The sequence below is a fragment of the Vigna angularis genome, chromosome 7, assembly GCF_016808095.1.
Source record: "Vigna angularis cultivar LongXiaoDou No.4 chromosome 7, ASM1680809v1, whole genome shotgun sequence".
NCBI classification, from domain to species: domain Eukaryota; kingdom Viridiplantae; phylum Streptophyta; class Magnoliopsida; order Fabales; family Fabaceae; genus Vigna; species Vigna angularis.
In genome coordinates, this window is record NC_068976.1 from 29,252,749 (window position 1) to 29,321,532 (window position 68,784).

The 68,784-nt window shown below is 32.5% G+C and overlaps 6 protein-coding genes across 12 annotated transcripts; 3 read left to right on the forward strand and 3 right to left on the reverse strand.

Annotated features, from left to right (window-relative positions):
* Nucleotides 1-18,606: 18,606 nt before the first annotated feature.
* On the reverse strand, nt 18,607-26,967 carry LOC108338520 (probable protein phosphatase 2C 60). 3 transcript variants are annotated; one of them, XM_052880515.1, is made up of 11 exons: nt 26,771-26,967; nt 26,212-26,334; nt 25,482-25,545; nt 24,380-24,488; nt 23,530-23,683; nt 22,155-22,280; nt 20,514-20,637; nt 20,286-20,362; nt 19,561-19,613; nt 19,369-19,423; nt 18,607-19,268 (listed from the first exon to the last, which is right to left on the reverse strand). In XM_052880515.1, exons 2-11 carry the CDS (start codon nt 26,326-26,328, stop codon nt 19,059-19,061), a joined length of 1,089 nt encoding a protein of 362 aa, XP_052736475.1. In that variant the 5' UTR covers nt 26,329-26,334; nt 26,771-26,967; the 3' UTR covers nt 18,607-19,058. The 3 variants fall into 3 exon arrangements, with proteins under 3 accessions (XP_052736475.1, XP_017430929.1, XP_052736476.1); XM_017575440.2 differs by having other exon boundaries at nt 26,767-26,966; XM_052880516.1 differs by lacking the exons at nt 18,607-19,268; nt 19,369-19,423 and having other exon boundaries at nt 19,557-19,613; nt 26,767-26,967.
* Nucleotides 26,968-40,229: 13,262 nt separating this feature from the next.
* On the reverse strand, nt 40,230-41,190 carry LOC108337720 (uncharacterized). Its single transcript, XM_017574295.2, has 2 exons — nt 40,952-41,190; nt 40,230-40,606 (listed from the first exon to the last, which is right to left on the reverse strand). Exons 1-2 carry the CDS (start codon nt 41,076-41,078, stop codon nt 40,341-40,343), a joined length of 393 nt encoding a protein of 130 aa, XP_017429784.1. The 5' UTR covers nt 41,079-41,190; the 3' UTR covers nt 40,230-40,340.
* A 2,342-nt stretch (nt 41,191-43,532) lies between these two features.
* LOC108338137 (T-complex protein 1 subunit theta) lies at nt 43,533-53,079 on the forward strand. Its single transcript, XM_017574863.2, has 13 exons — nt 43,533-44,091; nt 44,441-44,703; nt 44,799-44,945; nt 45,032-45,193; nt 47,601-47,678; nt 48,456-48,589; nt 48,710-48,782; nt 48,860-48,937; nt 49,145-49,267; nt 49,675-49,769; nt 50,766-50,972; nt 51,235-51,292; nt 52,735-53,079. Exons 1-13 carry the CDS (start codon nt 43,944-43,946, stop codon nt 52,801-52,803), a joined length of 1,635 nt encoding a protein of 544 aa, XP_017430352.1. The 5' UTR covers nt 43,533-43,943; the 3' UTR covers nt 52,804-53,079.
* Nucleotides 53,080-54,137: 1,058 nt separating this feature from the next.
* On the forward strand, nt 54,138-56,786 carry LOC108338117 (protein HEADING DATE REPRESSOR 1). Of its 4 annotated transcripts, none has more exons than XM_017574834.2 (4): nt 54,138-54,277; nt 54,390-54,499; nt 55,921-56,294; nt 56,410-56,786. In XM_017574834.2, exons 2-4 carry the CDS (start codon nt 54,406-54,408, stop codon nt 56,611-56,613), a joined length of 672 nt encoding a protein of 223 aa, XP_017430323.1. In that variant the 5' UTR covers nt 54,138-54,277; nt 54,390-54,405; the 3' UTR covers nt 56,614-56,786. The 4 variants fall into 4 exon arrangements, with proteins under 4 accessions (XP_017430323.1, XP_052736740.1, XP_017430322.1 ...); XM_052880780.1 differs by having other exon boundaries at nt 54,140-54,277; nt 55,957-56,294; XM_017574833.2 differs by lacking the exon at nt 54,138-54,277 and having other exon boundaries at nt 54,288-54,499.
* A 305-nt stretch (nt 56,787-57,091) lies between these two features.
* On the reverse strand, nt 57,092-60,100 carry LOC108338116 (uncharacterized). Of its 2 annotated transcripts, XM_017574832.2 has the most exons (7): nt 59,739-60,029; nt 59,362-59,607; nt 59,087-59,260; nt 58,872-58,978; nt 58,459-58,781; nt 57,914-58,035; nt 57,092-57,721 (listed from the first exon to the last, which is right to left on the reverse strand). In XM_017574832.2, exons 1-7 carry the CDS (start codon nt 59,859-59,861, stop codon nt 57,227-57,229), a joined length of 1,590 nt encoding a protein of 529 aa, XP_017430321.1. In that variant the 5' UTR covers nt 59,862-60,029; the 3' UTR covers nt 57,092-57,226. The 2 variants fall into 2 exon arrangements, with proteins under 2 accessions (XP_017430321.1, XP_017430320.1); XM_017574831.2 differs by having other exon boundaries at nt 57,092-58,035; nt 59,739-60,100.
* A 5,174-nt stretch (nt 60,101-65,274) lies between these two features.
* Nucleotides 65,275-67,515, forward strand: LOC108337116 (aspartyl protease family protein At5g10770). The gene is made up of 2 exons (XM_017573574.2): nt 65,275-65,611; nt 65,940-67,515. The coding sequence occupies exons 1-2, from the start codon at nt 65,446-65,448 to the stop codon at nt 67,205-67,207; spliced, it is 1,434 nt and encodes a 477-aa protein (XP_017429063.1). The 5' UTR covers nt 65,275-65,445; the 3' UTR covers nt 67,208-67,515.
* Nucleotides 67,516-68,784: the final 1,269 nt, after the last annotated feature.

Below are 68,784 nucleotides of genomic sequence, written 5' to 3' on the forward strand. Positions count from 1 at the left end.
ATAGGTTAAATGAGACATACCAAAACAGTTAAGAAAGTTAAAATTCTATCCTTTTATTAAATATTGGATTAAATATGTTTTTGGTTTCTTAAATTTAATAAAATTTGAAATCAGTCCCTCTTTAAAATTTTAGACTAATTTATTCTTTTATCTTTAAAACAACATGAATTTATTCTTTTTAACTAAATTAGTTAAGTCTATTTGAGATTTCAAACGTATTTTTCAACTAATATTGAAAAAAAATATGTCACAATATAAACAATTCAAATATTATAATGAAATGTGTTTGAAACGTTAAGTAAACTAAACAAAATTTGATTAAAATGACTAAATTCACATAATTCTAAAGTTTGAGAAACTAAACAGACTCAAAATTTTAAATAGAAACCAATTCCAGCTTTCACCAAAATTTAAGAAACCAAAAATATTTTTAACTCTTAAATATTTAACAAGCTCATGGGTCTATCTAGAATCTTAATCCACTTCAACGACTTTATTAAGGATTTGGGTCATTTTTTTAAGTAAGGTTAAAATATAATGTGTGTTTTTCTCAACGATTCAACAAATATTTAAGTAGTTATTATCTTTTTAAGGAATATTAACTTCTTTCATTTGGTTTAATAATAAAAAACATGTAAGGAAATTTATTTCGACATGGACAAAGGTTGTTAAATGTTTTATACTTTATCTATTAATATTGATTCGAAACATTTTATAAAAGTAATGGGATACATGTCTAATCAAAAGATTTTTTAGGTGTTCTTAATTTTTCTATAGATGCATTGAATGTTACAAGGATGCATATCGAATCAAAATATTGGTATTTTATATAGATGTTGTTTTTCTGTCCCTCATAATTAGAAAAGGTGATATTAGTCTTATGACAGATTTTAACTGAAATTAGGAGATACATACATTATATAGTTAATAAAATAATTATGATTAGAATTTATCTATGTTTTAACGAGGTAATTAAGAATAATTTTAATAAAGATAAATAATATAGTCTTGATTATTTTTAAGAAAATTTGATGTATTTTAACAATAGTAAATGATTAGGTATATTTACATTTGTATCTACATTTAAAACTTTAAATAAAGCTATAATGGTATGTCTGTATTTATTTTAGTTTGGAGTTTAATTACTATACATGACCTTGTTATCATCTGTAGAAAACTCAAATTATTAAGAAATATAAAATATTTTAAACATTTAATAAAATATTTTTTTTAAGAAAATTCCATTAAAAATGTTTAATATTTAAAACTTAATTATACTATATACATGTTATAAAAATTAATTTTTTTAATATACTTTTTTTACCCTAACAAGAATCTTTGAGGTGAGTCAGCGATATCTGAATATCAAATTATTGTTTGATTCAATAGAAAAGAATAGAAATTAGATGGACAAAAAGTTATTTTATGCTTAAGTCATTATAAAAATATTGTATCACTTTATAAAGTATTTAATATTGAGCAAAACTTGTTTTTCTTCCTTTTATATATATATATAGTTTGATATGTCAAAATAATTTAATTTAATTGGATTAAAATGATTAACCATTCATTTTTAGTATTTAGAGACTAAAATGTATAAAAACTTTGAACATAAACTAATTTCAATTTTCTATTAAAGTTAAAAAAGTAAAAAAAAAACTTAACCTATTTCTAAATGATAAGTATGGTTATGCATAATCAATCTAACATGTTATGGTTTTTCTTTAATTGAATTAAAAATTATTTTTTTTAAAGAAATATAATATAGTTTTGTTTTTAAAATGATAAAATAATAGGTATATAGCATAGTGAAGTTATTAGACCAGTCAATTTCAATCCTTGGGATTTGGGTTGAAATGGAAGCATCAAATATTGAAAACAATCATAAGATTTGGATATTGAATATCTAAATTAGTGTTTGGATACTTCCAAACTATAATTATTTTGTTGTTTATAATTGATGGAATACCACTTAATTTGTTTTTCTTTTGTGCGGTTTGAAAAAATTGTGTATAAAGTAATTTGAATCACTATTAGGAAAGATCTTCCAACAAATATTAATCGTACAATCATTATATATATATATATATATATATATATATATATATATATATATATATATATATATATATATATATATATATAAATTAAGCCAGAGACAGTAGTAAAGTCGGTTGAAAATTCTATTCCTTTTCTTTAATTTTTCTCCAATTTCTATAAAACAATATAACCAAATGTACAGATGATTGATAATATAGAATTATTTAAACATTATATTAGTCTTGAAAATATAATTACATCCAAGAAAGTTGAGAATGCATAAAAAAATGAAATAACTAAAAACACATCACTCAAACAATCAAGCAAGAAAAAAATGATATGGTATATTATAATCGGATATTCATCCACGTGACAAAATATGGTTTTATATTATTGTAATTTATTACTACGTTTGTCACAAATTTAAATAAAGTATTATATATTAATTTTGTTAGACTATTCTCTAAATAAACAAATAACAAATAAATAATGAACTTTACAATTAACTAATTGAGTAATCTCAAATATTTTAGTATGTGAAAATATATTTGGATTGTTTATTGAAAATAACATAGATCAAATGTATTTGATATTCCAATTCTAAAACATCATAGGTATTTTCTAGTGATGAGATGAAAAGAAAAAAAGAGGAATAATTGTAAGTGTTTCCTGACAGGGACTATTGTTGGCTTTAAAACCAAGGACACGTATACTGGTCAAAGCATAGTAAGTGATAAATATCGTTCTTTTTCAAAGGATTTGTGTAACACACGATAACTCTTCTTTTTATAATTCAATTAGACATCAAATTGTACAAAAACGCAATAAACTATTTTTGATATTTTTATCAAAGAGTTGGTGTGCAAAAAATTTAACATAGAATATTTACAATTGTTCAGATTAGAATTCATCCACTTCATTTCCATGCATTCACAAACATCTCAATTTCATCTATTAGGTGTTCAATTTCAGTTTTAGGTTCAAATCATATTTCACAATATATCAAGAACAATAAAGGTGGTCAAACCAAAGCAAACATTAAGCATAGAAATTAAGTACTAACATGAATTGGAAAAACATATATCATTCACATTATAAAATACATAAGAATTTTCATGTTTTACAACTAATCTCAACAAATAGAAAAAGCCCTCCATGGTAGAGAACTTAGGGTTCTATAAAATTGAAGAGATAAGGAAGAAATTGAAACCATAGAGAGATGCACGACCTTTCGAAAGGTTCTTTGCAGTTGCTCCATACTCCAACTGTGCTTTCCCTTCGCCCAACAAGAATTAATTCTAGCCCAACGAGCTGGTCAACTCGCTCAACACGTGTAAAAATAGTGTCGATCAACCCATGAACAATCAACGCACGAACAATGTCAGTCAACGAATGAACAATGTCGATAAATGTAACACCCAATTAATTTAAGGGTATTACTAGTAGTAAAAAAAACCAATTAATTTGATATCTAATATAAACAACTAAACTTTATTTTGATTAGATCAAAGTACAGTTCCAAACTTACAAACTTTAAACAATATAGCCTTCATAGACTGAACTGGTCGTAACTGGTCTCGATGCTGGTGTAGAAACTACTAATTCACACCCTAGATCTCGCATTGGTAATCCGAGTCTTTTCGAACATGTTAGGGATATAAAGGAGTGTGTGGCTCCAGAATCAAACAAAACATATACACATTCTCCTAACAACATATAGGTGTGTAAGATTAAAGTACCTGACTTAGTAGCCTCTTCCGAAGACATTGTGAATACTCTTTATGTTGCTTGGGGTTTTATTTCAGCAGAATCTTGTTGTTGTGCTACCCACTTTCTTTTTCTTTGGACAAACATTAGCAAAGTGTCTCGGATCATTGTAGATCAAACATCTCTTCCCGTCAACCTTTTCTCTAATAAGTTTAGGGCAGTCGCGTCTGAAATGTGCTCCTCCACACTCAAAACACTTCATTATTCCTCGATAGGATAGTTGTGGTTTTTCATAAGGCTTTTTGTTGAATTTCATTGAAGATTCTTCCTTTGAAGGTCTATAAACCCTATTTGGATCAACCTCTAGCAATCATATCATTCTGGCTTTCTCTACCAATGCTGGAAAATCTTGTATTTCTAATGGCATAAGTACCTTCTTCAGCTCATGCCTTAGTCCTTCCTCGAATTTTTGACATCTCCATTCTTCTGTAATATTCTGGGTATAAAATCTCGAGAGATAATTAAATTTTACCACGTACTCCTACACTGATAGCCTTCTTTGTTGTAAGGTCAAAAAATCCTGCCTCCCTTGCAAATTTTGCACTGTTTGGAAAATATTTTTTCAAGAACCTTATCTTAAAGTTCTCCCAATTCACAACCTCACCATGAACTGTCATCAACTGTTGCATACTTTCCCACTAATATTCGGCCTCACCAACCAAAAAAAATGATGCATAAGTTAATTTCTGTTCTTTTGAGCAAGTTATTACTCAAAAAATCTTCTCATTCTGCCTTAGCCATGAGTCGACCTCATCAGGAGTAGCCTTCCCATTAAACTTAGTAGGGTCATGCCTTAGGAAGTCATTCAAGCTAGAATGATTTTGAGGTACTTGATCAACTGGTTGTTGTTGCATCTTTGTCGAGATTCAAGTGATTTCTTCCAAACAAAAATAATACAATTTAGCATATGATATGAACTTCTTCAAATAGTCATTCTCACCATAAACAATAAAGAGTTTTACTAAGAATAACAAGTTCATTCACCACAACCCCAAAAGTTTTTTGAAAACCATTGCTCTGATATCACAATGTAACACCCAATTAATTTAAGGGTATTACTGGTAGTAAAAAAACCCAATTAATTTGATATCTAATATAAACAACTAAACTTTATTTCGATTAGATCAAAGTACAGTTCCAAACTTACAAACTTTAAACAATATACCCTTCACCACTTAACATAAGTTCGAATTTAGACTTGCAAGCCTTATACAACATATTTTTCTAATACAAATTTATTCTTTTTACAAAAAACAAAACCCCTGAAAGTTTTTCCCAGCATGTCTTTCATCATCTCTAAGTTTTTTCAACTGCATCTGCAACATTATCTGCTCATGTATAACATGAGTTATACGATCATAGCACCAACGAATAAGAGTAAGCTAACCATAACATACAATCATTAAACTTACTTATAATATATATTTCATTCATGTATTATTACAATTTATGAACACAATTATCCCGATGTCATTAATTCATTTTTCCTTAACTTCTTCAAAATCCTCCTTCTCATTTTCATAAACCTTACAAGTATACTATGCTTACTCACGAAGCCTTATGGTCAGACCGCTCTTTGTCTGCTTCCTTAAGCCTTACCCGTATACTATGTTTTACTTTCCGAAGCCTTATGGTCAGACCACTCTCTGCCTGCTTTCATAAACCTCATGTGTTACTCTGCTCATATCAAGGTCTCATGGTATAAACAAAATATACTACTCTCGGTAGTAAACATCATTTCATAAATAATGATTTCTTATATTCACCCCAACATTTCCTAAAATCAACAAATCATATCTTCTCATCCACCTAACTCAATCATGTTCGTTCTCTAATCATAAATTGATAATAACCCATTTTCGTGTCAATATCCAAAATAAAATAAACCTATTGTCAGATATCATACTCTTCTTATGATCTCATCTTTCCCATAACGAGTACAAACTCAACATAATTTCACGAATCAAAGGTTATAGATCAGCCAATTTTTTTTATGACGTTACACAAAAAAAATTGTTCTTAGTACAAGTTCCACATTCAGGATCTAAACTGATAAATTGAATCACAATTTACTAGAATCTTGGATAAAAATTTCAATTCGATCTAAACATTAATAAAGTGAAAATTTGAAATTTTGCATCCGTAATTCAGGAACATAAAATTGAGATCCTTAATAAACACCACTTAGTTTTTAAAAAAACGGAACAGTCAAAATACATCAACATGTCTTAGGAACTACATATCTAAATTTTAGGTTAATCTAACTGTTAACTAGGTAGAGATTGAGATTTATACAACTCAAAAAATTATTCAATTGGTTGTCGACTCTATCAAAATTGTAGAATTAATTCCTCCAAGTACAGACATCCAGTTACAAATCCAAGTGGTCAAAATATAGTAATATATTTCTGGAATCATTTATCAAAATTTCCAACTTAATCTATCGGCAAAAGAAGGAGGAATTTAGATTTTTCCGATATAAGTTAGAGATAGAAATAAAGTGATGGTCATTCTACCCAAATTATAATATTATTTTCTCTAAGTACAATTCTCAAATTAAAGATCCTGATGGTCAAATTTAATTTCTATGTCTTATAAACTATGTACTAAATTTCTAGATTGATCTAACGGTAGACTAAGTAGCAATTAGAGTTTTACTAAGATAGCTTCGGAAAAAAAAACATGATCAAAATTTTAAATTTCACAATTTGATTGAGTATTTACTTCCACAGTTTTATAGTTTACTTATTCAACATAATAAAATGTATTCATCGCTGATTCCATACAAAATGAATATCATAAAATAAATTAACAATAATAAAATATCACAATATGAATGTTCTGGGGAACTAAGAACTTGAATCTGGCATAGCCGGTTAGACAACTTCTTATCCTTCTAGAAAAATGCAAGAGAAAAAGAAACACAATAAAAGTCCTGGAGAAACAAGAAGTTGAATCTAGCATAGCCCATTAGACAACTTCTTATCCTTCCAGAAAAATACAAGAGAAAAAGAAACACAATAAAAGTCATGGGGAAAGAAGAAGTTGAATCTGGAATAGCCAGTTAGACAACTTCTTATCCTTCCAAAAAAATGCAAATGAAAAAGAAACACAATAAAAGTCTTGGGGAAACAAGAAGTTGAATCTAGCATAGCCGGTTAGACAACTTCTTATCCTTCCAGAAAATGCAACAGAAGCAGAATATCATTCTAAATCCATAAAGAGACTAAAAATTTTAAACATATTCAGGATTTCAGACCATACAAAAAACACAAAAGACTCAAGGTTAGCTCCTCTGACCTGATTCTCACTCCTTCCTGAACGAAGAGCACCTCTTCAGAAGCTCTTGCTACCTTCTGTACAACTCAAATTCTAGTTCTAATATCTACTTATTTTCAACAAAAGTCTTGCTCAATTTCACTCTCCTCCTTCCAAAACTTCATTTCTCACACCTATTTATAGTTGAAGTTAGGGTGATTGTAGTAGTACTATAGTTGTACTACATTTTACTGTAGCTGCACTACATTTCACTATAGCAATATTGTAGCTTGTACTACATGTTTCCTATAGAAGTACTGTAGCAACACATGACTCACGAGGTATTCTTACTGTAGCACTGTACATATTTCACTATAGCACTATACATATTTTACTGTAGCATTTATACATAAAAATTTTCTATATTTAAAAAATAATCTAGCATCTTAATTACCACTATTTTCAAGGGTCTTACAATCTCCCTAACAACAAAAATTTTCGCCCTCGAAAATTAGCTATTTTAACAAAAGATATATGGATATTCTTTTATCATAAATTCCTCTAATTCCCAAGTCATTTCCTGTGTGTCTTCATTGCAAAGTACCTTTACCGTGCAAATATTCTTTCCTCTTAGCTTTTTCATTTGAACGTCTAGTATTCGTATTGGTCCAACCTCCATTGTTAAGTTCTCCTTGACCTGAATCGCATCAACTTCCAACACATGCTTTGAATCTGGAATATACTTCCTCAGTTGTGATACATGAAAAACGTTATGCAAATTTACCAATTGAGGCGGTAATGCTATCTCATAAGCCACTGTCCCAATCTTTTTGAGAATCTGATACGATCCAAGAAATTTTGGTGTCAGTTTCCTCATCTTAATAGCTCTCCCGACTCCTGTTTACTCGTAAGAATACATGATGTCCTACCTCAAATTCTAACGGTCTTCTCCTTTTGTCAGCATATGACTTTTGTCTACTTTGAGTTGCTTTCATCCGATTTTGGATTAATTTTATCTTTTCTGTGGTCCGTTGTAATAACTCTGGTCCTACTGTTAGTGATTCCCCATCTTGAAACCAACATAACAATGTTCTACATCTTCTTCCATATAAAGCTTCATATGGTGTCATACCAATATTGGAATGATAACTATTATTGTAAGTAAATTCTACTAATGGCAGTATCTCATTCCAACTTCCGAGATGATCCAACACACAAGTTCTTAGCAAATCCTCCAAAGACTGAATAGTTCTTTCTGTTTGACCATCAGTCTAAGGGTGATAAGCTGAAATCATCCTCAACTGTGTTCCCAAAGCATTCTGTAGCATCTGCCAAAACCTTGAAGTAAACCTTGGATATCTGTCTGACACAATGCTTGTAGGTATGCCATGCAACCTCACTACTTCCCCGATGTATAACTCCGTCAGCTTTTCTAGGGACATACGTTGATTATTGGGCAAAAAGTGAGCACTCTTGGTTAGTCTGTCAATGATAACCCAGATAGAATCGTGACCTTTTGATGATTTTGGTAAATGTGTTACAAAGTCCATCGAGATATTGTCCCACTTTCATTTAGGAATGTTTAATTATTGTAACATCCCTCTTGGTTTTTGATGCTCCACTTTTTCCTTTTGACACACCAAGCAGGCTATTACAAACTCTGCCACATCCCTCTTCATACCATTCCACCAAAACGACTCCTTCAGGTCCTTATACATCTTAGTCATACCTGGATGTATGCGACGACGACTTTTATGACCTTCTTCCAAAATTAAATGTTTCAACTCGGCCTTTGCAGGTATACACACTCTGTTCTTAAATCGAAGAATGTCGTCTTTATTTAGAACGAACTCCTTGGCTTGATCGGTGTCCGACAACCTGATATTTTGCTGCAACTCTTGATCCATTGACTGCTCAACCTTCACTTGTTCTAAGAAGTCACTAGTGATTGCCAAATGACCACACCATATATGATCTGGGGTCAACTGCACCTTCAAGTTCATATCATGCAACTTTTCTATCAATTCTAATTCCTTCACCATCAACGTTGTTATCTAGGCTTGTCTCCTACTCAATGCATCTGCCACCACATTGGTTTTTTCTAGGTGATATAAAAGCTCGAAGTGATAGTCTTTCATATATTCCATCCATCTTCTTTGTCGCATGTTCAACTCCTTTTGGTCAAACAAGTACTTTAGACTCTTATGGTCACTAAAAACTTGGAAACTTGCCCCATAGAGGTAGTGTCTCCATGTCTTTAATGCAAATACCACTGCTGCAAGTTCTATGTCATGCGTTGGGTTGTTCTTCTCATGCGCCTTCAGCTGCCTAGATGCATAAACCACTGGTCTTCTTCCTTGCATCAGAACACACCCTAATCCTTAGTATGACACATCACAGTACACCTCAAAAGATTTGCTGGAGTCTGGAATGATTAATATTAGCGCTGACGTTAGTCGTTGCTTCATCTCTTCGAAACTGGTTTCACACTTAACAGTTTACACAAATGGTTAATCCTTGCGAGTTAACTGAGTTAGAGGACCCACAATCTTGGAAAACTCTTCGACAAAGCGACGATAATAACCAACTAATCCTACAAAGCTTCGTACTTCAATTACAGTTTTTGGTCGATCCCACTTTAACACAGCTTCCACTTTTGCTGGATCCATTGAGATTCCTTGAGCAGAAATCACATGACCAAAAAATTGTACTTTCTCCAACCAGAACTCACACTTTGACAGTTTCCCATAGAGTTGATGTTTTCTCAAAATTTCCAACGCCACCCTCAAGTGTTCTGCATGTTCTTCCTTATTCTTAGAATAGATAAGAATATCGTCTATAAATACTACCACAAACTTATCTAAACATGACTGAAATATTTTGTTCATGTAATCCATAAAAATTGCTGGAGCATTCATCACACCAAATGACATTACTACGTACTCAAAGTGTCTGTAGCGAGATCTGAAAGCCATCTTTTGTACATCTTCCATCTTGACAAGAATCTGGTGGTAACCGGATCTGAGATCAATTTTTGAAAACACCACTGCTCCTCTCAACTGATCTAATAGATCATCGATTCTTGGCAAATGATACTTGTTCTTAATTGTAACCTTGTTCAATTGTCGATAGTCCACACATAACCTTGAACTTCCATCCTTCTTCTTTACCAGCAAGACAGGAGCTCCCCATTAAGACACACTTGGGCGGATAAACTTCTTCTCCAAGAGATCTTCGATTTGCTTTTTCAACTCCGCTAGTTTGGCAGGAGCCATTTTGTATGGAGCCATAGACACCGGACCAGCTCATGACACTAAGTCTATTGTTAAATTGATCTCTCGACTAGGTGGTAAACCTGATACTTCTTCTGGAAACATATCAACATATTCTTCTACCACTAGTATCCCGATGATTTGTTCTTCAGTATTCTTTCTTTTCTCTTGAGCTAACATTACATAACAAGTAGATCCATCTTTGATATCCTTCGAAATGACACGAGTTGAGCTTAGTTCTAAATCATTCAAATTTAGAAACTCTATCTTTTGTTTCCCGCAGTCAATAAGAACGTGATTGACAGTTAACCAATCCATTCATAAAATAATCTCTAGATTTTGAAGGGGTAAGCAAATCAAGTACACTTTGAACTTACGTCCTGCAATTCGGATAGAGCATCCGACATAGACTGAACTCGTTGTAACTGGTCTCGATGTTGGTGTAGAAACTACTAATTCACACCCTAGATCACGCATTGGTAATCCGAGTCTTTTCAAACATGCTAGGGATATAAAAGAGTGTGTGGCTCTAGAATCAAACAATACATATATGCATTCTCCTAACAACATACAGGTGTGTAAGATTAAAGTACCTGACTTAGTAGCCTCTTCCGAAAAGACATTGTAAATACTCTACCTATTGCTCGGGGTTTTATTTCAGCAGAATCTTGTTGTTGTGCTTCACCCACTTTCTTTTTCTTTGGACAAACATTAACAAAGTGTCACGGATCATTGCAGATGAAACATCTCTTCCCTTCAACTTTTCCTCCAATAAGTTTAGGGCAGTCGCGTCTGAAATGTGCTTCTCCACACTCAAAACACTTCATTGTTCCTCGATAGGATAGTTGTGGTTTTTCATAAGGCTTTTTGTTGAATTTCATTGAAGATTCTCCATTTGAAGGTCTGGAAACCCCATTTGGATCAACCTCTAGCAATTCTATCATTCTGACTTTCTCTACCAATGCTGGAAAATCTTGTATTTTTAATGGCATAAGTACCTTCTTCAGCTCATGCCTTAGTCCTCCCTCAAAATTTTTGACACCTCCATTCTTCTGTAATATTCTGGATATAAAATCTCGAGAGATAGTTAAATTTTACATTGTACTTTGTACCCTGCTTTCATAAACCTCATGTGTTACTCTGCTCATATCAAGGTCTCGTGGTATAAACCAAATATACTATTCCCGGTAGTAAACATCATTTCATAATTAATGAATTCTTATATTCACCCCAACATTTCCTAAAATCAAGAAATCATATCTTCTCATCCACCTAACTCAATCATGTTCGATATCTAATCATAAATTGATAATAACCCATTTTCGTGTCAATATCCAAAATAAAATAAACTTATTGTCAAATATCATACTCTTCTTATAATCTCATCTTTCCCATAACGAGTACAAACTCAACATATTTTCACCAATCAAAGGTTATAGATCAACCAAATTTTATTTTATTTTTTTATGACGTTACACAAAAAAAATTGTTCTTAGTACAAGTTCCACATTCAAGATCTAAACTCATAACTTGAATCATAATTTACTAGAATCTTGGATAAAAATTTTAGTTCGATCTAAACATTAATAAAGTGAAAATTTGAAATTTTGCATCCGTAATTCAGGAACATAAAATTGAGATCCTTAATAAACACCACTTAGTTTTTAAAAAAATGGAACAGTTAAAATACATCAACAGGTCTTACGAACTACATATCTAAATTTTAGGTTAATCTAATGGTTAACTAGGTAGAGATTGAGATTTATACAACTCGAAAACATTATTCAATTGGGTATTCGACTCTATCAAAATTGTGGAATTAATTCCTCCAAGTATAGACAACCAGTTACAAATTCGAGTGGTCAAAATATAGTAATATATTTCTGGAATCATTTAGATTTTTCCGATATAAGTTAAAGATAGAAATAAAGTGATGGTCATTCTACCCAAAGTTATAATATTAGTTCCTCTAAGTAGAATTCTCAAATTAAAGTTTCTGATGGTCAAAGTTAATTTCTATGTCTTATAAACTATGTATTAAATTTCTAGATTGATCTAACGGTAGACTAAGTAGCAATTAGAGTTTTACTAAGATAGCTTCGAAAAAAAACATGATCAAAATTTTAAATTTCACAATTTGATTGAGTATTTACTCCCACAATTTTATAGTTTACTTATTCAACATAATAAAATGTATTCATCGCAGATTCCATATAAAATGAATATATCACAAAATAAATTAACAATAATAAAATATCACAATATAAACGTTCTACAAAATGCAACACAAGAAGAATATCATTCTAAATCCATAAATAGACTCAAAATTTTAAACATATTCAAGATTTCAGATCATACAAAAAAATAAAAGACTCAAAGTTAGCTCCTCTTACCTGATTCTCACTCCTTCCTGGATGAAGAGCACCTCTTGAGAAGCTCTTGCTACCTTCTCTACAACTTAGATTCTAGTCCTAATATCTCCTTATTTTCGACAAAAGTCTTGCTTAATTTTACACTCCTCCTTCCAAAACTTCATTTCTCACCTCTATTTATAGTTGAAGTTAGGGTTATTGTGGCAGTACTGTAGTTGTACTACATTTTACTCTAGCAGTATTGTAGCTGTAATATATTTCACTATAGCGGTACTATAGCTTGTACTACATTTTTCCTGTGGCAGTATTGTAGCAACACATGATTCACGAGGTATTCTTACTATAACATCGTACATATTTCACTGTAGCACTATACGTATTTTACTGTAGCATTTATACATAAAAATTTTCTATATTTCAAAAATAATCTAGTATCTTAATCACAACTAGTTTTAAGGGTCTTACAATAAACACGTGAACAGTGTCAAGTGAATAGTGAACAGTTCCATAAAAAACAATTTTGTTTGCTCATTGTGTTCGTAGCACTGAACGTGACTCTTGTGGCACCTAGTGTGGGTATTCACTTAAAATCCATTTTTTGTTGTTTAATCATGCTTCCTTGAGTTCTAACTTGTTTTCCTTCTCCTTCGCCAGAATTGCTTCATATTTTCTTATTTCACACTCAAAAAGAGATTATAGGTAAAACAAACATATATTAATTAAGTTTAAACCCTCGGATGGTTCTCATTTTTGTAGAGGAATCTCAAGTGGGTCCTCTTGTTGAAAACGGTCTTAATTAGGTCCTAAATTTTGAAAAATCGTAACAATTAAGTCCTTTTTGTTAAGTGTTGATAGACAGTGTTAAAATGTGATGACGTGATGCACATTAAATATGCTGAGGTGGATCATTTTATTACGTGAAAATATGATTTAAATTATAATATGGAATTAGGATTTATTTTAAAAATTTGTTACTGTACTTGAAACTGCAAATTTTGTTATTGTACTTGAAACTGCAAATTTTGTTTCTTCTCATTTTTCAATCATCTCTTCATCTTCAATTGCAAGAAACAACCATTAATCAGAACAATACCCCAAAATCCTAAACCAGTTTTGAAAGAGACTCTGATTAAAGGCATCTCCGATGGTGGGTGATGTCGACAACGTCCCTGATCACAGTTGTGGTGGCGCGACATGAAGCTGTCAGCGGTGTTGGCCATGGAAGGCCCTGCGATGAAGGAGAGGAAATAACCCACGCAATCTGGCATAACAGAAAACGAAGGCGGGAAGTCGATGGTACCTAGTCACGGCAATGACTCCATGACTTGCAGCCATGAGATCTAGTCTTGGGGTGAAGAACCTTGATGGAGATGTGGGAGGAGATCTGAAAATGGGAGAGTGAGGAAAACCTCATGCGTGAAGAACACAAAGAGTGGAGGAGTGACTGTCGCCGACGAAGCTCCGACCGCGACTGACAGCGATGCCCATGGCCTAACTAGATGAAGAACGCATGGTGGTTGGTCATAGCGTTCTTTGGATTGGCTTGAGTTCCCATGTTCAGAGAACGTGAATCTTCATCTTCATGCGACCATGGTGAATCCATCAACCTACAAACAAATCATCAAACCCAATTGCAACCATGAAAAAAAAAAAATCAATTGAAACACAAAATTGCGTCTTCCTTAATCGTCTCATCTTCGAATTCCAAATTCGTAATTCCCTTTTCAACTCCCTCTTTCTCTAACCCTATATAGTTTAGAAAGCCCTAATCTGAAGAAAACAAAATCCCTAATATATTATTTTAACATAAACCAATTAAATTTTGCCATGTCAAAATCCCTTAATTTAAATAAAAATTTCACATAATCAAACAATGCACATCATCATATTAACTGTGTAACATGTCAGTATTTGTTAACGTCGTCTATCAACACTTAACAGAAATGACTTAATTGTTACGATTTTTCAAAATTTAGGACTTAATTGAGACTATTTTCAACAAGAGGACCCACTTGAGATTCCTCTACAAATATGAGGACCATCCAAGGGTTAAAACTTATTAATTACAACACAAGAAAACATGAAAACACACTAAAACTCGGGATAAAACATGGTAAAAGCTATTAAGGAGTTTATTTATTCACCAAAATATGTACAGAAAAACACGTAAAATCAACCATTATCAACTATAACATCTTTAGGTAACCTCTCTTGGTTACTTTTTCTAAACATCAATATTCCTAATTTTTCCTCTCATTAAATTAGAATATTAGATATGATATCTACATAATTAATATTTCATGACATTATCCATAATTAGATCACTTTAGTACTTAAGCTATTGATATAATGCAGATTTAATTATGTATTATATATATATATATATATATATATATATATATATATATATATATATATATATATCCTTTTAAATGTGTTAGACTTTATGAACTCAAAATTACGCTTGATTATATTCAAAAAGGTCATGTCAATTGAATATATCCGCATAACCAAAACAGTTTTTCATTGCAATAATCACAACTAACCTGACAATGACCAATAATGCTGATAAAATCAAATGACATGGACTCATTGTAAAATGTGTAACATGAAAATTATTTGAAAGTAACTTGTGTACGTTTATTTTCATTTGGTCCTTAATTCATCTCAATGAAATTAATATAATAACTTTAGTATACATAGTGTAATTTATGAATGATAAACCATATATTTATTAAACTAAATATGTCCAAAAGACAATATATACATACATAAGAAACAAACATAAAACACAAAATACATAAAAATGACTAATTCTCGTTAAACTAAATAATAAAACAACCACATGAGCAACATGGTTGTGAAAGTATGTATATTCATAATTCAAATTTAAATATAAACTTTTTTAAATAAATTCTATTTTTCATATATGAAAGTGAATCTAGACTTCAAAGACCTAGAAAAACACAAACTTAGGTTTAAAAAGTCACCACATTTATATGTGAAACAATGTTTTGAAAAAGAAAAAAAAACAACAAAGCATTTAGGGTAGTCCCCTCATTCAAGCCTTATTTTGTGCTTCCATGTGTTACCCCTCCTTCTTTAAGCAATTCTTTGTCTGAACCCTATCACCTTTTGGAACTTCAATTATATGAACCAATCTTCTTTTCCTCTTCTTCTTGTCCTATTGTGAGGGCCATGTCATTTTGGCTTTAACATAGCCATGTTTTAACATGTTGAATGTGCTCTTGAACTATGTGTATTTTGTAATTGTTCATAGATGAGGAGGAACATGGCAATCTCAATCTCATACCTTGTCTTGCTCCATCATATATATTTGGAATGATCATGAACCCTACTCAGCTTGTTGTTGCTGGTATAACAAATCTCAATTGGGATTTGAGTTAAGATATTTATAAGAAGAAAAAAAGCTCTAGGATATAATAGAAACAAATTGAAACAAAATCATTACTTGAGTGACTCAAATTTGATGGGATATTTAGTGGTTTAGTTGGCTGAATATGGCTTCCCTTCAAGTGGGAGGATATGATTATAAGAATATATGTTGGGACCAAGACATCTTTTGATTCCATTCCCTAGTTGTACAACTATAATTTTGTGTTACTGTTTTATTTTTTTTCATTGTTATAAAAATAAGAAACGTATACATATATATAATTATATAGAAAAAAATATATATAATTCTTTTAGTTTATGCATTAATTTGTTGCAAATTTAAAATAATTTTATTTGAATTCATAAATCAATAATAAAACCCTCACTTAAATTTAATACAAGAGGAAACCAACATAAAAAAAATTATATTCATGCAAAAATATTTTTCCTTTTAAGATATTATTATCCCAATTAAAAATATCATTTTTGCTAATCAAGCGAATAGGGAAACGGTTAAATGTGAAAATTTATTTTGTCATGGTTTTCAATTTTATGTTAAAATTATTAACATCGTCAACTCTTAATAGAAAAAGATGAAAATTCAACAATGTTAAGAGAAAAATATATAAATAAAATTCAGAAAACGAAGGGCAATATTGAATCTAAACAGTATATAATGTAATTTAACCTAATATGCATTTAAATAATAGGAAAATGTATTGAAAAAATCTACCCTTAAATTTAAATTTCCTTTTCCATAGACTATATATAAAAAAGTTGTATGAAATCAAAATCATTTTATAGCTTTGAACATATGATTTGGTTATTGGAGCAGGCCAAGCCTTTATAAACATGAAATGTGTAAATTCCCTAAGAAATGTTGGAGTGTTAGAAAAGAGAACACCTAGGATCTCTAACTCATGAACTATGGCAAAACTGGTTATTTGCTTAGACATGATTGGCACTGATTTAGTTCAATATCATATTTAAAAGTGGTGATAATCAGTGCAGGTGAAAATCATTAGCATGTCTTTAGTCTTAATTACTTTTTGTAATTAATGTCTGGTATGATTATTTACTTGAAACACGTACGTGTAATCCAGTTCTTATGTTAATTAGCATAACTGTTAGAAAAAAAATGCAATTTAAATTTGCTATCAAGAGAAGAGATAAGACTGGATAATTGCTTTAAACCCAAAGTGAATAAGTATCACTATTATTCACGTAAATTTACATATAACTACCCATCCCTCTTTAGTTCTAAACAACTTTTAATTATTGAGTTTAATTTTGATGTACATACAATGTATTATATTAGTAACGCGAAAATTATAATGAATATGATTTTTTTTAATATTTATTAAATAATTTAGCAACATAACGTATATCATAATTTCTGATTAAATTATGTTTTGTACCTTCAATATTTTTTTTTCTTACGTATCTTCCTTACACATGCAATGTTTAGAAATGGGTCATCCAAATTTATTCTTGGGTTTAAACAAAAGCTACTAGTTGTGTCTTGTATGTTTTTTATTTAAGTTAAACTAATGTTTAGAATTAAGAGATGTGTTGAAGAAGTATTAAAAATAAAATAAATAACACGTGATACAAACCTTTGTCATGAACTGCTTTTTTTAATCTGATTTATTTTACTAAAATCTCTTCTGATTTATATGTTATGAGGTTGCATCTCTTAGTAACCTACTTTTTTTTTTAAATATGTTTTTAGTCCCTAAATTATCAAGCAAATTTGTTTTTAGTCCCTCTTTTAAAGTAAGATACATTTTAGTTCTTCTATTTAAAAAAAAAAGGGTTAATTTTTTATCCTCTCGGAAGGACCAAAAATTAAGATTTTTTTGAAAGAAGAGGACTAATATGTGGAAGAGGGACTAAAAACAAATTCGCTTGATAGTTTAGGGACTAAAAACATATTTAACCCCTTTTTTTTTAATAATAAAAACATAGTAAATAAAATTATATCACTCTATTTCTTATAAATTCATAGCAATATTACAATAATTGATCGCAAACACAATTGTAAAATGTGTCAAAAAATATAATCTTATATATATATATATATTAAAATACATATTTTAAAGTGTAATATTTTTATTTTCTCCATTCTATTAAATTAGACGTTATTAATATTTTCTCTTTAATATCTTTTAGCATAAATTTATAACTTGGTCAAAAAACGTAATATCCATTTTATCGTTATTTATATACTTGAACTTATTAATTGTTTCACTCATTTAGTTATACTTAATAGGAGTTAATTTGAACCTTTAAAAAGAACGTGAAATAAAAAATGAGTGCCATGATACAAAGAAAACATCATTACGTGAAAAGTAGATGTCACAGTATTTCACTCAAAAATAAAACATAAATTAATAGGAGCAGTATTAATTTAAAATTTCTGAGAAACAAGACTCCAGCGATTTCAAAAAATGGTTGTTTGTTGGACGCAGTATTCATTTCAATAAATAGAACCCAAAAAAGAAAAGCAATGAGTATTTATAATTTGTAAAAAGAAATTAGCAACACTGGTAGATGAGCCCACAAAGGCCTATGTAAAAAAGAACATGGCACAAAATCCTTAAGGAACTGCTACTGATCATAACTTCAGAATCCAAACACGTTCTTTCTACGCATTCTGCCGATCCACACTCATTGGCAATGGTAAGTATGCAAAAGGTGATTTTAGTCATCCAGTATACATCAGTATGCTTTCTGATTCTTTTTTTCTTTTCCATTCATATGATAGAAACCTCACACTTATGTACAAAACCAATATTGGCCCATGGATTAGTTTGTCACAAATTTACAATCCCCTATTGAGAATCAACACCCTGAAATTTGGATATAAAATGGTTACCCAAGAACCTCTGCTTACCAATGCTTCAACACGCACTAAGATACTGATGACTGTCAAGTCATGTTCGAAATTCTCTCACTTCGATTCTACTTTTTTCTCTGAACTTTTATCGGTTTCAGGTGGTTGAGCAGATGATTGGGGCTGGTTCGTGACAGAAACATCAGGGCTGGAAGGTTTTTTGAACTGAATCAAGATCATGGTCATGTTATCACATCCCTCACCACCAGCGGTTGGTGCCAAGCACCTATCAAATACTTTCTCACAAACCGCAGAAAGTTTATTCTCCTGCGTATTCATGATTTTTCATAAATGACACCACCAGTTTTGCAATTTCGTATCCAAATCATTTTCTATCAGTAATAAAAGGTAGCCATAAAAAACTTACTGTCTTTAACTGTTGATGTATAAAGTCCACAAGCTGTTGGCTAGACATGCAATCCCTGCAGAGAGTTTATATATAAAAGTAAATTATGTGGTGAATTAAAAAAATAAAGAATAAGGATTTTTTTGCCATTTATACAAATTTGGTAATTGCGATGGTGCTTGTAGAGGAAATTTAAGTAGCCAAGTAACCTACCATATTCCATCACAGGCTATCACAAGGAATTCGTCATCATCACAAAGTTCAACCTGTTACATAGAGTATACGCATAAATTTGAATTAGAGCAGAAAAGTACAAAACAACACTACAAAAGAGCATCTCGCTTTAACCCCTTCTTTGTTGGGTGTAAAATGAAGTAGAAAAAAATAGTAACTAGATAAGATAGAAATATTAAATTTCTATCTATTGTTCGAGAAAAGCAGAACACATTTTTCTTTCAAATTGGACTGAAGTAGCAGGAAAATAATCTCTCATTTTTTATTTAATTTTTAAATATTTTATATTATAATATAAAAAATAAAGAATATTTATGCTAAGAAAAAATAATGTATTAAAAATTATTTTTTAATTAGAGTAAAAGTATTTTAAAATAACTTATTTATTTTTTCCACAATAGTTTCTACTCATACAAACAGGCAGAGACTCTTTTTTCACTTCTCTCCATCTTTTATTTCTATCCATCCAATCAATATACCTTTTCTCCTCTACTTCTCTTTTATTTCTATTTTCATGTTTCTTTCCTCTCTATTTCAATATGTTTTTCTATTGGAGTGATGCCAAAAGATGTATAAGGAATTCATGTTATATTTCTTCCAAGATATTTTTGTATAACATCACAAATAACAAAGGTCCAAGAAAGAGGCAATCCATAAATATTAACTTAATTATAAAATAAAATAATGCATATGGCAATACATACTGAAGTTACGTCCGGATCAGCAGTCACGATCTGCTTTTCGGCAGGCAAATACTTATTCTGCTTGAACTCCATATCTCCTGGAATAGAAAGAAATTGATATTACAAAACACTGTGTACTGGTGGGAAATAAAAAATATCATGGCAGCAACTATAAAACATTCAGAAAACAATAAACCCTCACATTTTGCTCTACACTAAAAATTTATAACAAAAAATAATTTCTACTACCAATTGCTCTAGCCAAGTTTAAACTTCCATTGACCCGTCCAACTTGGATGAAACCACCAGCTTTTAGAATCCTGTCTTTCTCAGCCTCAAGATCAGGCTTGTGATCCTTAGATAAATTGTGTGCCTGCAAATAAATATTCAGTACATAACTGTGAGTATGAGTATTGTCAAACAATGGCTGTCCCATGCACAGAAGGTATCTATTCACAGACACTAATTCATTAATCTGAGTAAATTCATAAATTTTGGAAAATAAGTCAGAAACATTTAGTGTGTTGACAGGTACAGGAGAAATTTAGACTTTGGAAGGATGCATTTAGATGCCAAAATTAGTTTTTGTGATATCAATACAATAACAAAGTGTTAAAATATGAATGTCCTTACTTAGTCCCTCTACCTCAAACCCTATGTTTTCTTGAGTAAATAAAGAGGAAGGAAAAAGAGAACAGTAAAAAGAAAATTAGTTTGTTGAAGGATCTTGCATTAAAAAAAATCATCCTAAAGTTGGGGCAAATGTTTTCTGCATTTGATAATTTCTTTTCCGTTTTTTTAAAATTAAATAACTTTTCATAACATAAGAAGATAAAAGAAATTCTAATTTGAATGTTAACAAAATATAATGCAGTACAAGGTTTACATTTTTTGTTAAATTTAACGTTTTGTATTATTATAAAAAACAAACTTATTTTATAATACATTTATTTATTTCTACTTACTCTTCCTAGCATCCAAGCTAGGGATGAGCATGAGACAAGGGAGGCTGATTTTATCTTCATCCCTAAACAACTTGAGATTTTTATAGAGCCATTTATGTGTGATCATGCCTGACCCATGAAAAGAGAAGATAACCGAGACAAGAATATGATTTATTAATATAATATACTCGTATTAACATCTTTTATTATTTAGTTCAATAAAAATATATTTTATACTAATAAATAAATAAATATCATGTTTACAAGTTATTCATTTGCTTGATAAACTTTTACTATAAATCAGAACGGTTAGATATAGTGGCCACATGGCAGAATGGCGTGGCCAATTTATAGGCAATTTGTGAAGGAAGGCCCCCAATGTGGGGCCACAGGCCGCAATGGCATGTTTATAGAGAGAATTTTTGTCTTCTGTCATATTACACCATCTTCCATAAATATACAATTGCTAAAAAGAACTCACTTTAAAGAAAATATAGGACCTCGGACCAGGTTGAGATGACTGACTCAACCCAAGCCCACTCTCAAAATACACTGGATCTAATTTTATAACACCCACCAAAATTAATGTTGCGCCTAGCCAGGTTAGTGCGATGGAACTGATCATACACACCTTAATCCAAACAAATACGGAGAATTTTCTTCTTCTATCTATCCAAACAACATTTTCCTATTCTATTTTTTTTTTCATTTCCATTCTTCCTGTTTCTTTCCTCTCTATTTCACTTTAAATGTAAACAGACCTTTTATGTCAAAAAAAGAGTACAGTGAATTAAAATGTCTGTACCGAAATATCCATCTCTGAAAACAAAATTATAGCCAGAATTAGCACCTTTTATTATCATATATCTGCACCGTATAAGCTTAACATCGCATGCCTGCTGAAACTAGAGAAGATAAAAAAACTGCATCAAGAAGGTGAGAATACCTGGCCTTTCCTTGACAAGACGCATCTAGAATCTCCAGCATTACCAACTACAAGTTTGTTTCCTCGGATAACAGCTACACAAGCTGTGCTTCCAGAGTTTGGTCCAGTAAAATCAGAATGGGGTCCCTAATTTACACCATAACATTCTCAATTCAGAATAAAACTTCTACAGTAGGATTCAAAACTTGTATGCTCAACATCAGACCTTACAACTTGTAGTTTTTTTATTGACAAACAGAATTTATTATGTGAAATTACACTCACTTCAAACAAGGTCTTCTCAATTAAACGAACACCTAGTTTGTGTGACACACACTCCCTTAGTTTTTGAAGAAACACCTAGATGCCTTATTGGCTTAATAAGCGTGACACACACTCCCTTATTTGTGTTTAATCAAGTGACACACCCTGCAAAATAACAGACAATACTCCACTAACAGAAGGCATCCACAAGACTTCATTCACAATACACCCCATGATTGACTATTCTTAAGAATGCAAAAGCAGTTGTTCGTTGAAGAGAGAGACAGCACCTCCAACTTCTCAATAATTTTGCTACGTACTACTAGAAAAATGCTCACTCTTTCTTCATGTTTCTCTCATGTTCTTTTCACTGTTGCCCGATATTTTTGGGAGAAAATTTGATATTTGGGCAAAATAAATGAACACCTAAGTTTAAAGGGTTAACCTTTGATGCCTATCTCAGGAAAAGTTGGGGTTTTCTACAAAATAAAATATGGATGTCATCTAAGAAAAGGTGAGTGCAATTTTCCCAGGTTATTCAGAAAGAAAGGAAAGATACAAAATCTAAACCTTATAATGTGTAGTTGTAATCACCAAATCAGAAAGGACCCTCTGTCACAGTCAAATTGTGACATACATCATACAAGAATTGACTTTTAATGTTTATGTTGATTTTAACACAAGTTTATCACTCTCATAGTGAACAAGCAAGCACTGTAAGTATGAGGTTGACAAAAATAAAGAACACATGAAACAGCTAAAATCATGAAATTGTAACATACACAAGCAAAGTATTACTGTAAGGTTTAAGAAAGTGGTAATTCATAGCTGACAAATGCTGTTTAGTTTATAAGCAGTTTAAGCAAAAGAAAGTTGAGCAAATAACTTGTCAACTTTAATGTACATACTAACCCATACAAAAGTATGTTAAAAGAATTTTTTAAATACTAGATTTACATTTAAATAAATACCCAAAAGCAAAAAATGCTAAGCTTTAATTTGAAAAACTTCCAATTTATTTACTACAAGCTTAAATTTCATACAATGAAACCTAGACAACGTACATTTAGAACAGTGGAATAAGTTAGAAAAGCAAGCAATGATGACGCAAGAAACTCGTCTTAGTTGTTACCTCCTCAAATGCCCAATCATCGACATTCTCATTTGCTTCACTGCCCCTGGGAGACCAAATAAAGCCTTCTAACATACCAGATAACTTTTCTATTTTATCCCCCAAGACAGCTAATTCCCTCCACCCTCTTTGTCCACGCATCATCTCATCCATTCTGCCAATATGAAGGAAAATATAAAAAAAGTGACATAATTTTGATAGAATCAGTTTCATCTAAATGCCATATCTCCATTTCCATTTATGGGCATGAAACCTATGGATCTATAAAGCCCCAAATATGCAAATGATTTTAATTGTGTAGGAAAAGAAATATAACTAAAAACAAACACTAATTCTGAAAATGACTTCCAGAGCAGGCAGTGACATTCCTAATGTGTTGTTGAGATCCCACCACAACTTGTGATATGACTAAATTATAATATATAAGTAAGTATAACTATCATCTTACAAGACCGATTTATGAAAAACCATGTTAGATTTAAAGTCTACTTTTAACAAGTATAAAGGCTACAAACAAAATGAAGAGATGATAAGATATGTTTTAAAACATCAGTAACACATAAGAATAGCAGGAAAAAGATAGGAGAAGACAATTGTTTTAATATTATATTTAAGTGTCTGTAACTTAGTTCACAGCTATATTTTTCTTATGCCACATCTCCCCTGGGGAATATACAGTAGACAGATGGGCTAAATCATTTGGTGCAAAAGTTTACCACATACCACAGGGTTGAGCCTAAGCCAAATCGGCTTTTAAATGTAAAGAACATCTACCTACTGTATCATCTACTGACTTTTATTGGCATCCAATAATATTAATTAAAGCTCTAAAAAAAACAAACATGAATACCTAAGAAAAGATTTTTGTAATGATGTGCTTATATCTCCAGCTCGGTAAGATTCACTCTTCAGCACCTGCTGGTGTAGATACTTGGCACAGAATTTAGAAACTGCTTTGCCTGCAATTCCATAAGACCATGTTGAGGATTATAAAACAGTAGTAGACAATAAGTTATAAATGTCAGCACCCCTAGGCCATTACCTTCATTTTGAAATAATTTAAGATTTACAAATTTCTCAAAGTCCTCAAGTGAACTATGAATCATGATCAATATTCTTGAGTCTGAATGGCTAATACTCTAATATAGATAAAGAACACACACACCATAAAAGAATATTCCCCCCTCCCTTTTTTCCCCTTTAACTTATGCTGCAGAACAAAGTTCCAAATAAATAAATAAATAAACAGAAATATGGGGGCAATAAATCCTATATCACTTGAATCTAATAAGATATAGTAGGCCAAAAATGTTTAAGGTTAAGGGTTTTGTTTGGTTTGTCAATAGTGAAAATTGTGAACGACATATTACATTACGTAAGCAACGCTGCAACGAGGCAACTATTAGAAAAGGGGAAAAAGAAAACTTATGCAGTATTTATGTCCAATGATAAGTTTGAAAGAATTGTAATTCATACAATGTTGTTATTCACATTTTAAGTGACATTGGTCAACAGAGAAGATAGGGTCAAAAAAGAAAATGAAATCCCAATCAATCAATGACCCAAAAAAGAAAACACTATATAAGCCGGTAAAACCCACCCTTGCTAAGGTGAGTTCTGAAGGGAGTTTCAAAGTAAAAATCTTCAAGCCATATCAAATATTAGAAATGTGAAACCACTTCGTATGTAATGAAATACATTTTCTTATAAATAGTTTAGAGGGACATTTCCAATGGTGAGATACAGATCAAAATTAATTTAAATTTAAAAGAATCAGTAAGAAATCATTTCCTCCTGGCTTAAAAATAGTTTAAAGGGACATTTCCAATGCTGAGATACAGATCAAAATTAATTTAAATTTAAAAGAATCAGTAAGAAATCATGTTCTCCTTGCTTAAGAAAATGAGTATGGTACATAAATACAATTGGAAACATAAAGAGCTGATACTGACCTCCATGGCCATCATAAACGCCAAAGTAAGATGTAGACTCGTCCAAATATGGGATAGCTGCATGCTGGCAAGCAATGTAAGAGAATTAAAACTTGTATACACCATGGAATGGGTTGTAATATAATAATGAGCTACTGACGACTGTAGGACAAAAGCATCAGGTACACCAAGCATCTACTTCATACATATGAAATTCACTTCCAAAGAGAAGCAATTTCTCATCACTAAAACTACTCTAGAGGATGGAAATTTATACCTCTGAAAATTAGAAAAACTGAGTTACATTTGCTCAATCACATCAATATGCGACGGAAATAACTTTAATTCAAGTACAGAAATAAGTGAAGTCTTGTTCTCTTCACTGTAGAAGATTAACAGTGAAACTTTTTAGTCTATAAGCTACATTGAACACAAGACACTGCTCCTTTAACAAATTTCTCAGTCAATTGCGCAAATATCAAATTTAACTCGTCAGCCACCACTCGACTCACTATCACGTCAATATCTATACCGTCAATCTAGCTTAGGATATTCGTTAAACTTCGTTGCCAAAATAGCACAGTCAATGAACTCGAACTACTCTTTTAATATAACTCCCTTCAAAGGCTACCAAAGCACCAAATGTCTTATTGCATAAAAAAAACAGCGAACACGACACTTGTCGACGACAACATAAAAACCAAGCGGAAGCAAATGACACAAAACGCAGAAAAAGGAGGTAACTACTTACAGCATCTTCCATGGAAGCCCGCCAACCCTGCATGGAAGACAAACCAAACCGCAGCTTGTCGTTCTCGCCATCTTCAGAGGCCTTCTCTGTTTTGGGCGCGCTGAGATATATCCCCATCTCAAACTACAATCACACACACAAAAAAAAAAACATTGAATCACAAAGAACACTATAACGACGCATGATCACATCACACCACATCACAGGAAGGCACATTTCAATCCCAAACAACGCATTCCAAAAAGTCAATCTAACCATATATATCCGCCAGCATGCGACGCAACATGAAAAAATGAAATGCTTCAAGCGAGTAAAAGGCATGCAATGTAATTGGAGAGCAGCGGACGCATCGAATCGGAATGCATCAAGATTCAAGATAAACTTGAAACCAATGAAGAAATGAAATTAACAGTGCAAGAAATGAGAATCAAACAATTGAAATGGTGATCATTAACAACCATTATCGCAATCGGCAGCGACGAAAGGAAGCGCGCAAAATGAAACAGCGAAACAGAAAATTAACAGAGAATAAGGGTTTGACGGAACAGTACTCACTCACTCGTGTCCGCAAAGTGGAATTGGAAAAGAAGAGAGAGCGAGCGTGTTGTGTGTGTACGTGCGAATAGGAAGAGAGAGAATGAGAAAGAGAAATGATGAATTATTTGTGTGGAAGAAAAGAAGAAGCAGAAAGGATCCTTTTTCCGTTGCCTCTGATATAGGAAGGGCTGTTTTGGGTTAAACCAACGGCAGCCACGCGCCTTTCGTGTCACCACCTCTTTTATTTTTATATTATTAATTTATCAATTTTTTTATTTTTTTAATATTTACTCCGGCATGTTCTGTTGCTCTTTATCCTCATCCCAAGGAGGAAGCTTCCTTTTTCAATCAATAACGTAACTTCACTGCCCAAACACATAAATTAATTGCCACTATTTTTGTAATTTATTGCTTTCAAATGTGCCTTTGCTTTATTTACCATAAAATATTATAAGAGTGCATCATTGTGAGGATGGACACGAATAAAGTAATCAAACATCTAATTTCCCACATCCCATGGCCGGTTTCAAAAAGACTTATGCAACTTGGCCTGTAAATTTATTTATTTTCTGTACCACTCAAATTAATCCATTTAAACTTCTCGTGATTATTCTAATTTTTACATAATTTATTAAAATACAATTAAGAATGTTAAACAGATCTAACTTATTGGCATCTTCTATACTTGTGAAGTTGCTGTTTTTAAGCATAAAGTTGCTTTTTTTAGGATAATCATGTGATTAACACCAAGTGTAGGGTATTTTATTATAAAATATTTTAAGCATTTCGCATCACCTTTTCTTGATAAACATTAGCTTTTTTTACCTTTTCTTGTCTTTTTACCCGTGAAATGCACTCTTAACTTAGATTATAATATTTTTGTTAATATCTCATTAGCATGATTAATAAGAATCGTAATATTTGATTTCACTACAAAAAAATAATAAAATCATTATTCATAATATATGTCTAAATTAGAATACAATGGTTCCAAATAAAAATGTTTATGTAAATTAAAGATGGTCGGAAAAATATTACTTTACCACACAACTTTATATTTATATAAGAAATAATAAATATTTTTATCATGTGTCAATGTCACAAATATTTATGTAAGAAATAATAAATATTTTTATCATGTGCCAATGTTTTCTTTGGATTTCAAAATCATATTGGGCTTCTTCCTGTACCTTGTTATTTTCTTTCTGCACCTCCAAATTTTGCATTTTGCATCGATTTCCCTTTTGGCCCCTCTAATTATATATTAAATAAATGAATAAAACTTTCTTCGTCTTCTTCCTGCATTGAAACCTTTGTTTGGTTTGACACCGAAGAACCATACATCCGTTGGCACCATTCTTAATTTCTTTGGTGGTGGACTACTTCAACAATTGTGTTATATGTAATTTCATCAATTGAATCAAAGTAATATTTTGTTTTGGAGTACTAAACAGTAAGGGGTGGATTCTATGGTGATTTAGGGGGTGGTGAATTGGGTTCTTCATGTAAAGGAATCAGATTATATAATTTTGGTAACGTTTTTGTGCATCGGAACGGGGAATCTAGTTTTTGTCACGAATCTGGGAGAACTAATCGGATTATCAAATGCAACATATATGAACTAGAACCATCATTCCGATAAAAGTTTTTCAGGAGTGTAGTTACTTGTCTAGACTACACTCTTTGGAATGTAGTTATCAATTTGGTACACTTTTTTCGGATATGGAGTTGTACATCATATTTTTCAGTCTGGTAACTACACTCTTCAAAAAAAAATTACCAGATTAATTGTTCTAATTAAAATGACATGTCCTAAATTTGACAAATTATTCTCGTGAATTAGGTAATTTGGTTTGTTATCTTAGATCTAGTAAGTTAAACCAAAATGTACAATTTGGTGCACAAAAATATTGTTCAAATTTTGTAATTTGGAGCACCAAGTGTTACTCGAATTTTGTAATTCGATTTGTTATGAACAAATTGGTTATTTTGGAAATGATTTATGCAATCTAGTAGATGTGTAATTATACAGAGAATTGTGTAGTCATATTAGTTTGTGTTGTTTGTGGGTGTTATAATTTTGATATTAGAGATGAAAGCTTATTCTTTAGGCTTCAAGGACTTTGATGAAGTAAATCAAAGCTTCAACATGGAAGACTCCTCCATTTTTGTCATTAGAAGTGAAATGGCTCATGGAGATTATACTAGACATTTTACAACTAATGAGGTATTTTTCAAACGTGATGAGTTACTTGAGTGGATGTGAGATATATTGCTTTTCAAGTTAGGTTTATTGTTTTTATTATGAGATCTTATAAAGCTAATGAACAACCTGAAAGAAAGACAAATGTATTGTTAGAATGTAAAATGACTGGAAAGCATAGAAAATATAAATATAACCTTCAATCTAATGTAACTAGCACAAGGAAATGTGATTGTCCTTGTAAGAGGCATCAATCCATAATTGATAACAAAGTTCTCAACATTAACATGACAATCACCTAATTTATTTAGTTTTCTACCATGGGAAACCAATTTTAGCTCTCATTAGTCCTAGACAAAACATTTACATATCAAACCATATAACTTATAAACACATCACCAAAAAAAAAAACCCTTTATTTACTATACTAACCTCGTCTTCCCATAGTGAAAATGTTACATGATCTGCGTAACTAGTAAGTAGATGTGCCATGTGGACCTCCAGGATATCATAGTTCTTCCTTTGCATGGTCCTCTTGCACTTGCTCAATGTGTTCTGTATGGTGTTGCTCATCAACAAGATCCACCCCTAGTGTAGCAGAAACATGATTAGCTTCCACAACATCAACTTAATAGGATCTTCTACAAGTAGACATCGTAGGTCTTATTCTTGCACATTATGTAGAGCTTTATCCTTGAAATGTATGAGCACCATGTATTCTTGCAATATCTGCAACAAACAAGAAAGTAGGGAAAACCATTGGCAACAAACACCAACACACAATTAATATGCAAGGGAAATATAAGTAACAAGTTGTGCATGAGAAGAAAGTCAAGCAAACCATCAGAGAAAGTAGCAAAACAAAACATAAGAGTAACATTCTTCAAAAATCACACACTCCATATCATAGACTTTGAAAATGTGTCCCGGTTTCGAGTATACATAACTGAATTTAAAAATCCTATACACATACACAAAACTCAACTTGAACACGTAGTCCAGTTCCAAACACCTTATCTGGTCAAGTAAACCTGAATTCCTTAATTTGATACAAACATGTTGCATCACATAATGCAATAGAACGAACCAAATTTTAAAGTCTGAAAGCTCGCTTTGCAAATCAAAACACAAAGTCCATCTATGTTTATCCAAAACTAGTGACATTAACCAGATTTCTCCCCCATACTAGAACAAAAATCCTACACCCCTCCACTATAATCCTGAAACCAAAAAACCCCTTCCATAACCACTAACCCACAACAATCCAAATCAGTGTTGAAAATAAAAAACCAACCAAACCTTCGATGCTAAATGACTTTGGTTGTTAGCGTTGTCCCTTACCAAGTGAAAGTGTCGATTTATTCTTCGATGGGCAGAGCTCACGTGAATGTCTTCCCAAACATAAAACATAACCTTAAATTTATATTGGGGATTTCAATAAACAAAAACTTATGATGAATAATGGAGAACAAGGAAATTTAGGGGAGAGGAAAAATGATGTCGGAGGATGAAGAGTTGACAAAAACATAATTGTAATAGGTGGTGAAATATGAACAAGGGAAATTTAGAGAACAAGTTGTGTTTTAAACCTTTTTGGAAATAATGTTTAATATTACTTTATAGGGGTTAAATGGTTTACAATAGTAGTTAAACACTTAGTTTATAAAGCAACATGGAATGGAAAACTTTTAAAAGAAAAAATAGTAAAGCACACTTCATTTTTATACTGATTCGCTCCAAATTTAGCTACATCTAGTTCTCCCTTAAATTACTTTAAGGAGTTCCATTAATCACGAAGATTACACACAAGTTTAATAACTTTTGGTTTACAAACTAACAAACTAGTTAGACTGAGTTTCACCACTCTTGATATCAACACTAGTCCAACTGACTAGAACATTTAACTCCACCGAGTTAGACTTACAAGTGTTTAAATTCACTTCTGAATTTGAAAACAACAAAGTGTTTTTGAAATATTACAAGACAGAAGATTACTCTCGTAGAAAGGATATTAAATCAATACAACGAACTTATGAAAACTTGTCAAAAAGCTTTTCAAAGATAAGTCTTAAAGAAAAAGCTTAGAGAAAAAAGTAGTGGGCGTATAACAATAATCTTGGTAGCAAAAGTTCTTCTCTTCTCTTCATGCAAAATTCTTTATATAGATGTCTTAAAAAAAGATTCGTTATTCAGAGTTTTTGACTTTTTTCTAGGTGAATAGCCTTTAAGGTAGAGTCAGGAGCTATGTTAAGTCTTTGCAGAGCAACTGTATTGAGCGTACAAAAAAAGCAAGTAGAAAATATGTATGAAACATTCCTTGAATATCTTCCTATCTCTTAACATTGTTTTGATCTTGAGCAGATTTTTGAATAAAGTTGATAATCTGTATAGAAAAAAAGACCACAATACAACAAACAAAAGAGTACAAAAACGTACATGCATTAAAGCGTTAGACAATTCTAAGCATTTAAGCATGATACAAGTACTATTGTTTAACTATGCCTGTTTTTTAGAAACTTTAAGCGTTCAAGATATATAGCATTTAGTGTTGGTTACAAATATCCTAGACAGTCTAATAGTTTATTAGACACTCTTGCAATTAGATGTTTTGTTACAATTATTATAGCGTTTAACACTTTTCAAACATAAGTTAGACACTCTTATATCATTAGATGCTCTTGTATTGCTTAGGCATTTAAAGTAACATTTATAATATTTTCCTATACTATTAAACATTATTTCGTTTAGACATTTATGTTAAACTTCAAAACAATGCTTGTTTAGAAAATCTTGTTTTAACATATTTCTATTGTATGAAAAAAATATTATTTTCACTATAAATGTTAGAGTAAAAGAAAATTGGTTTAATCAAGTTTAATCAAGTTTTAATCTCTAATAAATTTTAAAATTTTCATTTCAATATTAATTTTTTATCAATTATTCAAATATTTTAATGAGCGTTATTAGATCTTTCTAGGCTTAATAGCTTATTTTGTCCTCAATTTTGCTGAATTTGGTCAATTAGGTCCCTCCTTCTAAAAGTGTGTCAAATTGGTCCTTACTTAGTAAATTTTGCACCAATATCGTTCCTTCCATTAAATACGCACAAACGGCGTTAACTTTTTTTTCTTTCTCCTCTACTCCTCTGTAACACAAAAGACCTTTATCTTTCCTTTTGTCAATGATATCTTTTGTCAGTGCAACACAAGTGGCAAAACCTGAATAACGTTTTTTAATTCTTTTCGAGATTCGTTCTTTGATGGGATTGTCGCGCAACGCGGCGTCGCAGCCGGAGATCGATGACGCCGGTGGTGATATTGGATTCCACGCGATCCGCGGTGGATTCCCCTTCAAGAGAAACCCTAACCATACTGGCACCGGGGTTGTTCGATCGAGAATTGCCACGACGAGCAGCAGCAACAACAACAACAGTCGATCTAACCTGCACAGCCGCCTCACGCGCAAGGGCTTATTGTTGTGTCTCTTCTCCTTCTCCTTCTCCTTCTCCAAGTCCAAGTTTGGATTGTATGCCCTTGCTATTGTTGTCATGTTCCAAAATGGTTAAGAAATCATATCCATACGTTTTGAGAAGCGAAAGCAGAGGTTGAAACTAACGGTGTAGGTGTGGGTTTTGGCCGACATTCACTACACGTAATCACCTTCGGTTTGTGTTCTGCGAGTTGTTATGGTAAGAGCCTGAGCTCCCATCTGCGTCAGCATATAGGCCATATCAATTTGAAGTGAACTATAGTATCCAAAAGATTTGAATCAGATGCCAATATGCTTATACTATACTCACTGTGTGGATGAATAGAAGAAGAATGAATATTATTAGCTCAAATTTCCAAGAAAAAAAAAACATTACACGAAAAATATTTCTTTGACCTCAACCTGATGATGATGCCTCATTTTGGGTGGTTTTCTACACAGGCGAGTCTCCATTAGCTACCAATACCCCACCAACATCATCATTAATTATCATTAATAATTTCACATGCACTTTAGAAAATCCTCAATATTAACCTAATAATTAATAATTAATCGATAATCAAGATTACCCATCAGAGTGTTGCTTCCTCCCTGTGGATTCAACTTCACCCTCATTTGCTTCAGAAGTTTAACGTCTGGAAGCAACAGAGTGCATCAGGTCAGACTGACCCCTAGAATGCTATAGTTATATATTGAACAAATTTAAAATGATTTTTTGAAACTTTTTGTCTTTTGACATCTGATGTTTTTGATAATTATCGTTATGCTCCAAAACTGTAGAGAGAATACTACTTATTTTGTATCACTTTATCCAAAGGTGCAGAGGAGAAATGACTAACAAAACACGCGTTGCACAGAAAAGCAGAAGAGAGAGAGAAAAAATTTAACGTTGTTTGTGTGTATTTAACAGGGACTTCGTTGAGGAAAATTTTACCAAGTGGGCACGCAATTGACACTTTTTTTTAAAGGATGAACCAACTTGACATACTTGAGCGAAACTAGGGACAAAACAAGTTATTAAGCCATCTTTTTATTAGCTAAGTGATGGTAAGGTGACCTAAATGATAACATATAATTATGTAATTTTACAATTTTACAATTTTATAAATTTATAATTTATAATTTTATAAAATTATGAATTATGATATTAAAAAATTATTAATTTATAAGATTACAAAGTTATAAAACTATAAATTATAAAATTATAAAATTTCAAAATTAGAAAAATATAAAATATAAAATATAAAATTCAAAAAATTATACAATTATAAAATATTAAAAAATTATGCAATTATAAAATTATAAAGTTATAAAGACTTAATTAACTTTTAAATACATGATAAATTGAGAAAGTTTTACTTAAGTTTTAATTAAAATTTAACACTCTATGTCTCTATTAAATTTTTCGTGTTTATTGTCATTCTTACTCCACTTCAATTCACATCATATTGGATAAAGTTCTATCAACCTTCTTCTATTTAAAAGAAAAAGTAATAATCAAAATTGTGTTTACGTAACAATTATTGCATTATATAAAGTCTTAGGCTTAAATTTATGGTAGTTTTTTTAAAATACTTTTTGAGTAACAATAGTTAAAAGAAACCTTAATATATAGTTAATATACATTGTTGTGAACAACTTGTTCCCTCATGGCAAATCCCCTAGCCATAGTCAAACACTTTCAAGAGAGTGGAAGTCATCTATGAAAATGACATCAACTCTACCTTGTGGGCCACCTTTGGAGTCATCATGGAGAATGGATTGAAGAGTAATGTAGGTTTATTTAGGCCTTGTATTTGGCCATGTAGTGTAGGTTTGCTTAAGGCTTGTATTAAAGCCTAAGTAGCATAGGATTTTCCTTAAAGTTAGAAATCCAAACAAAGTGAAAAGTATGTGCCATGTGTCATGCTTCCATTGGAGATTATTTACTTTTTAAAAGGTAGCCTCAAGGCACCTTCGGAGTGGAGAGTTTTTGCTTTTAGTAGTGGGCACATGGCACTCTAGGAATGTAGAGGATTGTGTTTTGTGAGTGGCCACATGTCCTACCATCGTTGGAGAGGATTTGTGGACACTTGTCCACTCCTTAGAAGACCTCATTTTTTTCCAATGAGAGAAAAGGTGAGAGATCGTGCTTTTAGGATTAGAAGGAGACACCCTTGGCCTATAAATAGAGGTGTCTCCACCCTTGTATTTCATCTTGGTATTAAGTAATGTTATGCTGCCAAAATATGACCATACTCTTCCTTGATCAAGACTAGAACAACCGTAGAGGCCCTTCTAGTCACCTTCCTCCTTGAGTTGGCCTAACCTCTCTTAGAGCCACCAAACACTACACCACCACCATATCTCCTAGAGGCATGGAGCTTCTCCCCATCCATACTTTATCTCATCATCCTTGGACAATTTACAACCACATTTCTGCACCATTCATCCAAGGAAACACCCCTCCATGAACATCTCCTAGCTTTGGCCCAACCTAGCCAAGGAGGTTGTCATCATTTGGTATCAAGAGCTTTGGTTCTTCAAGAGCTAAGTCTTTTTGTCTTTATCTATCCTTTATTCTTTCATGTTGTTGATGTTACTTCCCTACTTGTCTTGTGTTTTTTTTTCATCTATCATTATTCTAGCAGCAAACTGTGACGATTTTCAAACTTAAACTGCATCTAGCTCAGTTGTCCAACAAGTACGTAAAAATATTCAAATGAAAGTTCTTTGAGTTTAGTGTCCAAAAAAAAACCATTTCATTTAGAGTTCTGTGGAGAAATTTATGAGTAAAACACTCAACAAAGGTCAAAACTGCAAGGATGTTGTCATTAGCGTTTTTCAAGTTCGTTTTTGGTAGTTTTGGCTACTTTTTTTGTGCCCTTTCTTTTTTTTGAGTCATTCCTTATTGTTTTTTTGGTCAATATATGTTTGTTTGAGTTATTTTAAGTTTCAAATCATTTCATGTTGTCTAGAGTCATGTTTAGTCCTTTTGATGTCTCTATTTTCTAGTTGAAACTTTGAAAATCATAAAAAATATATGTTGAGGTCATCTCATAAATCTGATTTGGATTTGTGCTTTTATTTTATATATTTGAGTTCATACTTGTTGGTAGATCATGAACAAGTTCATAGAGTTAGGTTTCCATTATGTCACTTTTTGTGTTTCATGTTATACTTGATTCTAGTAGGTTGTCTTTATTTTGGTGCTATAGATTTGTATGATCATCAAACTTGATGAAAAATTTCATATTTGAGGTCTGATTTGGTTGTGTTTGTGCTAAAAATTAAAAAAAAAAGAGAGACAAAATGTACAAAAGAAAAGTAGACAAAAGGTACAAAAAGCAAAAGTAAAAAGTAAAAGTAAAAGCACATGCATGTACCATATGTAACCAACTTTTGTGCGAGCACTTTAATGTTGATTTGGAGCTAATTTTTATGTCCCCAAGCTAGTGTTCCAACAACCATGATGATCTAAAAAAGGTTGTCTTAGTGCACCATTTGATCTAGCTTGCCAAAGGACAAAAGCACCTTATGATTTTCTAGTAGTTTTTGGTTTTGTTGATCTATTATAATGTCTTTCTTTAGGTAACTCCTTTTGTTGTGCTAACCTATCTTTCTTACCATTTAATTGCTTGATTGTCTTCTAAACATTCATGGTTTTGTCAAAGTAAAACTCCTTTTAAAGAGCTTTTGTTCATTTTAGACATTTTCTTGCTTTTTTCTTGGACTCCTTTTGGCTTTAGTGGCGTTAACTTGTGGTGTAGGTCTTTGGATGGTTAGAAAACGTGAGGATCATGGGGATAACGGCCCAAAGCAGTGAGCAACATCCAAAGGTGAAGGAGGTCTTGAAGGGAAGCTTGAAGTCTTGGTCTAAAACACAAAACAAGAGAGTATACACTTGGCGAGAAAGAGATATTTGTGTGAATTTTATTTGAATTATAAAATTGTAGTTGTTTTCCTTTTTGGACTTGTATTATTTGGCCTTGTTAGGATGTGTCATAACAAGAACATTGGACTTTGATTAATATTTCGTTTGTAGTTGGTAAGTGTGAGGGAACCAAAGTTCCTTCTAACTTCACCATTAGGCCGCATAGATTAGCTTTAATTGCTTTCTTTAATTGTGATAGTCTAGTGTGTGTCAACTTTTATTTCAAGTTCAAATACCTTTGAGAATTTTGGTATAAGAGAACTTGAGGTAAGCTTTGGCTAGGAAATACTTGGTTTCTAAGCAATCCATAGTGATTCACCTATCTTTCTTGGAAGTGAACTTAAGTTTGTCTTGTCTCCTTAAGTCTCTTAAGGAATTTTATTTGAAATGCTAAGTTTGTTTGCATAAGTCATTTTGAAAATCTTAAAAATGTCTAAGATTATTTGTGAAAATTGTTTTTCAAAATTCTTTTAAAACAAATGAGTTTTTATAGTACCTTGCATTTAAGTCATGGTGAGGTTGAGCTACATTCTAATGTTAAGTGTGACCTTCCATTCTTTGGTCAGAGTACTAGTGCATTATCATACCTAGCACGGGATAAAAGAAAAGAAGAACTTCATTCATTCCTAGTTAGGCATGATAAATATCATATACTTAGTTTATGCATCTCTAGGCTTGTAGGACATGCAAGTGAATGGTGGAATCAAAGACAATCTAAGGTTGAGAAAGGTAGAAAATCTCCAATTAAATATTGGTGTGATTTGAAAGCATGCATAAGAAGAAAATTTGTTCCTTTTTCCCTTGTAATAAACCAAGAGAAAATATGTGAGATGAGAGAACTCATTAAAAGAGGAAAAACTTTTCTAAAAAGTGTAGAATGGTTCTTTAAAAGAGAATATGAGTTTGAAGAAAAAGTTAGAAAGCTCTTGAGTGACAAGAGAAAAAGAGAGATTCAAAGAGGAAGAGATGAACAAATAAAAGAGATAGAAAAGAAAGAAAGAGTTGAAAGAAAACAATATCTTGCTACCTTAGAAGAATAGCTTAGAATTCTAAATGAAAAAGAAGAAAAAGTCCAAAAGTATTTAAGGAAGATTAAGAGAAGAAGAGAGGAAGACAAAAGAAGGAAGAAAGAACAAAGAGAGAACGATGAGCATAGGAAAAGAGAGAAAGAACAAAGAGAGGATGAGGAGCAAGTAAGAAGAGAGAAAAAGGAGGAGGAAAGAAGAAGAGAGTATGAAGAGAAAGAGGTAAAAGAAAGGAATGAGAAAGAAAAGATAGTAAAAGAAGAGATTGAGATAAGAGAAGAAGAGGAAGAGTTACTAAAGCATCCTACCACTCCCACAATTAAGATTGAGACTAAGATGATGAAGGGAATTTTCCAATCTTTGAACTTTTCTTAATACATCCAACCATCTTTCATAACTCCAACTTTTACTTTTGAAAAAATTTCAACTTCTTTTTCACCTCCCACTATTTTTAACTCCTCAATTTTTTTCAAATCAAACTTTGAGTTGATGTTACCTTCTAGGATACAATTAACTCAAAGTAAACACAAACAATTTTGTGGAGTCGACCTTCAAAGTTTTTAAGTAAATTCTTTTGAAATTAGCATAAGATCTTATTTAAATCTTTCATCTAGATACATGTTGTTTGTGGTTCATAAGATTATTGGTTTTAAGTTTGATGACACTTGCATATGGATCTTTGATCCTGGTGGAATGATACACAAATTAACCAATAATAAGAAAAAGGTTTTTGTCATAAAAGTACAAGAAGATTTGAGAACAAATCATTTTCAAAAGGGAGGGTATGATGGCATAACCCTAAAAAATTAACTCTTGTGTTGGAATGGATAGTCTTTCAAACATATACAACCAACACAAGACAAATAAAAGCTTCAAAGATGCTCCTACTCTCCAAGACCTTGATCATTCATTTCATTTAAGGTGTATCATTGTTGGGAGCTATATTCTTCATTTACTCACTATTATAAAATTTGTTCTAACTTGTGTTATAAAATAAGTATTTGACCTTGGTGGAGAAGCACACAAAACTCCAAAGAAGATAAGAAAGTTTGCCTTGTTCCATGTTGAAGATTTGAGGGCAAGTCCTTTTTAAGAGGGGGGAATGATGACAAATCCCCTAGCCATGGTCAAGCACTTTCAAGTGGAAGTCATCCATGAAGATGACATATCAACTCTACCTTGTGGGCCACCTTTGGAGCCATCATGGAGCATGGATTGAAGAGTAATGTAGGTTTATTTAGGCCTTGTATTTGGCCATGTAGTGTAGGTTTGATTATGGCTTGTATTAAGACCTAAGTAGCATATGATTTTCCTTAAAGTTAGACATCTAAACCAAGTGAAAAGTGTGTGCCATGTGTCATGCTTCCATTGGAGAGGATTTACTTTTTAAAAGGTAGTCACAAGGCACCTTGGGAGTGAAGAGTTTTTGCTTTTAGTAGTGGCCACATGGCACTCTAGAAATGGAGATGATTGTGTTTTGTGAGTGGTCACATGTCTTCCCATCATTTGAGAGGATTTGTGGACACTTGTCCACTCCTTAGAAGACCTCATTTTTGGCCAATGAGAGCAAAGGTAGGAGATCGTGTTTTTAGGGTTAGAAGGAGACACCCTTCGCCTATAAAATAGAGGTGTCTCCACCCTTGTATTTCATCTTGAAATTAAGTAATGTTATGCTGTCAAAATATGGTCATATTCTTCCTTGATCAAGACTAGAACAACCCTAGAGGTCCTTCTAGTCACCTCTCTCTTTGAGTTGGCCTAACCTCTCTTGGAGCCACCAAACACTACATCACCACCACCATATCTCCTAGAGGCTTTAAGCTTCTACCCCATCCATACCCTAACTCATCATCCTTGAACCATTTATCACCACATTTTTGGACCATTCATCCAAAAAAACACTCATTCATGAACATCTCCTAGCTTTGGCCCAACCTAGTCAAGGTGGTTGCCATAAATTTGTATTAGGTATTTTTGAGTGAGATTTTCCCTATTGTCATATGTTAGGTAAATGGTCTCAGTAGTTTTAAAACTTGTTATACATAAATTTGAACAATATTTTAAACGTGCAAGATCCATATTTAACATTGTAGCAAGAAGATGAGACAATGTGTTCGCTTTGTAAAATATAGGGAATGCTATGTGATAATGCATGTTACACGAATAACTTGTACAACATTTAAGAAAAAAGAACATTCATGTGTAATCATTTTAAAAGCTAAGGATTATCTTTGTAAAACATAAAAGATATATATGTAACAGTGTTAATTATCAAAGGTACATCATACATGTAAAATTAAATGCAAAATTAATGAAAATCAATTTAAATAAGTAATCCACAATAAATAAAAAGGATTTAATAAAGATTCAACTGAAAATGTACTTGAAACTTAATTAAACTAATAATTTATACTATCTTATTAACAGTAATAACTAAAAATAGAAATTAAGAGGTTACCTATTATTATGTACATTTAATTTTATATTTTAAAAAGTAACAACCTTTTAATAAGGTACATATACTCCTTGCTGTAAAAAAAAAAGGTATATGTTCCCTTTTTACTTTCACAATTTCAAAAGTTGAAGTGCAGATCTAATCTTTATGGCAAAGTTTTGGAAGACAGTGAAAAAAGATGCACAATGTCATTTAGTGTTAGCAAGAATATGGAATAAAGTAATGTTTTTCTCCAACATTATTCTCCATCATGTTAATTCATTTCAACAGAATATAGCTAAGCCAGGAAGTGTTAATGTACATAAACTTTTCATTCAGCTTCTAGAATACATCATAATAGAATATTAATCAGCAATGAACATTGATGAATTCAGTAAACAGTTTGTAATTCAAAAATGAAAAAGTGAAATGAGTTCCATTATTTATTCCCACTTATCAGCAAAAGCTGAGATTTTCAACCTTGTCATATCGGCATCAACTTAATTATTTGTGCATGGATTACATCCATCAGACATAGTGGAAGAAGAACAATATGACAGAAGCCAAATTTACAGAAAGAATAAACACTGAGACAGAAAAATGAGGTTGTGATGTTGCAGAACTTGGACGTGGCCTGCGAGTAACATCTGAACTGCCTCCATTTCCTGGTCTTCCGCTACTTCCTGAACTTCCTCCACCTTGTGTTTTTCTTGTAGTATCAATTGCTTCTTCTTTCCTATCTTCAACTTGGTATTTCACACTTGTTGACTCTTTTATGCTTTCATGCAACTCTCCTGTATAACAATTCTTAGGATCAACTTAAATGTAATAGAATTAAAAGAGTGATTTATTTGTTTAAGAATTTTGTATAAGGGAGTAGTTTAATGCAGTGATTATTTAATAATGATGTCTTAATGGACGAGTTTATGATCTTAGAGATGAAAACCTAAGATGTAACTCTATAAATGGTAAGTGTCTGGTTGATATATATAGTACATACAGAAGTAAATTCAGATTATTCTAATTACGTGTCATTTTCCTAACAGCATTTGATAACATTAACATTAGTATAAAAGTGAAAGAAAAGAATGGCTGAATCACATCAGTTTATGGTTGTTTGAAAGACAGAAGAATAATACCAAGAAGTTGTTGTGCTTCTCCATTGCTCTGGATGAGGCCCTTATCTTCTGAAGTGTTGAAGTATGAGGTTGATATGGCTTGAATACCTGAAATGAGTAAGAACAAAGCAAAAAATCTCACCTTCATCTTGGGATTTTTGTTGAACAATGTTCAAAGCCTATAGCACTATAGGTTTTTAGTTATGTTGCTTTGAGATGGTTAAGGTATTTATAGAAAGAGCTAGAACATCACAAATTGAGGTTTGAATTTGAATTTCTAAAGGTTGTTAATATTTAATGTCTGGTAATGTTTTGAACAAGATTCTCTTAGAAAGAATACTTTTGGAAAAGAGATTGAGAAGTGAGATGTAAGAAAAGAACTATTTTCTGCAGACAGAATAAGAAAAAGTCTCAATTTGAATTAAAGTATGCATACAGATAAGGTTACTCAGTGGCTAGGATTCTCTGCAGTTGGAAAAGAATTGCAGGGTGCAGTTATAAATTTTTATTTTTGTTTACCTTTTATTTATAAAGGAAAAAATTTAAGGTTGCAGTAGAAAATATAAGTGCTGATGATTCAAACATAGTGCACCAGACTCATTTATATATGTTTTAGTATGAACAGGTTTCTTTTGTTTTAATGGTGAAATTAAGATGTATCTGTGGTGGGGTTTGGACAATTTATTCATAGATTTCTTAAGTTCTTGATTAGGCAAAATGCTTTACAGTAAAGTGGAAACAAGGATTTGACAAGAGAATAATAGGTACAACAAGTGTGTGATGTAGAAAATTTTGAAAAATGGTTTATTTTAAAAGTCAATTATGATTATAATTGTTTATTTTTATTAGAAATAATTATAATTATAATTAATTTTTTGCTTAAATGAATTTTAAGATTAATTTTATTTGAAAAAAAAATCATGAGAAAAAGAGTTTGATGAAGTCAAAAGAAAAAAGTATTGAAATATAACCATAAGATATGAATTTTCAGATTTTGTTTTTGTAAAAGTTCATAGTGCAGTTAGAAATTGGAGGTGCAGGAAGAAAACAGAAGCCCCAGTGCGTGATATCGATAAGCCCAGTCAAATACTGAAAGTCCCAGGCTCGTTTAGAAAAAACATTGTTATATATGACAAAATTTAAAATAAATGTTTCTAAGAATATTAAAAAAGAATAAAGTGGGTAGAGATGGTTAAATCATAATTAATATAATATTGTGTTAGGGAGAGGCTCTTTTACGTTTTTAAACTATCCATATAATCCAGAAAAATGTATAATATATAGTAATAAGAAAATATGTCCCTATGTAGAAAGTTCATATAAATATTTATTTTTCAGAGTTCTTGATAGGAGTTTCTCTTACGCATTTTATAGGAAGTTAGAGGATGAAACACTTAATACAAGAATAACTACTAATACTTTAAACATTAATGATCAGACGAATTATGAAATGACCAATATGTTATAGAAAAAAAGGACTACGATATTAAATTAATTGAGAAAAGAAATTAAATAACTCGAATAGGAGATTTTTAGTCACTACATGAGTATAAAATCATACTCCTAATAATACTAATAACAATGGTAATGTTAATTGAGAAAAGACTTAATAGGAGAGGATAAAATGGTACTTGAGTGCTATAAAATAGAATTAACACAAATGTATAACGATAAAAGAAATAATAATTGTATCTAACGTTGCTTCTAATCCTCTTAGAATCAAAATCGATGATTTTGAAATATAATATGTTTTGTGAGGAGTAAAAAATAAAGAATAAGATAATTATATATATACAAACTTTCAACATTTAGACTCATAAAAAAGATTAAAAACAAAATAAACTATTTTATTTTATTATCACTTTTTTTATTTTATTTTATATTTTTTATGTTAAAATTAAAGTGTGAAAATTTTTAAAAAAATTATTTCGTCATTTATCTTTCGTACCATTAATTGAAAATATATTTTTTTCTATTTTTATAATTTTTATTTTTTTAAATAAATTTATTTAACAGAACAAAATGGGTGTTGACAAAAGTTAAATTTGCGTAGAATTTTACAGCTTTACATAAGATTACCATGTTAACTGCTATACTTTCGGTTCATTAATTACTATACTTTCGGTTCATTAAAATTGAAAGTACAGACATTGCCAGTACAAGAACTGATAATCAGTATTTATTTTACACTTAAATAACATAAAATATTTATTTTTGACGATAATTATTTCTTGTAATTAGTTAAAAAGTATCTCTTGTAATTTGTACTCAGCATCTATGCAGAATATTCTCAGCATTCCTAGGTGGCATCGATATAAACAGAAATTATTGATGTAGTTATTTATTTTCTCTTTGATTTCTTATTTAATTCCATTTTGTTTATTTTTCACGTGTTATTTTTTCTCTCTTCATACCTTTCTCTTAGCATACACACCTACCCAGCGTGAGCGACACGTTCATCGTAGGTATTAACATAGCATATTTTTAATCAACATCAAACTTTGGATCTTCCGAAACCTTATGCCACGCGCCACCGTCACGTGGAATTAAAATATAAATCTTTTATTTATTTTCCATGAGTAACTTGCTTATAAAATATTCATGTTTTATAATATCACGGTTCCTCCAAGGGTTAGGGTTAGGGTTAGGACTGGACACAGTATCGAAGGCTTTGCCACACTCTGCCATTGTCGAACTGTTGAAGGCTCTTCCACCGTCGTCGAAGATTCTGAGAACACTTCTCGCTGCAAAGAGAAGCAAATCTGCAATACGTTTTTCCCTTTCCCTTTCAAAAGAGATTGAAAAACCTTGGCATAGTAGCAGTGGAAGAACGAAGGAGAAGAGGGGGAGCAAAACGACGTCATTGAGGCGGGAGCCGGAGGAGGACGCACCTGAGTTTTTCCTTGAATTATTATATAATTAACTATAATTGGTTATAATACAGTGCAAGTGCAGTTTGCCCACCCCTAATTTCTAGGGTTTTAGGGTTAGGGTATTCTCAAATTGCAAGAACATGGGTTTTAACATTCAACCCTATGGGATTCAATCCATGCTCAAGGAAGGCCACAAACACCTTTCTGGTCTAGATGAGGCGGTTCTCAAGAACATCGACGCCTGCAAACAACTATCCACTATAACTCGAACTTCCCTTGGTCCCAATGGTAACGATCGCGCTTACCCTTTTTCGTTTTTACGTTTTTTAACTGACCCCGAGTGGGTGTTGCACCCTCAGATTCCAAAAGTTTGGATTTTTATAATGTGGGTATGTGTACGTTTTCATGGTTGCGGATCTAGCGTTTATACGGATGCCGTGCTAAGAGTAAATGTAACGAGGTGGCTTGAGAAAGAGAAGTTTCTGTTTTTCGTTTACTAAGGAGATTTTCATTTTGGATTCTGGGAAAGTTTTTTGTTTGTTCGTGTATGAACCTGTTGCTGGTTGTTGTTAACTGAAGGAAGGGTTTGACTGGATAGATTTATATTATTTGTAATATTTTGTTTGATCTGCTTCAGGTATGAATAAGATGGTTATAAATCATTTGGACAAGCTTTTTGTCACGAATGACGCTGCGACAATTGTGAACGAACTTGAAGTTCAGCATCCTGCTGCCAAGATTTTGGTTTTGGCTGGGAAGGCTCAACAAGAGGAGATTGGGGATGGAGCTAACTTAACTATTTCATTTGCTGGGGAGCTCCTGCAGGGTGCTGAGGAACTTATCAGGATGGGTTTGCATCCGAGCGAGATAATCAGTGGATACACTAAAGCAATCAACAAGGTTTTTTGGTTTTTATGGGAGCTATAGTGATTCTTCTTTAAATATTGTATTGATGTTGCTGCTTTCTCTCGCTCTAATTCCTTGTCATGTTTCAGACTGTTCAAATATTGGATGATCTGGTTGAGGAAGGTTCGGAGACTATGGATGTTCGTGATAAGGAGCAAATTGTTTCTCGAATGAAAGCAGCGGTTGCTAGCAAGCAGTTTGGTCTAGAAAATACCATATGCTCACTTGTTGCTGATGTGAGTGCATCCGAATCCATTTTACTATGATAAATTGCTTTGGTAGGATAATACTGTTTACAGTCTGACCTTCGTTTGGAAAATAGGCATGCATCCAAGTATGTCCGAAAAACCCAGCAAACTTTAATGTGGACAACATTCGCGTTGCAAAGCTCTTGGGTGGGGGCTTGCATAACAGCACAGTAGTTCGGGGAATGGTGTTGAAGAGTGATGCTGTTGGGACTGTAAAGCAAGCAGAGAAGGCAAAGGTGAGCTTTCTCTGTGTTGAATTATTTTAGTTTTATCGGTGAGTCTCCTATAAATTCATTTGTTGTGAATTAGATCCTTCAAAACTATCTTATCATTGCCATTTTTCCATACTCTATGCTAGATGATTTTAAGCCAAGCTTTCAGGTTTGCTTGTGCGTGTGCTCTTCATTGGTTCCTTAATTTGATATTTTGATTAGTTGGAAGCCTATACTTTTAGCCTGACCTGAGTAATATGTGAGGACTTCATTTTAGCTTTAGTCTATTTTTATCATCTTCAACATATTCTCTCACATAATTATGCATGACTGCAAGAAAAAAAAGGTGAAATTAGTACCTTAATTGTCTGACTCGATTTTTTTGTTTTGGTTTTGTTCTCCAACGGTTTTTTGTTTTATTTTTGTCCTTGCTTTAAAGTTTAAAATGTTTAACAAGTTAATTCTGTTAGGTCCAGGCAACATTCTAACACCCCTAATTAATAGCTCTGTTAATGAGGTTATGTTGTCTTCTAATTTAGCTTAACATGGTTTCATGTTGATCTCCCTCTTTAGAATGTTCAACAATTTGTCCATTCTACGACAAAAGAATTTGAAACAGGGGTGTGCTACACTCGAGGGTTAAACCAGAAAACCCATTGAAATATTGGTATTTCATTGAACCAGAAAAACTAATTTCTCGCATATAGTAGATATAAACAACCCATTCCAACACTGCTGTGAACTACACAATCAAGCCCTTTGCAGCAATTCAAAACACAATCTCCATTAGAAAATCTTTTCATAGAAGTTATAGATTTGCACAGTGATACGGTTATGTGTGACTGTCGTATTTCGGTGGAATTCAATAATCAACTGAAACAATATTTTAATCACTCTTTTACTAAAGTGTAATGATCTAATCTATCTTTGAAAGAGGCCATTGTTGACATCTTGAAACAAAGTCTAATTACGATGCCTCCACATGGTTTTCCTTCCTTTCCATTTTTTTATTTTACTCATCTTTGTTGTTTTCATTTGCTGTCGCTACATTTCTTTTATAATTTTCACTACAAGAGGGCATTATTGAATTTGATTTGAACTTGATAGCAGAAATCAGATACTGCATTTTAAGTTGTATGTGCTAAGTAGCAAATTGCACGAGTTTTTCTTCTTCTATGGTAAGAAACAAGGACCTAATTAACCCAACTACCTTTCATTCTAACAAAATATTTTTGTCTTAGATGCAATTATGTTACTATAGAGGTCTACCTGAAGCGTCCTTCATCCATATCTCCTAAGAATGAATCCATACTTCTCCAAACCTCATCTCTACTTGACTTACTTCAATGTTTAGAAGGCCACTGTTTATCACACCCCAACTTCATGTTTATATCAGTTTTGAATCTCCTCTACTAATGATACTCCATTCCAATATCTCCAAACAAAATGGTTCTCCATTCCAGTACAAGGCATACTCTTGCCTGAGATTAGCCTGATTTTTATGAACATCAAGTCTGTATGCCATAAGATTAGTGGCAAGAAGGCAGAGTCATTGACAGTGTTGACAAAGTTATTAGTGGAATTGGATTTGGATGCATTTGTTAATGAAAAGGACTAAGTGTTTGGGTGTTTAAATGTTAGAGGGCCAAGAGAAAACAAATAGGGTGAGAGGACTTGAGCATTATTAACATGTTAAAAATAATTAAAAAAGGAAACAACAATAGAAACCATCATAGTAAGCCAAGTTGAGAAGATGGAAGAACTGCTATAACTTGAGGTTAAATTATTGAGTTGTTACTGCATTTATAAAAGTCTTAGAATTAGATTTATATTTTTTATATTCTGCATTGTTTAAAATTTGTGTGTGGAGTTTTCAATGCTATTTTTAGCTTCCGATGGTTTTTTACTTTGTCCAAACGTTTTGGCAGGTCTTTAATGTGAATTTATGAAAGCACTTTCTTTAGTAGTGTTCTAGGGCATGTTGAACAAAGTCCTATGACTACATAGTATATAGTCATATCCCTTTTGGGATCATGTCGGGCTTTAAAATTTAAACTGTATATGGGTTTGTAATTTTGAAAGGCTTCACATACTTACCTTTTCTAAAAAGTGATTTAATGTAAGTATGGAGTGGCTCATTTTGAGATTATTTAACTGAGTATTACCTACTAATATGATTGGTGGTGTCAGGCCTGTTGCAATTATATGCTTCAACATTGAAGCTCTACTAATTTCAATGAAGTTATTTGTTCTCTCACTTTTTGTTGAGATGCATATTTTCCTGTCATCATGTAGCAAGATCTTTTTCTATAATCTTCTACATTGAGTATATTTGATATACACAAGATATCAATCCTTTTCTGCCAATGAAAAAATATTGGCAAATTTTCATACTGTCTTGTGCTGAGTTCTTTTATCTGTATTGTTTAAGGTTGCTGTGTTTGCCGGTGGTGTTGATACATCAGCAACTGAGACTAAAGGAACTGTCCTCATACATTCAGCGGAGCAGGTATGTCAAAATGACTAGAGTTTGGATTTGATCACTGTCTTCTACTTACTGTTTTATGTAGATATGTTCTTTTAATTGTTTGCATATAATGTGTCTAATGTTATAAGCTGGAGATCTAACTGTGTCCAAAATGAGAAGGTTGGAAGTGGATATTGGTTGGGTACTATAGCTAAATCTTAATGCAGTAATAACAACCGTAAACTTGTGTTATTGTTTCTTTTTACCAAGTATAAGTTTTCTCCGCTGATAATTTGGAAGGCTCTATTTTGTTTGGTCACATTGCTGCTGAGTTTTCTATGTTCATTTATCATGATTTTTTGGGTTTGGTTATGCTTTATTGGTTTTACATATTCTTCTAATTGTTATAACTTAAAACATATAAAAATCCTAAAAGGTCTGTTGTACTTGGTCAATGCCTGATTCAAATTGTTATAACTTAATGCATACTAGCATTGAGTTTCTCAAATTGTTCCTTCATCCATTTTTCTCATGCTGATATGTTTTGAAGTGATTTGTGGCTAGATTTTTTTATTGGAAACAATTTAATGTTTAAATTTAAATCTGTAAGACAATTTGGCAGTAACTTTTAGGATAATCTGTTTTTTTTTTTTATTCTCAACTTCTTCTGTAATAGGAAATGGTTTTATTTATTATACCTGAGGCTGTACTGCTAAAGGATCCTTGGGATTTTATACACCCTGATTTTTCTAATGTTTTGTTTTCCTATATTATTTGATGCTTTGATAAATGGATTTTCTCTCTTTTTTATTTATATAGCTGGAAAATTATTCAAAAACTGAAGAGGCTAAAATAGAGGAGCTCATCAAGGCAGTAGCAGATTCTGGTGCCAAAGTGATTGTCAGTGGAGGAGCAGTTGGAGAGATGGCTTTGCATTTCTGTGAGCGTTACAAGTGTGTGAAGTCTTTTATCCCTTTTGGATTGTTTTAGTTGTTTCTCGCTATTGAATTAATATGAACATTATAAGTATTCAAGTCTAGATTGTTTTCTAACTTAAATATTATTGCATATAGGCTTATGGTTCTGAAAATCAGCTCAAAGTTTGAACTACGACGATTTTGCAGAACAACTGGTTCTGTTGCTATGGTTTGTGTTTTTGCTTATTTGGTTATGTAAATATGTTTTATACTTTCTGTCTAATCAATTTTATTTTCCTGTTATAGTTGAAACTCAGCCAACCGAATCCAGATGATCTTGGATATGTGGATTCTGTTTCAGTTCAAGAAATTGGTGGTGTCAGGGTATGTTCAAACCTGAATGAGCTCTGCTGTCTTCTTTGTTTCACGTTTCTTGTTTATATTAGTTTATGAGAAAATATGCTATGCATTGACAATGGAAAATACACTGGTTTATTCCAACTATGGTGTGCACTTAATTGATTGGCTTGATTCTTTTGTTCTTCCCATGTCTAAGTATGACAGGCAACTTCCTCTTATATTGATATGCAGGTGACTGTTGTAAAAAATGAAGAGGGTGGAAATTCTGTGGCCACTATTGTTCTACGAGGAAGTACTGAAAGTATACTAGATGATCTTGAAAGAGCAGTGGATGATGGAGTGAACACTTACAAGGTAATTTCTAATGTTCTGAAATTTTGCATGATCTTGAAGAAGTAATTTTCTGTTATTTCCCTATGATGGAAATCCCATATCAAGTGGATATAAGACCAAATTATAGCATACAATACAAGTGGGTGCAAATGTCACCTTATAAGCTAATTTTTTGAGGTTGAGTTGGACTTAAATTACACTTTTTTAAGACCTTCTATCAATCTTGTAAACTCAGGTCTGCATGCCTGCAAATCTCAGGATTAATATTGCTTATTACATCTTATTGGAGGCATTTCTTTTAAAAACAATTTAATGTTTGAGCTAATTGAAATATGGATTAATTGTTTGGAGGCACTTTTTTAAAAACAGTTGAATGCTTTAGCTTATTGGAATATGGATTAATCCTTTTCCACGCAATTATGTATTAGGCCATGTGCAGGGATAGCAGAATTGTACCTGGCGCTGCAGCCACAGAAATTGAGTTAGCTAAACGGGTGAAAGATTTTTCCTTCGGGGAGACAGGGTACTTTTTATTTTCCTTTTCACTTTCAAACAATGATTATAATTTTTGGGGATACATTTATGTGGGTTGTTCACACACATCCTTCTTCCATTCATACTAATTACCTGATGAATTTATTTGTGTGACTTTGGCTTTTGGTAATGCTATTAATTATCTCGTATAGGGCTATAAATATCCTATTATTATTTTCTAAATATTTTATATCATTTGCTGAATTCTTTGTATCTTTTAAGGCACCTCTAAACAAGTTCTATATTGAAGAGATGCACGAGTGGGTAAAAGAACTGTAAACTATTATTATTTTTCTAATTTTTGTTTTAAATAAATGTAAGGTTTTATTATGTTAAGTTCCATGAGCAACTGGTTATAAAGAATTTGTGCGACATCCATGACAAATTGTTTAGTAAATTGTCTACGTCTAGATACCACATGCTTTAACATACGTTCATTGTTATATATTTGCATTTCATTGGCTACTAGCCCTTTGGGATCATTCACCACTAATGTGTTATCTTCTTGGATATATCTTGCTCTATTTCAATATTGTATGATGCAATTTTTTCAATATCTTTTCTAACTGGAGGTATTAGGAAATATTGAGGTTAACATAAATTAAATATGTTCTAAAATCTATCTTGAGCCCAAATGTTTGTAATACTGCAATTACTGTGTATTATTTGGAAATAGTTACAATGTCTGGGTATAGTTGCTATGTCTTTATGCTTCAGGAGTATTGTTTAACATTTGTGAAGGGGTTAACTTGTTTGAATAGGTGAACTCATCTTTTGTATTTGCCTATCTGGCACTATGTGTAGAGATCATTGTATCTTTTTGTAATTTACCGATAGAAGAATCCATATAAGTGAATGAATAAGCTAAAAGATAGTTAATCTCTCAGACATTTTTTTTTTCTCCTTTCTCAAGTATTTTGTTCATTGCTTATTTGGTATTTGACATTTTAATGGAATTGACTAAACATTTGCAATGGCTCTGTAGGTTGGATCAGTATGCCATAGCAAAATTTGCAGAAAGTTTTGAAATGATTCCTAGAACTTTGGCTGAGAATGCTGGGTTAAATGCAATGGAGATCATATCTTCGCTATATGCAGAACATGCATCTGGAAATGCCAAAGTTGGCATTGATTTGGAAGGTGGCTGTAAGGATGTTTCAACCTTGAGCATTTGGGATCTCCATGTGACTAAGTAAGCTATATTCTAACACAGCATGTTTTATACGGTGGCAACCCCAAAATTTGAGCGAATAATGAACTGTCTCTTCACTATTGTTTTGTAGATTCCCTTGATAAGCTTTGTCTAATAAAAAATTGTAGACATTAAGGGCTCCTATCGTTGATGGAGTTTATGCATTCTTTCAACTTCTAAGATTGAAACAATTATATGAAATCAGAAATTATCTTCATATCACCTGAAAGACCAGTTTCATCTTATTGTTTTTTCTGTTCAGGCTCTTCGCTCTTAAATATGCTGTAGATGCTGCATGCACTGTACTACGAGTGGACCAGGTAATCAACTAATGATAATGTCTTTGCCGGTCATTTCCAGATTCCCCTGTCACATGTACCTCAGAAGCATATTTTAATTACGGAAACAAGCTTTGAAACACAGGTTTTTTATGGTTAATAAATATAACTAGTGCTAATAGTATGCAGCTTTTGTATACTAGCAACTAAAATGAAGAATAGGGTACCATGATGCCATATTCTGACCTGGGATCTAATAATGAAGATTGAAACAATGTTGGTTTGGTACTTACATAAGTGCACAAGGTTTAACACAGGGATAGTTAGTTATAATAGTTCAGCAGTTGGAGTTGTATGATTAGAGAATTGACTTGAACAATTGCAATCTTCATCCATTTCATCCTCTAGCATGACCCTCTTGTACTGATATAATTGGCACAATTTCCTCAATTCTTTGTGATTGATCTTGTACTGCTGTGATGGTGATTGTGCTTTTCACATTAATTTAGAAGTTCCCGTCTCTTCCATCGTCTCTGACCTATAATTTCCAGAATCAAACTATCTGATTCTCACCCAGCTCAATCATGACCGTAGCAAGCGCCATTTTCATTTAACGAGCAGTGTCTCGTTTAAGGCAGGAATGCTTAGTATTGTTTCATTAGTTATTAGGCCCACTGCATGCAACACTTTACTGTCACATTCATGGTTTTGCCTTGGTACCCTATTTCCTTAACCAGAGTGAAAGTGAGGTACTGTATACGAAGATTGATTGTCATTTTTTCCAAATTATAGTGGATGCAAACTTCATTTTACTAGGTTGAATTAGACTTTTACTTTCTAAGATGTTGATTTTAACTTGGGGAGAAGTTTGATTCTTTTTACTTTGATTCATCTTATTTTCTTAGTATGTGTTTGTGGAAAACTTTATCCAGCTCAACATAATATTATTAATTTTCAGTGCAAAAGCTGATTTATACATCACGAGCACCCGATACTTTGCTATTTACAGTTGTCCATAGGGTATGGTATCATTTCAACAAAATAGAGTGCTACTATTTACTCTCGTTTATTCAAAGGATTGATTTTTAATTCCACAGTTAAGTTTTAACAGCAGTACTAAGGATTTTAGGCTGGCAGTGTCTTGTGTTTAAGTAGTATAAAGAATGTAATGTAATGACAACTTGAGGTTTACAAAGTGAAACAATTAAGGAATAAATGGCAATGATGATGAGCCTATAAGGCCTATGCCATGAAGATTATTGACACATGCATATACAGCTTATGTGAAGTTCAATGTAATATTTTCGTCTATTTTTTCTTGAAAAGAAGTTAGAATTTTGAAATGTAGATATGAGAAGTGATATGATGTAACAAGATAGAGAGAAATTAGAGGTTTCAAATAGGTGTTTTTAATATGGATGTTTCCATATATCATTGTTTAACTCAGTGTAAAGTTGGGGAGTTATGATTTTTTTTTTCTTCAGATTATCATGGCAAAACCAGCTGGTGGTCCAAGGAGAGGAGAGCAACCTGCAGGCGCAGATGAAGATTAAGTCTAAAAAAATGCGAATTGATTATCATCTTGGTCATGTTTGTATCTCAACATGATGGCTCGAATTTGACTTAGGCAATGTTTTATTTTATTTAGACTTTAGTAGTGTTGTTCTTCACCAAATTTTGAAGTTTGTTTTTGCCATGAAATACAAAGAGGTTTGTTATGTAAATTTACGTATTTGTAGCCCTGTTGTGAGTGGCGATATTAATTTACTGATCATTATGGCCCTGGCCTTTGTTTGAGATCTCATGTATGTAAGGTTTTTCGGGTATCAGTTCTTTAGTATCAAAACTGTTACACTTGAAATTTATCCATTATTGAGAAAGAAAACTTATTAGGTTTTTCATAGTGAAACCTGCTATAATTGCGTAGAATTGAAAGCAAACAGCGCCTAAATTTATGTTCTTCCTCTAAGGTTGTTGTGGCCTTCTGTGTGTAATTACTGTCATCTCATGGTGGTACGTTATTTCTTCATTGTGAGATTATTAGCAAAATTATATGACTAGCTCCCGCCTCAACGACGTCGTTTTGCTTCCCCTCTTCTCCTTCGTTCTTCCATTGCTACCATGCCAAGATTTTTCGATCTCTTTTGAAAGGGAAAGGGAAAAACGTACCTTTGAGTTGCAGATTTGTTTCTCTTTCTAGCGAAAAGTGTTCTCATAACCTTCGACGAGGGTGGAAGAGCCTTCAAGTTCGACAACTGCATAGTGTGGTAAAACCTTTACAGTGAACAACATCGAGTCTTTGACAACAGTAGCGGCAGCCTTCCACGAAGATAGGAAATAGGAAATTGTGATATTATAAAACATGAATATTTTATAAGCAAGTTACTCATGGAAAATAAATAAAAGATTTATATTTTAATTCCACGTGACGGTGGCGCGTGGCATAAGGTTTCGGAAGATCCAAAGTTTGATGTTGATTAAAAATATGCTATGTTAATACCTACGATGAACGTGTCGCTCACGCTGGGTAGGTGTGTATGCTAAGAGAAAGGTATGAAGAGAGAAAAAATAACACGTGAAAAATAAACAAAATGGAATTAAATAAGAAATCAAAGAGAAAATAAATAACTACATCAATAATTTCTGTTTATATCGATGCCACCTAGGAATGCTGAGAATATTCTGCATAGATGCTGAGTACAAATTACAAGAGATACTTTTTAACTAATTACAAGAAATAATTATCGTCAAAAATAAATATTTTATGTTATTCGAAGACAACCAATTTTCCTTTAAAAAAAACAAATAAATAATAAAGACAATGAAGTGAAGAAATACACACCATAAATAAATAAAATAAATTATATAAAGGTCAAGTCTTGGACATAAAAATTTCCACCAAAACAAGAAATCTGAGCCGTTGAAAAAGCTGAATCTCATCGTGATGGTCCCATACAATTATCAGCATCTCGGTGTAAGTTGTTTGGGACAAGGAAAACGAGACTTTTAGATGGTGGGAAGATTAAGGTAAAAACCAAACAGCCCCTTTAACAAACAACACAACAACATAAAATCTTTCTCTCTATCTATTTCTTTGCTTCTCTTTCTCTTACTATGTGTTGAAATTCTGAATTTGAAGCATATCTTGTTCTTGAATGGAAAACATGAAGATGGCCATAGATGATGCTTTGAACGCCTTCTCTCCTGTATCCACAACTACCATTTACTGGAAGTCCCGAAGAAGATCAGGTATATCTATATATTTATCTATACATACACATATATTTATTTATATAAAAACTCTTTCTTTCTCAATTAACTTCACCCATCCCTAATTTACCTTGTCTGTTACTTAGTGTTGTTCTAAACAATTTAGTAATTGCTGCACTTTACTTTCTCTTCTGTGTCATTTTCGTCTCATGTTGCTCAGATTTGGAAATAGAATTCAATGGTTTTGTTGATTTTTGCATGGGTTTTTCGATATTTAGATGCCCTCTGTCAATTCTTATCTTTTTTTTCACAGAAAAGAAAATAAAGTAGGAAAATTTGTGTATTTACATGATTTGGAACTGATGGTAGTTCCTTATTTGATTATGGTTTCTGTGATTTCTGCAAAATTGGCCACTGTTTCAGATAGAGGAAGCGTAAAATGGGTTTTAGCGGTTGGTATGACTTTTATGTTACGTTGTTGTTTTTTAGGGTAAAGTTCAACTTTGGTCCCCTATTGTGCTCCCTAGTTTTGCTCATCCCATTTTTAAATATCATAATAGTAATAATAATAACAATCAGTTCCTTACTTCTAAAAATAATGTTTTTTTATTAAATAAAATAATAATTTTTTATGCTTAATTTATTAAATAAAAAGAACTGATTTTTGACCCCAAAAACTAAATGAGCTTGTTTGAGAATGGAATATTAAAATTATGGATTCAACAAGATGAAAGGATCAAAACTGTTATGCAACTTGTCAGGTGATTAGTACCTCATAATTGAGAACTAACTCTATAAATTTCACCTAAGTTTATGCATCTTGGTAAAAGGCTTTATCTGTGATGATATAAATACTGATGATTTATTGTATTCTGTGAAGGGTAGGGAAAAAGGGGAAATAGAAAATGTATGTGGCTGTTGAGATTATGTAGTCATCATCATATCATTCGTTTCTCTGTATGACAGCTCACCCTCCAACCAACCCTCTACACAATAACAAAATAGCCTTAATTATGGTTTCCTTTCCTTGCATATCTGAATTTCAAGTTGATGCTCCTCTTGTTACTGATGGGACGTTTAAGCTTGTCAATATTACCTTTTTGTAATTTTTCTTTTGTTCTCAATGTGTTTGTGTTAGCATTTAAGTAGGCATCTTCCTTTTGGTATACCTACTCAACTATATCAAAGCCAATCCAAAAGTCTGCAGAGAAAAAAGGACTCTGTTCTTTATGCAGAAAATAGATTCATACTGTTAGTTCAATCACAAATCATTATATTATATATAGAGAGTGATAAGTTTATTATCTTCTGTAACAACTACCTAATAATTTCTCGGATAACATTCATGTAGTAATTAGTCTCGTATCATTAGATGTGTTTGTTGAGTGCAATGAACATGAGTACTTTGGCAAACGAGATTTTCCATACGTTTGACTTTGTCGTGCATTGTAAATGATGAGCTGCCAAAAACAAAAATGGTAACTTGTTGCCCACAGCTAGCGGGAGGAATTTAGAGGTATCAGAAGATACTGCTAATACACCACCCAGCAAGCAGGAAGATACTCCTACTCCTACTCCTCCTTCTTCTTCTTCTAGTGAGGAGGTGCAGAACACAACTCCAGTTTCTGAGCGTCGAAAGGCCTTGTTTGAACCATTAGAACCTATAAAGAATGTTAATGGCCGACGACCCTTGGCTGAGTCTTTACTTCCTCCCCCTGACTTTGAATCTGCAAACTATCCTAAGGGCTGGTTGATTGGAAAGAAACGAAAGCTTGTCAATGTAGATGTTGTTGAAAGCATGCGAAGGATTGCCATCCAAGAAATGAACAGAAAGGTTCAAAGTTTCTTCAGCTCCCTTAATTTCCAAGCCAAGACACAATTATTAACTTATAGGCCTAAAATTCAAGCCACTTGCTCACTTTCTGCCATTGTTGTTGTTGTTGTCACAGGACAGGGAAATTGATGGACTAAATGAACAACTGGAGGAGGACTCACGTTGCTTGGAGCACTTGCAACTTCAGCTTGTGGATGAACGAAGCAAACGTGCTCGAGTTGAAAGAGAGAATGCAATGCTTCAAGAACAAGTGAACATGCTCATGAACATGTTACAAGAGGCAGAACAAATGGGAGAGGAAGGCCCGGATGAACCTTGAAGTTTACCATAGTACATTATGTGTGCTTGTGTGTGTCAAATTCTTTTTGTAGGTTTTGTTCGTCATAATGTCTATGCAGTTATTAGAGTGCATATAGTAATATTTGGGGGCAAATGGATCAAATCGCAATGAGCAAACTATTCGTTTATCTCAAAAAAGAAAAAAATTGTAAATCTTTGTAGTGACTGTGTGGTTGTTAATTTATATCTTGTTACTCTTTTAAACTATAAAAAAGCATTGTAATTTATTGTAATTTATATACTTGCCTAGTTCATAAAGTGGCTTAGTTAAATAAAGATCTCAGTTCAATAAAGATCACAGTCATTACTTTTTCATCTGCGAGCATGTTACCATTAACATTTTACGCTACAATTTATCAACAAAACCAAGGTGGCGACGAATTTTGTTACACGCGTAATTTCCACATATTCTATTTTGTACTTTTTTTTAGCTGAAAATACCATGTTGTGCCGTCATCTGTCAGGATTCATCATCAATGTAAATTTCTGAATCCATGCAAAAAACTGCAGATACAATATTCACACGGTTGAAAACTATATAGATAATATAGCTTTTGGGTTTCTTGCAACTAGCAAGTTCAGGTAGATGGTAATTATCTAACTTTATGAACAGAATCCTCAGACATGTGAAACAAAAACTGAGGCAGAGATGCGATCCTTGGAAGATTGAGAAGCAAATCGCCAGATGATTCCTTTCTGGACATGCCAGTCCCCCCCTGCTTGCAAGAAGCATCATCAGGTTGACTTTCCAAATCAGCCACTTTAGTTTTGCCTGGGGACAATTGGGTGGAGTTGGAGTTGCTCACACCAACTTTTCCACTGTCATCTGCATCAAGACCATTGGCATTTCTGGTCATTGTGTTTGAGTCTTCTGCTGCAGCAGTATCCTTCTGCAGGAGACAGTACAGTGAGTTCACCCTAGACAGCACGTCTGCATCCCTCGGACCATTACCATTTCTGGTCATTGTGTCCTCTGCACACTGCAGAAGGGAGTATAGTGAGTTCACCCTTGACATCACATTTGCATCTCTCAGACCATTGCCATTTTTGGCCATTGTGTTCGCGTCTTCTGCTGTAGAAGGGTCCTTCTGCAGAAGACAATACAGTGAGTTCACCCTTGACATCACACGCTGTTCATCAGAGGTAGTTGCATGTTGAGAGTCATTGAACAAGTATTGAGTAAATTCTTCCAGAATAGATCTGCTATACTGGCCATCACCAGCAAAATTGGGATTGTCAGATCCCATCTGTTCTGAAATGCAATGTCCAATGTGGCTTACCAAATCGTCCATTGACATCGAAGGGTGAAGTCCAGGCAATTTGATCTGATCCAAATTACTAAGAAACTTCAAAGTTTCAGCTCCTCTACTCCTGAAATCTTTCATTGCATGGATGTTCATCACTGCACATGATACAAACGGCATTAATATAATATTTGCATGATGATAACATGAGGCATGCAGAATAAATATAAAATATGATTCACAGTTTACTAACACGTACCATATTCTTTATATCATTATAGTACTACATATGATAGGGAGGGGGCTGAACATAATATTAAAAAGAGACGTATGTTATAGCATAAAATATAACTCAGATTCTTTTGTTTCTGTGTAGTGTTAAGATAAACATAGCCATTAAGTAGTGTACAGTTTGTGAGTTTTACTTTTTACCATGAGAAAAACCCTACAAGTTTGTACCCGCATTGATAAGGGTAACATATCTATGGTGTAAGTTTAATGGATAGCCCAGGATAAACAAAAAAGTGCATTTACCATTATACTGAATTCAAATGGCATTGAAAATTTTGGGCAGCAATTACCTGGGCTAGGTGAGGTAATTTCTTGGGAAACATTTTCCACAGCTTTACCAAGATTAGGTTCACTTTTTGAGGAAGACGATTGGACTGCAGATCCTGACTCTACATCCTGCAGTGCAAAAATCCCACCTCTCTCCTCGCTTTTTCTATCAAAACCATCACTTGTTTCAATGTGATCGTGAATTGAACTTGTTCCGGGATCAAAATATGGAGAATCCAACACCAAATCCGGCTGCTGGCTCAGACAGTTGAGACGTGGATCACACTGAATGAGCTTCTCAAAATGCTTGCCTAGCAATCCTTGTGGACACTGCAGGAAATGTCTCCTGTAACAATAAAGAGAATTGCATCACCATCACCAAGGAGTCAACGTAACAAACCACCAAAAGAAGACCAAATACAAAATATAACAGTACCTATTCAGGCTGGCTTGTCCACCAGTAAAATCTGATGTTGCCTGCCACAAGGTATGCTTCCTTGGCTGTGGATTGATCTCTCTAAAAAACAGAGGTCTTCTTGCCAGCTACAACCAACAAAAGGAACACCAACTTAGTGCCACAGATAATTGTGATGCCAAGTCAAATTAACATAACAATCAAAATAAAAACAAAGGAGATCGTTTATGGTTTACCACTACTTCGAGCGTGCCTGGTCCATCCTCAGGGTAATTTGCCTTGAGAGCCATGATATCAGACCAGGGGATCTCAATTTTATTCTTCAGACAGCCATCAAGGACTTCCCATACCAGCTTATGCTTCGCAAAGTAACACTTCGCCACCAAGTCTCCTTCGTATCTAGACTTGTACTGCACGAATCACCATATGCACATCAATCACAATATCACATCATGTCTGTTTGTATTGTATTAATCATATTACATGCTATTCAACAAAATTCCAAGCATACCTCCCAGGTCCCGATTTTCAAAATGGTTCCAGGAAAATTGGAGGCTTTGAGTTTAGAATCCGCCGCAGCAGAGGCAGCAGAAACCTTGTGATCTTTCTTCTTGGACTCCTCTTGTTGGGAGAGCCTCATCTGAATCAAATCCAACAGGGAAGGACTCTTCTTGAGACGCAAACCCAAAGGGCTTGGCTCATCCAAGGGATTATACGAAGTTGGTGGAATCGAAAGGGAATCATCACTAGAATCACACTGTTTCAAACCCAAAGAAAAAATTCAATCAAGAGAAAACAAAACAGAAACAAACTACCCATAGACGAAATTGGTGATGGGCATCAGAAAATTGGACAAAAAAAAAACTATTTAAAGGAGAAAATTTAAACCTTGGGGGGTGTTTCCAATTTGGGTCGCTTGTGGGTGTGAAGAGGGGGAATTTCATCTTGAACCTCCATCTTCACCTTTTTCAGACATTGATTATCTGTATCAGACCTCATAAGCTGAACCATGCCGATGATTCAAACAAACAGAAGCTATGACAAACACGACGAGCAGAGTTTGACTCCGATTTTCAGAACAAGAAATGATAAATCCTTTAGCAACACTTGAGCAATGCAACGGCGGGCGCTGAGGAAAACCAATGTTTCGTCTCTTTCTTCAATGGCTGACTGTCACGTGCCGCGTACGAAACGACGCCGTATTTAAAACACGACAGCTGGGTCAAGCGGGAGACGTAATTACAAACACACCCTCGAGTTGAAAACAAAAGCATGGGCCTTTTATGTCGTGTAGCGTGGGCAGATTGAGAATTTCCGTTTGCGGTGGGAAACGGCGGTGCGTGGTGCCGTCTGGAAGGCACGTGGCATCACGTGATGTTAATGGATAAAATGTGGGTCCCGGTTCATGAACCTTCTTGGTTATAGTTGCGTGGTGGAGTTGGATGGACAGGTGGAAGGATCTGGTGGGAGGGTTGAACACGTAAGCTGGAGAGATGGGTCCCACCATATATGCCTTTCTGGATAATGTAAGTAATTTGTTAATTATTATTATTATTATTTATTATTTATTATTTATTATTATGCTTTTGCTTTTGCTTTATGCTAATGGATAAACTTGAGCCTCCAAAAACTAAACCATGTTCATCTACTTGTCTTTCTGCTTTTACAAAACACTGCAATTTGCTTCATTTTAAAATTAAAATATATATATATATAAAGTTGGGTAAGTGAGTGGGAGAAAAAGTGATGTGGGAATAGTCATACCCTTTAAATGTTCTAACCTACTAATTTTGAAGGTGAAAAAATTAAGAGACAAGGTCCTTGTTTTAAGGGTAAACGTGCTTAAAAATTTGAATGGTAAAATGGAAAAGTATTTAAACATGTGAGAATGAAGACAGTGTCCTAAAGAAGAATGACAAAGACTATGAAAATGGAAATTTTCCTCTTCTGATTAAAAATTATTAGTGTGTGAATTTAATTTGTTGAAAAGTTATATATTTTTTTATCGTGAACTTTTGCTTAAACTAAAAGAAGAAAAATGTGATATAAAGTCATAAAATTAAGTGAATAAATCCAAGTGGAGCAAGTTGCCGAAAGAGGTTAGCTAAAGTTTGAGAATTCCTAGCCGACTTCATATCATGCTCTTCAAGAATATTGCTAGATTCAAATTCCTAGTTTCAATATTTTATGTTTTGAAAAATATTAAAAGTACACAATTCCCCATTAATCAAAATACAATTTTAGAAATATTAATGATTTTTACTTAAACTCTAACATAATTAAGCAAAATTACATGTATGACACGAAGAGCTAAATGTATGTATAAAATTCAAAAGTTAGTAAGGAAGATGAGGATGAGAGAAGAGGATGAGAATTTTGAATGAAAGTTGTAAGAGAATGATTGAATGTGGAGATGAAAATCCATCTGCAATGTAATGATGTTAACAGAGACAAAGAAAGAGATGAGTGATATAGTGTGTGATGTTTTGTGTGGAGGGACATCATCTTTCTTTCCATCATTAATCATTTACAACATAATCTAAAATATGGGAGTAGTTCTCCTGCTCTTTGTTTACAGGTTTAATAATTAAGTTAATTTTAATATCTTTCAATTGAGTTTTACTTTTATTAGTCTTTCGAAGGAAAATGTATAAAATAAATTATTATTTTTCATGTGTTAATGAGGTCTACAAAATATATTATAAAGAAAAGTTGGAAGAAAATTTGGTGGCTTTGAGAAAATGATGTCCGAACAAGTGGGCAATTTTTCTAAGCATATCTTAACATGGCTTTGAGAAAATGAACACATTTATAATATGTAAGATTATATATACATATATGTTAAGAATCTTAATGCCATACATACATATATCTACTCATACTTGTACTATAACTGTACATCATTCCACTTCATTTCAATTTAATAGTAAAATGAACCCATCAAACTTCGAATGAACCACGTTTACAGCATTACCATATATAAAAGAAAAAGAAAAAAAAAACAAAGATATTGGTTTATGTTGTTCCAATGGGTCACATCTGAAAGTCTTCCGACTCTTTATATCTTAAGTAGATGGTGATGGAAGTCCAAAGTAAGAAGAATATATGGTTGCATATATACTTGAATTTGCATTTTTCTTATGCTTTTTCCTCAATCAAAGAACTCGATAACTTTAATTACACAAGAACACTAAGGAGATATGTTTATGAGATGGAACTTGATATTTTAATCACTTTTTTAACAATTTTTTTATAATAAACTATATGTAACCATTTTATTGGTATATATATTTGAAGCAACCAACCACAAGCTATCAAGTAAATTGTTATAAAAAAGTTATAAAAAAATTGTTAAAAGTATATTTATGTATAAAACAAAAAAATTAAAGAAAAAGAAAAAAATATTTTTAATGAAAAGGAAGAAGACCCTTTGGCAAGAGACAAAGGTAGGTGAAAGGCAAATGTACCACATATATGTACACTATTATTACAAAGTGAGCAAAGATGGATTGAGTTGGTTATTTGACTTTGGTTATCTTTTATGATGTATGAAAGTATAGTATAATTAATTTAATAGTGATTCTTTTGTTTACATAAAAATAAAGTAAGAAAACATGTTTTTGTAGTTGAAAGAGATTGATCATAAAGTGTATAGCCAAATAATAATAATACTTACTCAAAGCTTACCAAATTGGATTAAAGAATTAGCCACCATTACCTAACTCAAAAGGACATTAGACCTACATAGGGAACCATGATCTATCTAAATAAATATGGATATGTGATAGATCTATCACAAGAATAATGTTTCAATCCTTCTTTCACCCATTGTTTATAAAGGAAATGGGAAAAGACAAAAGTAATTTGTATTATTTTGTATAGTAAAGGAAAGTAAATATAACTTAATATACTATGAATCAATCTCATCTATCTAAAAAAATCGTCAATTTAATAAGGGGTAAAATATCACAATTGGATAATAAAATATTAACACGATTAAAATGATAGGTATTTTAAAATGAAAAGTTAGAAGTTCAATTTGAACTAATTAATTTCAAAAATGATAAGATCTATTACACTATTTTTTTTCCACTTGTTTTTCTTTTTAATATTTTTAACTTTGCTTATCTTTTCTATGTATTTCTCTTAAAATTTTGATACCTTATAATTTATTTTCTCTGGATGGAATGTAGTTAAATAAACACAAACACCAACAGGTTCTGGCATCACCCTTTATAGAAACACCCAATTCTCACACAAACAACAACCATTTTCTTGCAGCAAGGATTTTGTCTCCACATTTAAGCACCATCAACGATATAAGTTTTAATACATCTATTCCCCAATCACAAACGGAAACATTATTTACTTATAATATTTAATTATTTTAATATTAATTTTTTTTAATATAAATAGTATAATTATAAATAAGTTTCATTATTTTAAAATATAAAATTTTTAAAAAAAAATTATTTTTTTTAGAGTTTCTTACTTTTTTTTAAGGATATCTAAGCTATACATCGAATAAAAATAAAAAATTTAAACACCGTATAAAAAGAAAAATTCATAAATACATTTTCTTTAAGTTTTTGGATTAAAAATAATGTTAATTTGTTATATAAATTTGGATTCATATCTTATTATTATGGTTGAATCTCCCTCTAAATACTCATATGGAATCAGAGTGAAAAGATCCATAATCTTCTAGTTTTTAAAAAAGAGTTTTCCATTAGTCATTTTCGTAACAGTTAAAACATAAGCATCAATTACAATTCAAATGTCTCCTTCTCCCTTCCATGGCAGCAATTTTTGATTACATGTCTGATTGATACTATATAAGTTGTGACCATTTAACTACATAATTGGACTAAAAGATGTTAACAAAACTACATTACTTGAATAATATTGCCACCTATTCACTTTGGATTTAAGGCAATTCAAGAGTCTTATATTCCCTCCCTTGATAGCAACTTTAGATTGCAAATTCTGGTTTACATGATTATCACCAATACTTACAGTTTTCACTACACTCATTATCACCACTATATATGCTAAACACTGTACATGTACTGGTATAAATCAGTAGAAAAATAAAGCATACTACTAAACAACTAACTAGTTATGCCATACTTCAATTACAGATCCAAGGAGTGCAACTTTTCTAACACTACTACAACACTTTTGCTGGGAGTTTCCATCTTTTTTTCGTTGCTGAATCTTAAAGACATGGCCTGCACCTGCTCCAATAACCAATCATATCTGTTGTGTACTATAGATAAAAGGCTGTCAAAAAAACACTTATAGCAGAAAAAATATAATGTTTTTGCATCTAAAATATATCATATTAGATAAATAAAACTTTAAACATGTACATATTGATTAGTTCTTGGAATAGTAATATGAAAATTCTATGCGTATACACTAATTTCTATTATCAACTTCTTGTGTATGTGGAACAAAAGTTTTAGAAGAAAAACTCTGAAATGACACTGCATTTTTCAATGTGAAACACAAAGCCTCTCCTTATATCAATGTTAAAAGACCAACTTTCATTTCAGACAGGAAACACTACCCTTTTTCAAAAAATTAAACTTTCTGTTACTAATACTATCTGTAAGCAATTTGACCAAGTCAATTATATCTATCTATTTATGAATGTGTGTGTATATATATATATATATATATATATATATATATATATATATATATATGTGTGTGTGTGTATGTATATTGGTACAAAAAGTGCCACAGGGTATTTTATAGGAAAATAAGAGAACCGTGCTAGAGAAATGTAAAGGTAGCAATATTAAATTGTTTTTGTTGGAATGCAGAAAACTGGAAAATTAATCTATGTCTCGGAAAAACAAAATATAAGAGGTCAATTTTTACCATAAAATCCATAAGAAATGACACTAAGTTGATTGCTTTGAAGTGGAACTGCTTCATGTATCGTTTTCTGAAGACTGATTACAGTGTACGTTTTCAGTTTTCTCGTAGAAAAAGAATAAAGCCAGCTAGTAGACATTGGAACATGTCATGTCTTGCAGATTCAACAAAGACATATCAGTAAGAGACATTGCACAGGACGTACTAAGGCCATGTTTGAATAACTTTTATGAACAAAAACTTGTTACAGAAAAGAAGAAACTAAGTTGAGGTTTTTGATGAAGTAAAGTTCTTAAATTAGAAAAGTTTTACTTACAAGTTGTGTGATTTGAGGTAACCTTGAAGGGCAGCTGGTCTTATCCAAAAGGGCTTCTTAAGAGGCCAATAAGATGATTGAAAATCCAAAGTCCCTCGACCCACTTCACCACCCACCAAACAGAACACTAGTTTTCTTTTTTGATTATCTGCACGTGAAACCCCAATAATTCCTCATGCACAAGTGGGGTCTAAAAGCCACCACTTCCTCTTTTGTTCTCATGCCAAAATACACCACTCACAAATCACATTTTCCTCCATTAGGCCTTCAACTTCAACACACACACACACTCTCTCTCTCTCAATGTTTCTTCTCCCTTGCTTCCCTTAAACTTTTTCAACATTCTTTCCAAGTTTATCTTTCTTTACCATTCCCCACCATCATCCCTCATCAATGGCTATGGCAACACCAATGTTGCCATTCTTTCTTTCCCTTCTTTCTCTCTGCATCATCAATGCAAACGAAGTCTGTTCTTTGGAAGAGAAGAAGATGTTCAACGTGCAAATGTTCCAGAAGAAACAGCAACATGGTAACCAGGGTTGTCTCCTTCCTGAATCAAGTGAGTTTAGTGGGAATGAGAAGTTCATAGGTTTTGTTTTTCTGAGCTTTATGTCATGTTTCACTTTGGATCTAATAATAACACTTAACGAAAACTACCAATCTTTTTTACTGTTAGAATCTAAGTAAAAGAGAAAAGAGAAACTATCATTGGTCTCTCCCTTTCTCTGTCAAGTTTGGTCTTAAAGAGGTTTACCACCTTTGACAAAGCATACCTTGACTTTAACATCACTTTGGATTTATATTATATCATACTTTCTGTTGATAAAGTTTAAGCCTTTTTGTTATATCAGTTCAGAAATGAAACCCCTTCTAATATGAATTCTCAGGGCGGGAGAAAGGTTCTATTGTGCTGGAAACGAAGGACACAGGCCACTGCTCAAAGAAGAAAATTGATTGGAACAGAAGGCTTCAGAAGCAGTTAATATTAGATGATCTTCGAGTTCGTTCAATGCAAAACAGGATAAGAAAACTAGTCTCAAGCAAAAAGATAGAAGCTTCACAAACCCAAATTCCATTAGCTTCTGGTATAAACTTGCAAACCTTAAACTACATTGTGACAATGGGATTGGGAAGCATGAACATGACTGTGATAATTGACACCGGAAGCGACTTGACATGGGTCCAATGTCAGCCTTGCGTGTCATGTTACAATCAACAAGGACCAATGTTCAAACCTTCTACTTCCTCTTCCTACCAATCAGTTTCTTGCAATTCATCAACATGCCTGTCTCTTCAAACTGCCACAGGAAACACAGGAGCATGTGGAAGTAATACATCAACTTGCAACTATGTGGTTAACTATGGTGATGGATCATACACTAATGGAGAGCTAGGTGTTGAAAAACTTAGCATTGGAGGTGTTTCAGTGAGTGATTTTGTGTTTGGTTGTGGTAGGAACAACAAAGGTCTATTTGGAGGAGTCTCTGGCCTTATGGGGTTGGGAAGAAGTTACCTATCATTGGTTTCTCAAACCAATGCCACATTTGGAGGAGTTTTCTCATACTGTTTACCAACTATAGAAGAAGGTTCATCTGGGTCATTAGTTTTGGGCAATGAATCTTCACTTTTCAAGAATGTAACTCCCATCAGTTACACCAGAATGCTTCCAAATCCACAGCTTACCAACTTCTACATTCTCAATCTCACTGGCATAGAGATTGGTGGAGTGGCTTTGCAGGTTCCAAGCTTTGGAAGTTATGGGGTTTTGATTGATTCTGGCACAGTGATCACAAGACTGCCCCCATCAGTGTACAAGGCTTTGAAGGCAGAGTTCTTGAAACAGTTCACTGGCTTCCCTTCAGCACCAGGGTTTTCAATTTTGGATACCTGTTTCAATCTCACAGGGTATGATGAAGTGAGCACACCTACTATAAATCTTCATTTTGAGGACAATGCTGAGCTGAAGGTGGATGAAACTGGCACATTCTATGTGGTAAAAGAGGATGCTTCACAAGTTTGCTTTGCCATTGCAAGTCTTTCTGATGAATATGACACAGCTATTATTGGAAATTATCAGCAAAGAAACCAAAGGGTAATCTATGATACCAAACAATCCAGAGTGGGATTTGCTGGGGAACAATGCAGTTTCTCTTGAATAGGGAAATTTGATACCATAATAGATGTTATTATGAAGGATGCAATTCCTCAATGCAGACTTGAGCATTAGCCTCAGCATAACCTCTTTCTTTCTTAACTATATTTTCGTATAAACAAACAATCACTAGCATCAAGAGTGACATTTATGAGGGTTTACAATGATATATGATCATTGTATTTTAAACTTTAATTTATGAAACAAAGGAAAGTTTGAATTGTAAATGCATTCGTACATTCCCTTGGTATAAAGGATATTGTAATGCAGCACTTCATCGGGAAATGAAGCCTTGTCTCCTTTGATCATTAGATTGGTTAGAGTTCTCAAAACAAACAATGTTGTTCCAAATTAGACTGGTAAGAAGCTCTTCATTCTTCACCAAATCAGTGATTCCAAACTGGTGTTTTAGTGAAAGGAATTTTTGTTTTTTTAGGAATCTCGATCCTAAAACAAAATTCTTGGAAAGTTTTGTAAAATATTGATAATTATTACGTAATGTATAAAGAATATTAGATCTCTTTAGATATCCATGACTGCTTCCAAAAATTATTAAACACTGGTTTTTACAGCATGTTTTTGTAGAAAATCTGACTTGCTTAACTTTAAGATTCTTAAGAAGCAACGAACTACTAAAGATTAAAAAAATAATTAGAAATAAATTGATGGTTTCACAACTTATTGGAAAACAGCTTTTTCTAAAAGTTTTAACGTTTTCATAATAAACAAATAACTTTCTTTTAAAATACCCAAAAAAAAAATTCTTTTATTGAACAAATAACACTTTTGTTTTGCTTGTATGAAGACGTTCCCAATTTCCCTTTGTAAATATATTACCAAATTTCCAACTTACGTAGTTACCAGAAATAGTTTATAAATACGGGTGATTTTGAATAATATATTACCAATCAAACACCATTACTTATACATATTATAATCATAACAAATTTATTATTCTAATACTAAATATTAAAATTTATTTAAAAACTATTAACTTTTTTAAGTATAAAACCCTTACAGTCTGTTTTGGTTAGGAAAAGAGAAATAAAAGATGAAAATATAAACAAAATAGATGAGCATAAAATAAATTAAAAAAACAACTACTTAAATGAAAAAAAAAATGGAAAGAGACAGCAAGATGTAAAATAAATAAAAAGTGGGCTAAAAACATCAATTTCTCTTTATATGTACCCTACTAAATATACCCACTTAATTTTGCCAACCATTTTTCATCCCCAACCTTCAAACCAAGAATTCCATTGAACATGAATAATGCCATAAATATTCTTTCTATTTTGTCTCAATTATAGAACAGTATTTAACTATCCAAGTAAAAGTACGTACAATAAAAAAAAAAGGAATATATCCATTATTTTTCCTACGCCAAAAGAACATATATAATCGCACTAACGTTTGAAATCACAAATTGTTGATTTTATGACAACCTTGTTCTTATATTAACATTTGCCCTTAACATGATTTTATTTTAATATTTTTGTGCATAAAAAGTAAAAAAAAAAAACATCAGATCTATTACTGCGATTATTTAATTAGATTTTTTTATATAATAAAACTAAAAT

Excerpts from the sequence above, each read along its gene's own strand:
- LOC108338137 (XM_017574863.2), top strand. The coding sequence starts at position 43,944 with ATGGGTTTTAACATTCAACCCTATGGGATTCAATCCATGCTCAAGGAA. Across the intron at positions 45,194-47,600 it reads AGCAAGCAGAGAAGGCAAAG|GTTGCTGTGTTTGCCGGTGG; the intron begins GTGAGCTTTCTC and ends GTATTGTTTAAG. Across the intron at positions 49,268-49,674 it reads ATGGAGTGAACACTTACAAG|GCCATGTGCAGGGATAGCAG; the intron begins GTAATTTCTAAT and ends ATTATGTATTAG.
- LOC108338520 (XM_052880515.1), bottom strand. The coding sequence starts at position 26,328 with ATGGGGATATATCTCAGCGCGCCCAAAACAGAGAAGGCCTCTGAAGAT. Across the intron at positions 24,489-25,481 it reads CGTTTATGATGGCCATGGAG|GCAAAGCAGTTTCTAAATTC; the intron begins GTCAGTATCAGC and ends ATGGAATTGCAG. Across the intron at positions 20,638-22,154 it reads TCTTGTCAAGGAAAGGCCAG|GCACACAATTTATCTAAGGA; the intron begins GTATTCTCACCT and ends ATTTATTTGCAG.
- LOC108337720 (XM_017574295.2), bottom strand. The coding sequence starts at position 41,078 with ATGAAGGTGAGATTTTTTGCTTTGTTCTTACTCATTTCAGGTATTCAA. Across the intron at positions 40,607-40,951 it reads AGAAGCACAACAACTTCTTG|GAGAGTTGCATGAAAGCATA; the intron begins GTATTATTCTTC and ends ATTGTTATACAG.
- LOC108337116 (XM_017573574.2), top strand. The coding sequence starts at position 65,446 with ATGGCTATGGCAACACCAATGTTGCCATTCTTTCTTTCCCTTCTTTCT. Across the intron at positions 65,612-65,939 it reads TTGTCTCCTTCCTGAATCAA|GGCGGGAGAAAGGTTCTATT; the intron begins GTGAGTTTAGTG and ends ATGAATTCTCAG.
- LOC108338116 (XM_017574831.2), bottom strand. The coding sequence starts at position 59,861 with ATGGTTCAGCTTATGAGGTCTGATACAGATAATCAATGTCTGAAAAAG. Across the intron at positions 58,979-59,086 it reads CAGGCACGCTCGAAGTAGTG|CTGGCAAGAAGACCTCTGTT; the intron begins GTAAACCATAAA and ends TGTTGGTTGTAG. Across the intron at positions 58,036-58,458 it reads AATTACCTCACCTAGCCCAG|TGATGAACATCCATGCAATG; the intron begins GTAATTGCTGCC and ends TATCATGTGCAG.
- LOC108338117 (XM_017574834.2), top strand. The coding sequence starts at position 54,406 with ATGGAAAACATGAAGATGGCCATAGATGATGCTTTGAACGCCTTCTCT. Across the intron at positions 54,500-55,920 it reads GAAGTCCCGAAGAAGATCAG|CTGCCAAAAACAAAAATGGT; the intron begins GTATATCTATAT and ends GTAAATGATGAG. Across the intron at positions 56,295-56,409 it reads TCCAAGAAATGAACAGAAAG|GACAGGGAAATTGATGGACT; the intron begins GTTCAAAGTTTC and ends TTGTTGTCACAG.